The sequence below is a fragment of the Aythya ferina genome (genome assembly GCF_964211825.1).
Source record: "Aythya ferina genome assembly, chromosome: 9".
Lineage (NCBI taxonomy): Eukaryota > Metazoa > Chordata > Aves > Anseriformes > Anatidae > Aythya > Aythya ferina.
Window position 1 is genome coordinate 2,456,890 of NC_140305.1, and position 70,276 is coordinate 2,527,165.

The following is a 70,276-nucleotide window of genomic DNA, read 5'->3' on the forward strand; positions in this document are numbered from 1 at the left end:
ATTTTCCTAGAACCACACTAGCTATTGATTTCAGCTCAACAAAAGTGGAAGAATTCATAGGTCATTTCAAAGTCACCTGTTGAACTAGGGTTCAAAGAAGAAATATCTTCACCATCCCAGAACCTGTGCAGCCTGGAGGGCAGTGAAAAGGCTTTCCAGGGCATGGATGTATGCAGTGCACAGCCAGAGCATGGCTCCTGTCCTGTCTCCATAGCTGTATTTCAGCATTTTAATGCTGAGTTTCTGAGTTCCTTCTCAGGCAAAACTCCTCCTGAAGCAGCATTGGGCCCTTTGTTTAATTTCTATATATGTGCAAATTTTATTTGGGGATGAGCAAACAATTAATGTATTAAAATGTTCCATGGGACATTCAGAAAGTTGCCGTGAAAAATTATTGTCACTGCAGAGCTGAGATTATGCTTTATAGAATTATCTCATAAAATAATATCATGTAATTGCCTTCATGTTGTCACTGTCTTTTTGCAAATCTCTAGAGATTTACAGCACCACACATTGGAGCAAGACTATCTAATATTTATAAAGTTTCATTATTTTCATCTACTTGGAACAAAACCTATAGACTTACATGAAATCCAACATGATGTGTCAGAAATAGCAGTGTCCACTTGCAGGATTTATAGCAGTACACAAAATGCAGGCAGACACAATACCACAGTAATTGCAAGCTACCAAACAGCTGCATGGCATTTACTCAAAATACTTTATGCATTTAGCACACTTATTGAGCGGAACTTGAAATAGGCTCATTGTTTATTTGGGCATGTCAGAGGGGAAATTTTGTTTCTTTACTAGACCTACAGAATATAAACAGATCTGAACTGTAAAACCCTTTCATCATCCTTCTACAGGTAAAAATAAAATTGCAACTAATGACAGCTATGGCTGGGGAAAAGTTAAAAGAGCAGAACTTTCCCTACAGTTTAAGTCCTGCTTGGAGGAGGACAGTCAAATGGCTCTTGCATATCTTTCATATCAGAAGTGAGTTGTTTACAGCTTTTGAAATGCTTTGGATTTCATATGAATATTTCCCAATTTATGACCATTAAAAACTATGAGAAGGCAGCTTTCAGACTGTTACTGTCAACCTGCATGGAAACACTGCACTAATAGTAAAACAACTTCCTTGTAATCAGTGTGGCCTTAAAGTACGTGTCCAAGCTTCATAAAGAACATAATGCTGATGTCAATGAGAATTTTGCCAGATTAAGAAAAGAAGAATTTGGCCCTTTCTCTGTGACTTCTGACAGCACTGCATACTTTTGTGTTGTTATGATTTTTTAATTAAATGTGTTGTTCTTCAGTACACAATAGAACTTGAAAGCATCTAAATATGAAGCAAAGTTTGTAAAGGAGTCTGGAAGGACTTGGTGACTGAGGGGAGAAAATTAAAAATTCCACTGATAGTGAGCCTTGCTAGATAAGCAAGTTCATGTATTTCTTAAAGGGGTGGGTTTTTTTGAATAGCTGGCCTTTTTGCTACAGTCAATAAATATCATGAGAAGGAGAAATATGATATTAAGCAGGTCTGATTCTAAACTTATGGCTCCAGTGGGAGCAGACTAAACACCATTTATAGCATATCCCAATAGAAACATTCCATTTGCTATAGCAGTGCTTACTGCAACTGAATTCTCCTAGCAGAAAACAGCATTTTCACGATCGAGTTCCAATATCAGCAGGGAATTAATTATTACATTATATTTGTAGAATGGGGGGGGGGGGGGGGGGGGGCGGGAGAGGGCAGGATTGCTCCTTCATTTCTGTTACTCCTTGGCAAACAAGATGACAGAGCTGGTAATCTGGTCAAATTTTAACTTGTAGCCATGTGTCTGAAATAAGGGATTTACTGGAGAGGACCAGACCAGTTCTCTTAGGAAGTTGCTGCATTTATACAAAAGTACACCTTCATATAAAAGAACAGGAGTTTATGAAATACTCTGAAAGGAATCAAGACAAGGTGAATCTTGTGTGCAATTTCCACCAACTGCAATACCAATCTGACCTTACTATGGGTACTTACATCCAAACACAGGTCTTTTTACCCCAGAGATGAATCAATAAATTTTAAGTCAGATCAAGAATATTACCTGCTAATAATGTGCAGGAAACCAAAGCAAAACTAGAAAGAGATGAAAAGTGCTGTACCTGTACAGTCATTTATACCAAGCCTGAAGCCTGTTCCAACTCAACAGGAGTCTCCCATTGATTTCAATGTGTTTTGGTTCAGTCCCTTATTTCAGATCTCCTGTGTTCCACCAGCTTAATGTAGTTACACCTCCTGGTAGCCTCTCTCCCCTGCTTCTTACAGGAACATTTAACAATTTGCTGTATGATAAAAATGGGGATGCACGAACCATGTTGTATATTGATCAAACATACAGACTGAGCAACTCCTACAAACACCGCAGCAGAAAACTAATCCAGCATAGAAAAATATTTTCCTTTTAGTTTTTAAAAATATCCCAAGCACCTTAAACAAACTAATCAGGCAATTGTAAGTGATCATGTTAGGTATATTCACTTCAGTGAAAGTCCTACTGCAAGTGGTAATGGTAAATAAAAATAAATAACTGAATTTACTTGGATGAAAAAACCTGACTGATACTAAAATTGCCAAACACTAATAACCTGCTTCACTCACCTGCATGAAAGATAATGATTTTGATTTAAACAGAGACACTTGCATTAGCTGTGTAATTGTATTGTAAACCCACTTCTTAAACCAAACATGCTAGTAATTAAAAGTGGAAGGGTTCAACAGCTTTCAGTAAAGCAAAAAGTCACAAGGCAAACTGGAATAATTAAACAGACATATTTATAAATATGAAAAAATATCTTAAGTGTTGTGACATGATATTTACAAATTACTGATTTATCAATAACATGATATTTACTGTGTTTCCTGATTTATATTGCAGAGTCGGTGGAAGTACGTTTCTAATTGGCACTTGCATTACCTACCAGGTGAATATTTTCTGAGTATTTTCGAGATAATAGTTCTTTTAGATAGTAAGTAAAAACTACACTTGCTCTGTTCAGATATTTTTCTGATGTACAGTACTTTAAAACCTAAAATTTCACTGTAACCACCCTTCATTACAATGCTTCATGCTGACTTCGGTGTAAATCCTCACCATTCAAGCATCAAGGAAAGATGAAATTTTAAATGAAAAATAATATGCATTTGCAGAAAAAAAAAAAAAAAAGTTTCAGAAATATTACATCTAGTCCAAGTTTATTTCTAACATTTGAGTTTCTTGATCTCTCTTGGCCTGCAACCTGCTAAGATATCTTATCAGGGTAGCTGTTCCTTTTTTTTTTTTTTTTTAATTTCTGTGAATTTTTAGCAAAATCTACTAGAAATAAAATGGAGGAAGAAATATAAAGCGGGATCTATGTGGGCTTTTCATCAATTTCTGAGGTGACCATTTTACATTCTGACTGTAAACTATTTACCAAAAAAAAAAAAAAAAAAAAAAAAAAAAGGCCCGAGAAGGAATTTGGAAGCTTACAGCATTCGGTTTTGTATTTTTTGAATAGAAGCAAAGTGTCTGGCACATCATTCATTTGCTTCTGGAAGGTGCAGATTTAAGGACATGTTCAGCTTTGCTCTAAGTTTAGAAAGTTTCAATATAAAAAGGAAGTATTCCCAAAGTCCCTGCCCTCTAGCTTCTCTTTTAGATAATGAAGATTCTGAAAGCATTGCTCGACACAGACCGACAGAGGAGGGAAAAAAAAAAAGAGGGTGGGGGGCAGGAAAAATGACAGAAAAGCATATGCTTTTGCATTTCTTCTGCGTTTATTCAGAATTATATCCATGTGTGTGAAACAGCTAGCTTCCCAGCAAATTAATGGTCTGATGATTCAGGGAAATGTCGAGCTAGGTTCTTAGTTGTAAAATGCATTTAAATGAAGAAAGGGGTGCACGGAGGTGAATCTAGTTTGGTAGGAAACACATTTTTCATAGATTAAGTATTAATTTAGAAACAATAAGCTCCTAATAAAATGCCAGCGTTACAGCAGTTTTATTAAAACACATCTTCAAATAAAGGATCGGATTCTCTCGGACTCAGCTGCAGACCGCTGAGGAACCTGAGCAGAGGCATCATTTATTAGCAGAGGCGACTCATTAGAGGGGGAGATTGCTGTCGGCTGGAACTCACTCCTGCTTCAGAGGGAAGTTTTGCCTAAGCAGCTCGGGATCAGCCCCTCCGCCGCTCCCCTTCCCCTTTCCGCCCCCGCTGCAGGGAGGGAATGGCTCTCACCTCTTCCAGCGGGGAAAAAAGTACTTTAGCCTGCACTTGGAAAACGCTCCGTTGTCTCTAAAAAAGCAATACCCTGGTAAGCCTGCGTGAGCAGAGCAGCAGTGTCCGCAGATGCTCAACAAATGATCGGTTAAAGCCCGAAACTCGGTTTCTTTTTTTTTTTTTTTTTTTTTTTTCCCTCTTACAGCAACTTCTGGGGATCAAGCCCTCTCCAGAGTTTACCATGCCTCCTTGTCATGTGAGTAACGTCCTGCCCAACTTTACACCACCAGCTCCGCCAAACTCCCTGCCCCGGCATCCCGGGGGCCCGCGGAGCCGAGCCCTGCTCCCGGACCCGCGCAGGCGGAGGAGCCGCGGAGCGCCCCCGCCTCCCCTCTCCCTGCGGCCGCGCAGCTCCGGCCCCGCCACCCCTGCGCGCCCGCGGACCCTTGAGCGGCGCGGGGATACCGGGGGTGTGGGGCGTCGGGGTACGGTCGTCGGGCCGCGTTCCCGGGGGCGCGCCTTGAACTTGGCGGTGCCCTCCCGCCCCGAGCCCCTCCAGCGGCCTCTCGCCGCCGCCTCGGCTGCGGAGCAGCCCCCGGCTGGCTCCTTGCGGGGGGAGCCGGCCACCGAGTCTCGGTTCGCCCGGAGAACTAAAGGGGCTAATGGATCCGGTCCTCGTTTGCGAGAGGTCTCCTGCTAAATTATGTCAGCCAAAGGTCAGCCGGACTCTGCGGTCCTCTTCATTTTCTTAATTAAAAAAAAAAAAAAAAAGAGGAGGAGGGTGATGAGGGAGGGCGGGGGAGAGAAACCAGCAAGTTATTCAAATTCAACCTCATCTGAATAATCGTGAATTTGATCCAGTTAGAGTTGCAGACTATACATTAAAAATAAATGTCCAGGAGGCATTCATTGTAGTTGATTCTTTATTTTTTTTTTTTAATATAGAGGTTCTGAAAATACAACATCTCTCCAACTCCTCCCCTCAAAGATGGAGTGAATTTTCAGGTATTGCACAAACCTCGCGGAGTGGTATCAGTGTGTCTGCAACACTTACGCTGAATGCACGAACCCCCAATCGTAACTGTATGTTCACAAAACACATATGGCAGCAGCATTCTCTGTATAGTTTGTTATGGTCTGGTGTGTAATGTAAATATAAAGATCAGACCCAAAACACAGGCTCATTCTCCCAATAACAATTAAAAAAAAAAAAAAAAAGGTTGCTTTGCGAACTTAAAAAGAATGACTTTTATGCCATGCTACTGTCTGAGCCAGCAATGATTATTTGGTCTGTTTGCTCCCATTCAGAGTTAATACACAACAGTTTTATTCCGTGCTGCTTGACGTGAAACCACTGTGGTTGGGCAATTCTGTTCCAAACAAATACAACTTCTACACCCATCCCTGGGACAGCGAGCCGAGAGCTGAGCGAGTTTTGCAATGGAGAAAAGCATCACTTACCACGGCGGGGATCTAGATCTCGGCAAATGCTGCCAGTAGGTCTGAGAAGTGAAAAACTGGAAGGGAAGTGCAAAAGGCAGAAAGTTGGAAAGGGGATTTGTGTGTGTGCGTGTGTGTGTGTGTGTAAGCCAGAGGGAAATGCGAGCACAGCGCTCCCTGCTCTCCCTGGTCGCCGCCAAAACAAAGATCCAGGAGTTAAGGGAGCAAAGCTGTGCCAGATCTATGCATACAGCTCCTCAGGGCCAAACCTCAGCTTCTCACTCACTCCAGCTAGCGACAAGGGTTAATGCTCCAGAGGGACAGGCTAGCCGGCTCCTGCCACCATTGGCTAGGACAGAAAGCAGGTTTAAGGTAAATTCACTGGTGCTTTGGAAGTTACAACGGGATAAATTTAATTTGGATTATTAATAATAAAAACAACAACAACAATGGGAATAGAGCCCATCTTGGTCCAGTTGGCTAAAAAGTACCGGCGCTGCCTCCTCCCCTGCCTCGGCACCAAACGCTCCCGTTCTGTCCAGACAGCAGCCCTGCACCCGCCCGAGACCCGGGGGAACCTGGGGAGCTCTGGAAATACAAAATCGGGACGAATTCGGGAAGAGGGACGGGGGGGTTGTGGAGGGAGCGTCGCAGCCACGAGCACTGAGTGCAAAGGTTCAGCCTGGCACTTCGAGGAGATCAACAGTTTTCTGGGGAGTTAAAGGATGGATGGGTTCCCATGTGGCTCAGGTGTGTGCCACTGTCTCCTTGAACGCCCTTCGCGGCCCCTGCAGATACCGGGGAGCTTCCTTCTTGGCCAAAGGGGAGAAAATGGAAGAAAGAAAAAGGCTTAGAGAGAAAGAGAGAGAGAGAGAGAAAGAGAAAGGAAGGAAGAGAGAGAGAGAGAGAGAGAGAAGAACAAATCGTGTCTCTATGCGTTCATACGCATCTGTGTAAAGGTTGGAGTAAGCGGTGGCCGCAGTGCTAGCCCGAAGCAAGCTTCCACTTGGGGGAACTGAGGTCAGGAAGCGCCTTCTTTGAAATGAGCAGGCGACATGACGGACTTCGGCTTTCTTGTCCTCTTGTAGTTGGCTGGGGCAAGCGGCGAGCCTCGGCCGGCAGGCAGGGGGGCAGAGGCGCTCCAGGTGTTGCTCCGAGACGCTCGCCGGGCACCCACCGTCGGGCGCGCAGTTTCAGGCGGGCTGCGTGGCCGCGGCCGTGCCCAGGTGCCCCCTATGCCCGGCTCTGGGGGGACAAAGCAAAACCCACCTCGTTAGCAGGACTGAGAATCACATTTCTGATAACACGGGATGTAATTTCGCCACCGTACAAAGGGTTTTACAATCACTTTGCGCCGCCGAACAATGACTGCTGGGAATTATTACTATTTGTTTAAAAAAACCCGCAGCCTGCAAACGGAATAAACGCCAAGCCCGTGTGTTTGTTACTCGGATCTATCATGTGATGTCGATATATCAGCAATAAAATATGATGGGCCGGACGGGATAATGAGATATTACCAAGAGGAAAGAGACAAAAAGGAATCCATCACAATAACCTCTCTCCCTTCCCACGAGCCCCTACTTTTCTGGCGAACGCGCCACTTAGGGTTTCCCACGGAAGGCAGCAGCTCGGCCCGCGGCCACCGGAGCGCAGAGCTGCCGGGGGGGTGAGGGCGGTGGTCTCCTTAAAGTGTCCCTCAAATTACGGGGGTCGCCCTCACCCTGCGTGCCTGGGAGGGGAAAGAAGGGGTGAGCGCCTTCCTGGGCACCCCAGTGCGGGCAGGGGGAGGAGAGAGCAGGGCAGGAGCAGCTCCAGCCGGGCCGGAATGCGCAGCAGTGCGGCGGCTCCGCTCCCTTGCGCGGGCGCGATTACCTTCCGCGGGCAGCGCTGCTGCGGGGAGGGTCATAAATATTCAACAGCACGTGGAGCCTGGCCGCGGGGCCGCGCATGCGTCTCCGGGCTTGCCGCCGGGGTGCGCGCACACCCCGCCATTGCGCGCACATGCACAGCCCCCGCACACGGCCGCGATTTCTAGGAACCGGCCCCGGCCTCGGCCCCGATCCCGCAGCCGGCCTCTGCCCCCAGGACTCCTCCGAAAGGGGCAGTCTCAAACACGTGTCCGGGCACTTTGGGGAGGGAGGGTCTGGCTGATGTCTTTATTATTATTATTATTATTATTATTACTACTACTACTACTATTTTTTGTTCTTCAGCCTTCTGCTATGTTCTTCATGGGATTTGGGAAGGGAGAATGATAGGAAAGCATCTGGTAGTCCTGACCCAGGCCAAAAGCCAACTTCCCGATTTCTTTGAGGAAAGCCCTGCTCACGGGTGGCGAACGGGGAAGAGTGGACGTGGGCTTGAGTGAGCATCACTGCTTGTGTGTTCTGCCTGGCTCCAGCTACCCCAGACAGCTAATGCTGTGTTTCAGTCCCAAGATGTAAACACATGCACGATCACACATGCACACACGGAGCATTTTTTTAATAGCAGTTTCATAGAGAGGTAGTATGATCGTATATATCTAAAACGTAATTAATTTGATTTATTATACTTGAAAAATCCTGTCTGCATTACGGGCGTCATCTGGAAACTTCATGCTATTTTATACTATCGTTCTAAAGCCGAAATAAATGTTGCGAATTGATGACAGCTTCCAGCTGCATGATAAAAATAGCCCTTTCACTTCACAGGATCGTGTTTCTTGTTATCGAAGATGAACCAAACCTGACCCATAGAGGTTAGCAGCGAAAAAAATACATATTTTGGTATAAAATAAAAACCTTGGCTATATTTAAGATACAATGAACCCTAAATCACAGCCTGGTTGTGCTGAACCCACCTTAATACGCCCAGCAAGTGTAAGAAATCTATCCTGCGCCTAGCTCAAAATAAGAATCTCGATTATTAATCTCCCCGGATGGGTTTGGAGAATATGCCCATTTTGTTAGGAACACGATCCATTACACATAGACGTTCGCCTGAAATAATAGAACCTTCCCTTGAAGCCTTCAAAACTACACCTCCGCGTAAACACACGAACCCGTGTCTTTCTAGAAACACCGCCGTTTCCCTCGGTACAAATGCAGAGAGGTGACCAGCGGTGCCTATTTCTTGAGGTATATTTGTAATCCAAGCAGGACCGCGAACGGTGGTCCCGGGGAGCGGGTGTGCATCTGCAGCACTGCCCGCGTGTCCTGTGGGTTGTGCCAAAAGCAGACTGTGCATCGCCCGTGGGTCGTGCCCACAGCACACTGGGCATCACCCGTGGGTCGTGCCCGCACCGTGTGCCTGACTGGGGGCTGCGCCGTGCCGCGGAGCTGGACGCTGCGGGGCCTGTCTGTGGACCGCCCGCTCTCTCCCGCTCCTCGGCCCGGGCCTCCCGGTGCCGCCCGGCCTCTCGCCGGCAGCAACCCCCCTCTTGGGGGAGAATGGCCCCGTTTGGACAAAATCGCAAGGGTTTCCCACGGAAACGCCGCGCTCGGGGCGCCGCGCCGCGGGAACCGCTGGCTGATTTGGAGCTGCGCAGCGTGCACGTGTGCACGGGTGCAGAGCCGCGGTGCGGGTGTGAGCGGTGTGCCCGTGTGTGCACACGCACATGGACGTTTTGTAACCGTGCCACGTAACACGTCCAATAAAACGGAGTGCCCCCGTCCGTGGGAAGAGCGCTCGCAAAATCTTTTTTTCCTTCAGAGCTCTAGCGGTAAAACGCACACCGACTCTTCCAGCCAGCAGGTCACTCGAAATACTCTGCCTCATACCAGCAGCATGAACCGGAGGGGGGTCTTTCAGTCCCCTCCTGCCTGCTGGAAGAGGGCTCCGCTCCGGGGCTCCGGCTCCGCGCCGGGGCTGCAGCCGAGCGGGGCGCGCTCCGGGCTCCCTGCGCTCCAGGAGGCCCTGGGCCGAGGCCGTGCTCGCAGTTTGCACCTCTCCCGACTTGCTCGCGAAGGACCAAGAGCCCTGGGAAAACTTACAAAGTCGAAGCCGCACGGCCAGGAAAGCAGTAAATAAAAGTCCCAGCGTTTCGTGCGGCAGTCCAGGGGCTGCCACTTCCTTACAGCTAAAAAAAAATAAAAATAAAGGGAAATAAGCAGTCGAGGCCAGCGCAAAGCGTGGGTCCCCACTTCACACAGGGTCTGCTTTAAAGAAGCTAACTTTGTGTTATGAATGCCGGGCTCGCCTTTTGAAAAATTCAAGTGATCATTCACAAGCCATTAAAGCGACCTGAAAGGCGACTCTTTCGGGGGGGGGGGGGGGGGGGGGGGGGGAATGGAAGCGCCCGATCCTTGTTTTGCATTTAACCTTCGGCGGGCGAACGGCGCAAGCACGGCCAGGGGCTGCCGTGCGCGCTCCTCGGGCACCTCACCCGAGTGGGGACAAGGCAAACACACTCCAAGCACCCCAAACAAAGCCTCCTGCTCCCTTCCGGGAGTTTCTGCTGCGCTGCTCTGCCTCGATCCGGGAGCTCCCCTCGGCGCCGGGAGCTTCCACGGGTGCGGGAGCCTCCGCACGTCGGGCCTCGGCAGTCTGCGCGGAGAGGGGCCGGCTGCCGGCACGGCCTGCCGCGGGGAGAGCTCTCCTGCCTCTAAAGCCACCGAGCCACGGAGGAGGAGAGCACCCCGACATCATCTCAAGAGCCAGGCTTTAAAGGCAGAAATGAAATAAAGAAGCCCTTCGAGGCTGGAGAGCTGGGGATTATGTATCTCCCCGCAAGCCTTCGCGAGGAAATCCGCACAGGGTGAGTGAACTGCTGAAGGAAAGTTGGCTCTGGCGAGCGAAGTAGTGCAGAAACAGACGCCAGGCGCCTCGCAACCTCTCTGCCTGCAAAATACCCCTCTCTCTGCCGGGGATTTCAAAGCACTGCTCCACTCTCCAGAGCCAAGCGTGCAGCACAAGCCTGGCGTGGACTCGAATTCTGCATCAGCAACTGCAGCCCCAGCGATCCTCGGTAATTCAGAACATATATGGGACGGCGAGCAACCATCATTGCCCCCTCCGACCGTCCCCCCACCTAAAAAAAAAAAAAAAAAAAAAAAAAAAAAAAAAACAGCAGCAGCAAAAACAGTAAAAGGCTCCTTCATGCTGTAGGACGCTCAAGCAAACCTCAGACCAAAAGTTTAAAAGAATGCTCATTACCCAAGTGCTCAGATACACACAAGTACAAATCTGTGCTAAGCGACCACTAGGGACCCTACACAAGTTCAAAGAAACCTGCAAAACGCATCTTTAAAATACATCGCCCACACCACGTCTCTCCTGGTTTATTTTACAGTGGGATGGTTCTCACTATCCCTAAGATTTTTTTTTATTATTATTATTTTTTAGCAAAACTCAGGTCATTTTTCAAGAACTTCTACCTGGTCTCGCAGGAGGGACTTTTTACCCGAGAGCTTTGCAAAGAGCAACGTTTTCGGCGCGTTAGACAATTTTTCCTGCCCTTTTTAAACCCACTGGCTTACATTTCCTCGAGCACCAGCACTTTCTGCCTAGGTCCCACCGGTCTCGAACTTTTCCTGTCTCGCCAAACCCTGCAAGGTGGCGCTCTTTTCATTGAAAACTGATGTTGGGCTTATAATAATATTTTGCAGAAAGTAAAGTTAAACCGAAGCCTTCCCCCGGGTGCTGCAAAGAGCAGACGGCGATGCCGAGGGGACAGCAGAAGGGCTCGTCCCAGCAGCACTAAGTTTTTTTTTGTTTGTTTTGTTTTTTTGTTTTTTTTTTGGGGGGGGGGCGGCGGAGGGGGGCTTTGGGGCGGCGAAAAATCGCCAAGGGACGGCCGAAAATGTTCCAGACGAAGCAAAATACTTGCATGATTTTGCTGTAAGACAGCCGGGCTACACTCTGTCTGGTTTACAGACAGAGCTAGGAAGCGGCTGCATGAATATGAACACAGCCCCGCTTCCTCCGCCACCCCCTCCCCCTCACTAGCGGTTAATATGCCTATTGACTCGCTGTACACATAATATTTCTTTAAAGAAGCTGTTAAAGTGTCATCTTGGTCTACTGGAAGGTCAGTCCGTGCAATTCACTCTATGACATATCACAAGCACTCGCAGCTTTAGCCAACCTCATGATTTGTGTTGTCTGTTGATATGTTGTCTGCTTAATGGGGCGATCATGCAAGCTACAACCAGGAACAAAGCCCAACAGTTCCAACAACCGTAGCTAAGTTAGTGGAAGCAGTACAGCTTGCAAATCTATCAAACTAAACTGCAAGAAAGACAATCTGATTTAGAGAAAAGGCGTTCTGCTACAGTCATTAAGCACAAGTAATTTAGATTTTTTATATTGTCTTCTCATTTACAAATTTACTGTATCAACGCCAGCCAATGGAACGAATTTCTTAAGTAAATGAGAAATAAATAAAAGAGATAGAACGATAATCAAATTACATAAAATAATTCTTATCCCCTACATTTATTTTTTAGAAAGCTATTAACACTGGCAAGATTATAGTAATAATAATAACATAACATAAGAAGTAATTGATTTAAATTAACATCACGTTTTAAGGAATATCAGCAAAAGAAAGAAAAAAATAATAAAAATAAAAGGAAAAAAATATATACCCAAAAACAACAACGGCCTTCGTGAAACAGTGCTGTACTTTTTGGAGTAAAGGGCTCAGGGAAAGTCATGAATCCACTGCCTGAGAATTAGTTATGGTCATAAATGCTTTAAATTAAAATAGCAACCAAAATCTCCTCTGTTTTAAATCTCCTAATATATGTTAGCCGAATTAATTTAATTTAGAGACCCGATCTATGCAGATTCATGGGCAGTGCATGGAGTGGAGTGAAGCACTTCTCGTGTAACAATTCCCCACATTAATATTTATGTAGCATATGCAATCTATTTCTGTTATTTTTATGGTTGTTATTCTATGTCTGCAAAGGTCATTTAAATTATACTGCGGCCGAAAATTTGTTTCATAAATTTTGATATAAATACTAATTACACACTATAGTAATGCCAGCAGGGATCCTTTCATTTATCACATTTATATCACCTTCGCTGTTTTAGTGATGACATAATGGAAAGCAGTGAAAAAGTGGGACAGTTTTATTCTAATATCCTAAAGCTAGTTGGAGTTGCAGCAGGTTGACTGAGCGAATAAGAATTCCTACCACAAATCATGGGATTTAAGAATCTTTAATAAGGTACGAAATGTTACCAAACAGTTCTGTAAACTAAATTTTACATACCAATTCTTCTAGCCATAAATATTGAATATCTTGTAACATGTATAACCGGACCTTTACATGCGGATAAATATGGAAATTAGGATTTATATACATTATGTTCTTGTATTTGCCAAAAGCAACGGACAGATATAGTTTATATCTTTTTTTTTTTTTTTTTTTTTAATATCATTTTACATAAACAAATGTAACAGTTTGACACGCAGATCCAGGATTTCACTATACGAATTTCTTGACAGGACGTGTAACAACATTTTACTGCACTACTTAGACTGGACTTTGGGACGAAATGTTGCACTTTATACAAAAAAGCACATTAATATCAATAATATTCTGTTAGAGCGACGTTTAGACTGTAATAATACAAAGTAATTCACATTTTGGTACACATTTACTAGAACATTCTTGCCATTCAGTACAAATAGTTGAATTTCTACCTTTTCCCTCGGCCCCCCCCACCTCCGCCCCACCCGCCGCCGCTCCCGCCCGCCCTCCCCTCCCCCCACATATATGCAAAGACCACAACTCCACACATCCCCGTAGTCAACTGGCGATATAACTATGTACAAAATCAAACAGTACATTTCTGTTTTCTTTTTTTATGGGTTTTGTTTCCTTTTTTTTTTTTTTTTTTTTTTTTTCCGAAGCTAATAATTCTGTATGTACAAGGGGACGGGGAAGGCCGCTGCCCGAGCAGACATGCAGTTGGAGAGCTCTAATCAGTGGTTTCCAGTAAAGCCTTAAACGGTTGGCATTTGCCCTGGTAACCTTGTCTTCTTTAGGCATTCTACTAACCCCTTTCGCCTACCAAGCCTCAGAGCACAGCGGAACAGTCCGAAAGTGGGGGAAAAAAAAAAAAAAAAAAAAAAAAAAAAAAGGAAAGAAAAAATAAAGACAAAAGACAATTAAAAAAAAAAAAAGGAAAACAAACAAACAAACAAAAAGAGTCTTTATTTTACTCAGTCCTGGGTCTACTGGCAGCATTTTATTTTTGTTTGCCTTTTAAAAAAAAAAAAATCTGATTTCAAAGTGTTCATTATTTTTGGAGTCTTTTAAATAGAGTACTGGTTTGCTCGCTTGGGGCTTTTTTTGTTTTGTTTTGTTTTGTTTCGGTTAGAGATTTCTTACTTTTTCGCTTTAGCGTTTTAAACGTACCATTCGTTAAAATTTGATGTAAGCGTGCTGTGGCTGGACGTGTGGTGGACTGCGGACGAGGAAGGGGATAAGGAACTGGTGGTCTGGTTTTCTGTGGATGGCGACACGATGGTTGGAGGGGTGGAGGACTCGTAGCCTGAGCTGGCGGCGGGAGAAGGCTGGGACCCCTGCGAGGACGATTCATGGACCTGCAAAAGGAAAAAAAAAAAAAAAAAAATTAAAAATAATAAATAAATAAATAAATAAAATCGGGCAGAAATCAGGAGCGGAGGCTGCCCGAGGCCCCGGCGGCAGTGGCTGTGCGCCCAGCAACGGCTCCGGGGCCCAGGCACCCCTTCGGGGGCTCCTCGGGGGCTCCCCCCGGCCTCACGGGCAGCTCTCGGGGGAGTTTCGCGCATCTCCCTCCTCCCTCCCCACGAAAGACGCTGCCCCAAGAGCTGGGGGCTACAAGGCCCGGCCTAGCCTTGAGCTATCGGGCGGGGCTCCAGGCCGGGTCCCCCCCCCCCGCCGTCGGCCGGGCTCCGGGGCCGCGCTGTGCCTCCAGGGCCCGGCAGCTCCCGGTGCCCCCGGCGGCCGTGCCCACTGCCCGCCGCCCCCGCCAGGCCCGAAGGGGTTCCGAGCCCCTGCGGGGCCAGAGCACCGCACGTTTCCACGCAGCGCCCTCCCTCCATTTACCTTCATGTGCTTTCTGAGGGAGCTGGGGTGCGTGTAGGACTTGTCACACATTTTGCAGAGATAGGGCTTGTCGGAAGTGTGCACATGCATGTGCTTTTTGCGGTCGCTGCTGTTTGCAAAGCGCCTGTCACAGCCCTCAAATTCACACTTAAATGGTTTTTCACCTATTGCAGAGGGAAGGGGAGGGGAGGAGGGGGAAAACGGATCTGATTAAGCAGGGCCGGCCGGCTCCCTCATTGTCCCCATCGCCCCGCCGGACGGGAGCCCAGGGCTCCATTTCAAACACTTGCAACTTTCTAAGTTCAACAAGGCTCGGAGCTCAAAACCCTTCCTCTCTTCCCTGTCCCATCCGCGCTCCTGACCCCTCTCAGCGCCCTTTCCGCAGGGGCGGGGACCTGGAGGGGGCAAACAACTTTTCCTCTCTCTCTCTGGCCGGAGGGGCGAGTTTCATTCGCAGCCCCAAGTCCCGGGCACGTCTGCCTCCTTGCAAGGCTCGCAGAGCAGGCATGCTGGCATTTCCACACCATCCTCAGCGTCTAGTTTCCGTTTTTATAGCCCATTCTCGTGATATTTTACGCTCCCACCCACCCTAGCCCACTCCTCCCTATTTTCTCTCAATTTCGAAAATTATCCGGCCGGGGAATACAATGCAAGTGCAGCCCCACAAACCCTCAGCGAACCCACTCGGGAAAGCGATGCTGGCTTTCGGCGCTCGGGGGTGGGAGCGGGGCTCTGCGAGCCGAGGGCAGCGTCGCCACCTCCCGCGGCTGGGAAAAGTTCGCCGGGATCCCGCCGCCCGCCGCCCGCCTCCCGCAAAACAATGCCACGCTACAGCGCTGGCCTCGGTGTATTTCCAATCGTCCTCGGAATTAAATATTTATCAGCTCCCCGGATCGCAGAGGGGAGACGGATAAGCTGCCTGGAATATTTTTGCACGATTTCTCATCGCGCCCTGGTCCAAACCGCCGAAGAACTATTAATTAAAACATATAAATTTACCAGGACAGGTCGCTGCGATTTTTTTTCTTTTTCCCCTGCCCTCCCGATCCCACCAGCAAATCGCCTTTCTAACCCTCCGCCTTGTCAGGGATAATTCGCTTTTTGTTGCTGTTGCCGGCGTGGCTGTGACCAAGTTCGCTTCGCGGCGAAGTCTGCCTCTCCGGGAAAAACCCGGAGTGTCCCCGGAGCACCCCTAGCCCCGACCCGCAGCAAAGCAGCGCCCCGGCCCCTCCAGCCCGGCCCCGCGTCCCGCTCCGGCCCCGGCACTCGGCGCTTCCACTCGCAGGCAGAAAAGCTACAGAGAAGATTACCGTACCTGTATGAGTTCTTTTGTGTATTTTGAGATTCTCTGATCTGGCAAACACTTTGCCACAGCCTGGGAAAGGGCAGGGGAAAGGTTTTTCACCTGTGTGGACTCTGATGTGATTTACAAGTTTGTATTTGGCCTTGAAAGGCTTCCCTTCTCTTGGACACTCTTCCCAGAAACATATGTGATTGGACTGCTCGGGTCCTCCAACGTGCTCCACGGTGACATGAGTCACCAGCTCGTGCATCGTGCTGAAAGTTTTGTTGCAGGACTTTTTAGGGTTTGACAATTGCTCGGGTTCAATCCACTTACAGATGAGTTCCTGTTTGATGGGCTGCCTCATGTAACGAAAGAAGGCCCCTGCTCCGTGGTGGGCTGCCATGTTCATGTTCATGTGGCCGTAGCCGTGCAGCTGGGTCGAGGCATAGTGCTCGGAGCGGGGGCTGGTGACCTGGCCGTACTGGTCGGGTCTGCCGTACATGTCTCCGGAGAAGCCCAGGCGCATCTGCCCGTTCACCACGTTGGGCGAAGCGTGGCTGGCGGCTTGCTCGTGCAGCCCGGGGAAAAGTATATGTCCCGCGGCATCGCTGTGTCCGTGGGGGCCGGCGAAGCTGCCGGCGGCGGAGGCGAAGAGGCTGTGCTGGGCGCTGGCGGCCGCCGCCTCCCCGAAGCCGCGGTTGCGGAACAGAAAGTCCCGGGTGGAGTTGAACGCTGCGCTGGAGTAGGAGCTGACGTGGGTCGGGTGGTGGTGGTGCCCCAGGGCCGCCGCCGCCGCGTAGCCGGGAGCCTGCGAGGTGAAGGCGGTTTGGCCGGCCGAGGCCAGCTCGTGGGTGCTGGGGTTGATTTTGAAGGCGCCCATGCCGTCGGCGAAGGGGTTGATCCCCAGCCCCACTTCTCTGTCCGTGACATCGGCCGTGGAGTGGTGGCGAGACGATCCGAAGGTAGTGACTCCTATGGCGGGATACTGCGGTCCAGCATCCAGAAGCATCTTCCCAGCGTTGATGCAGCAACCAAAAAAAAAGCACGCGCGCACACACACAACGCGGAGAGAAGCAGCAGCAGCAGCAGCGGCGAAAACACCCTCTTTGGAAAGTCAGCGACGATCACCACCAAAGCAACCACATCAAAAACACCCCCTTCGGCATCAGCGAAGGGGGAAAAAAAGGGGGGGGGGGGAGAAGGGGAAAAAAAAAAAAATCAGAGGCTGGTGGGAAAGGAGGAAAGAGATCTTCGTAGTAGCAAATAATAAAAATGTGCCCCCAAAAATATTCCCTGTCTCTGCTTTGACTTTTCAGGGAGGTTTAAGTGGGGAGGGGGGGTCGGGTGGGCTCAAAAATAAACTGGCCGCAAATAACAATAACGGAGAGAAATCAACGCGGGCAGGAAAAAAAAAAAAAAAAAAAAAAAAAAAAAAAAAAAACTTCCTTCAGTGATTTTTTTGGCTATAGGAATGCTGCGAAGTGGCTGAGAGATTGTTTCTCTCTCCTCTTCGAGCTTCCCCACACTCTCCCCGATTTTTTTCTTTTGGGGGCCTTTTTTTTTTTCTCACTCTGAAAAAAAAAAAAAAAAAAAAAAAAAAGGCGCAAATCATGCACAATATTGTCTTTTGCGGTTTATCTTCCTGGGGAGAAACTTTCACCTCCTCAGCCGGGCGGTGAACGCGAGACTGATAGCGGCAATCATTCCTGCAGATAAATGAATTGAAAAGACGACACCGGCCCCCCCCCCTTGATGAATGGGAGCCGGGGGCGGGGCGACGTGCGGGGCTACGTGGCCGCTCATTGGCCGCCGCCGGCTCCCCCTTCCTCGCGTAACTCCCCCCGGCCCCGCCAACGAGGGGCGCGCACGGCCGCCTCCCGCCGCCCATTGGCCCCCGCGCCTCATCAATCGCAGGTATTGTGAGCGCCCTGACAGCCCCGGGGACGAGCAGGGCTTCCAGGAGTAGCAACTTTAAAAAAAAAAAAAAAACTTTTTTCTTTTTTTTTTTTTTACGAAAATATTTGCAACGCATCTTTTTGTGTGTATATGTGCAAGGCAAAAAAAAAAAAAAATCTTCTATCGTTGTCCCGGTTCCTCTCCATCCCCGTCCCTCTGTCCCTGGTAGTGGTGGTGAAGGGGATGTCGCGGCTGGGCAGGATTTCTAAGATCGCTGAGCAACTTTGTAGGCTTTGAAAAGGGGAGTCCTGTCGTGGCTCGCTCCTTTTGATGTTGTTGTTTTCCTCTTGCTTAAAACTGCAGCTCTCCAAGAGTTGGGTGCACTTGATTTGATTTTTAAACGCCAGGCGTGATTTCTCGGGGTAGCTGACTCTGTCCTTCCATCAGTTTTCTGAAATAAATCTTGTTTTCTGCACCCATCAAAACGCAGGTGGGTGAGAACTCTTAACTTTCTACTTTTGTTGTTGTTGTTTCGCCTCTTTTTTTGTTATTTTCTTTCTCCTTTCTCCCTCGTTCTGCCTTTCTCTCGCTCTCTCTTTTTACGGGAACTTTTTCATTCAGGTAAAACTGTAAATTTTCCAAACCTACATTGTGTCTCTTCCTGTTGCATGAAAGTCCCAGATAGTTTTTTATTATTATTATTATTTATTTTTTTATTTAAAATATATATATATATATATATATATATATTTAAAATCCTTGATAAGAGCAAAGTAAATTTTCTGACATTCAAACCTTTTCTAGTTCACAAATCAGTCATCCTTGTCACAGATACTGAAATTCCTCAACTTGCCACACCAGGACAGTGGAAAAAGCAGGCGGTGTCTTTGTTGCTGACCAGGCTTTTGATCGCCAGAGAAAATTTACTTACCTTCAGATGAGTGAGCAGAAAAAGAAATAACACTCCCTTTGATTTAGTTAGAAAAATGCAGACATTTGGATTCAGTGCAAACATACAACACTTGGTTGTTTTCTAGATGCAACCCTCGATTAACCTGTCTTTTCCCAGCTCAAAGTCTATTGAAAAGCTGCGGATAGTTCTTTTTTGTTCTCGCCACAAAGAGCCATTGACTATATATTAAAATGATTGTTGAAAGGTAGAAGTATGGTATTTATAAGCAGAAAACCTCTGTGACTTAATCAATTAAGCTAAGCAATATTTGTACCATGTTTTAAACGATGTTTAGGCACCGACAAAAAAGGTCTCACAAAACTTTAAAATATATACGTGTTTGCATACGTATGTATACATACACTTATGTATGTGCACGCCTATATAAAACCGGCGAATTATTTATTTACTCGGTCGCCTGCATATTCATTAGGTCTAATTATTTTATAGTAACAAAAACACAAAAAAGCTCGCTAAGAGTCGAAATCCTTCAATTTCGACTTTGTTCAGCCCTTCACTTGGTTTATTCGCAACTAAATCTGAGTCCCTCAAATTCAGGGTGGCAAACAAAGAAACTTTAAACTCATCCTGTGAGCTGAAAGGCGCTGGGAAGCAATCCGCAGCTTCCAGGTACTGGGCGATCAGATAAGCAGCGACACTGCGCGAGCACTTCTCGCTTGAGAATTGCATAATTTCAGGAGCCATTAAAATGGCCATTGCCTAGAAAACAAACAAACAAGCAAACTACAACAAATAAACTTGGATGTGCTTTGAAGGAATGCTTCACTGCACTTTATCTGCAGATGCAGTTTGCCTGTGCTCAGTGCATGCAGCTCGCTTTCAAAGCAGATGCATTCTGTAATTTCCCTTGGATCTTGGGAGGCTTTACAGCTTTTCAGGATAATGATGGGCTGAATCTACACGTTCGCATTTATTCTGCAAAATCCACTCGGAGGAATTGCAGTAGTTTATAGCAACAGGTATACCTGCTCTATGTACGCGCCTCAGTGGGGCTGTGGTCTTTAGGCGGACGTTACATTATTCTCTGTATATGTTTCTAAAATTAAGCTGGGCAAAGGACAAAGTAGGCAGCATAAATGTGAAATCTTCAGGGTGATTGCATTAGGAGATCCTGAAAGTTAGGTAGTCCAGTGCTAGGCTGCCTCCAAGTGCGGTGAGGGACCCAGTGATCATTCCAGGTCCGTACAAAATATAGGAGAAGGCAGGCGAGAAGGTACTTTTAGGAAGCGTATCTAAATATACAGTGTAAGAGTGAATGTAAAAAAAAAAATGTTGTGGGTTGTAGAAGTTATCAAGTGGGATTTGCGGCGCGCTCTCTGCAGGAAACGAAAGCTGCTCCAGTTCAAAGCCACATGCACCAACGTGACATATAAGCCATTAAAATATCATCCTGACGGCTCATTTCTGCTTCATCATACATTCTCTAACTGCTTCCAGAAAGCAAGAAAAGAAGAAATGAAGGATGACCGCCTCGATGGAAGAGCCAAAGAGGTGGTGGGTTCTTACGGTGGGGGGGGAGGGTATTGTTTTTTCCTTCCTTCCTTCCTTCCTTCCTTCCTTCCTTCCTTCCTTCCTTCCTTCCTTCCTTCCTTCCTTCCTTCCTTCCTTCCTTCCTTCCTTCCTTCCTTCCTTCCTTCCTTCCTTCCTTCCTTCCTTCCTTCCTTCCTTCCTTCCTTCCTTCCTTCCTTCCTTCCTTCCTTCCTTCCTTCCTTCCTTCCTTCCTTCCTTCCTTCCTTCCTTCCTTCCTTCCTTTCTTTCTTTCTTTCTTTCTTTCTTTCTTTCTTTCTTTCTTTCTTTCTTTCTTTCTTTCTTTCTTTCTTTCTTTCTTTCTTTCTTTCTTTCTTTCTTTCTTCTCCCTCTCCCCCCCGCCTCCGTCCCAAATTTAATATTTGCCTGTTCAGAAATGAGGAGAAACCTTCAACAGGTCGAAGGGGTAAGTGCCTGGGAGGAGGGGGAACCTTGGCAGCCCGGGCACAAGGCTTTCCGCAGCGCCTTCCCCGACACCTTGGGCGATAGCTTCCTGCCCCCGGGGGGTGGAGGAAGGGGGGGCGGGACACGGGCAGGAGGAGGTTCGGTCACCCCGGGAGAGGAGGACAGCAGCCCCGCGGTGCCGAGGGGCAGTGCCTCGGCGCCCTCTCTCCCACGTGGGGCCGTCCCCCGGGGGCGGGCGGAAGGAGAAGCCCCCTGGAGCCGTAGAAGGGGGCATCGGCACCCTCCGGCGGCTGCACGCCCTCCCTCCCGCTCCCCCCCCGGCCCCGAGGGGGCGGCCCGGCCCGGCACACTGCGCAACGACGGGCGGCGGGGGGCCGCGGAGCGGGACGGGGGTGCTCCCTCCCGGCCCCAAGCGGGGTCTCGGCAGCCCCGACGGCGGGTGGCTCGGTGGCGAAGGGCAGGCGGCGGGGCCAGCAGGGTTCTGCGGCCACCCAGGAGGGACCGGTGGAGTCCGGGGTGCTGACAATAGCGAGCCCCATGGGGAGGCGTCCCGGGGGATGCGCACCCCGCCCAGTGCCTCGCCCACCGCTGTGCCCGGTGCCACGGGGACACGCCGGGGGAGCCGGCGCTCCGGCCCCGCTCTCCCTTCTATATAGGCGGCTGCAGGAGGGACTGAGCCCGGCCGGCCCCCTCCAACCCCCCCTACCTTCCCACCCTTCGCGGGCAGGGCCGGGGGAGCTGCCAAGGAGCTAGGCGCTGCTGCCAGCTTCCCTCAGCGCCCTCGGAGGGGCTGGGACCCTGGCTCCAAGGGCTGCCTGGGGTAGGGGAGAAGCCCCCACATCGCCACCCAGGGTGACCTCTGACCCAAGCCCGGCTTTGCGTGCCAGCCCCGTGCACCGGGGGTCTCCTCGCTTCATCAGGCACGGCCCCCAGCACCAGGCAGCGCGGCCGAAGGCGAGCAGTGCTGCTGTCCCCTCTCCGGGAGCCCGATCGTTGGGAAGGGATCAGGGCTTTCTCCACCCGGTGCCGAGGAATTTAATTTGTGCACCGAGGTCTCCCTCCTGCCCGTCACCCCGAGCAGCACAGGTTGCTTGCCCAGCCGGGCACACGCCACCTGCCTGCCGCCCGCTCCGCCCAAGTCGTGCACCCCGAGGCAGCGCCGCCGAGCCGGGTACCGGGGCTGCCCCGGGGGCTGCGCGCTCCCGGCCCCGCGCAGCCGGGGGGCCGCGCACCTCTGGCCGCTAGTCTGGGGAAGGGGGGCCGGGTCTCGCCTGCACCCGACCAAAGGCTGCTCCACGGGAGCCCCGAGCCCGCCGGTACCAGCTTGGGCCCTGCGGGGGTCCCGCACCCCGCACCAGAGTCCCCGGGCTCGGCCCGGCCGGGAGCCTGCGGAGCAGGACGGGGCCATCCTGCCCGGGCGCTGGGCACCCTCCGCGCCCCTGCTACACCAGAGGCACTCCGCAGATCACAGAGGCTGCAAGGTCGAGGCAGAGTTCTAGCCAATATTTACTCTCAAATTCACAACAATTTTGCCTTCTTTTTTGTCATCTGGTAGCCATTTGAAATATTAAATGCACCCTTTTTTTTTTTTTTTTTTTTTTTTTTTTTTTTTTTGTCCAGTTTCAACAAGTTTTTGGCGAACGCTTAGGAGCTGAGCACTCCTAACTCCTCCAGCCTTCCATCCTAGCCAATAAAGCACAAGTCCTGCAAAACTCTCGCTAGCAGGACACTGTTTGCTGCTCTGGCTTCATAAACTTGTGAGCATGAATGGAAGTCGACTAGTAAAAATAATTCCTAAGGGCTTCCTATAGTTCTTTTTATTTCGGCAGTAATTTTCATCACAGCGGTGAAAATATTGAGGGCATCAAATTATTTGTGATGGAGTATGCCTGTGATACTCTGATGAAGTTTCATAATTAATCTCATCAATTATTTGTGTTAGTATAGATTTTTATTTCCCAGCCCTGGAGTCACAATAATAATAGTAGCAACTGCAATAGTAGTAATAACGTCCTTAGGAAAAAAAAAAATGTATCAGATTCTCGTCTGCTTTTCTGTGGTGCAAAATACCTGAGAATTTCAATGGTATCTGCAAAAATTCCGACTCGGACATTGTATCAACCCCCCGATCTGCATTCGGGGATATTGCTGCCGCTCAAAGAGAGATGCGCCAAGTTTTGCCTGCAGCAGTGTCAGTGCTCTGCCTTGCAGAGTGCAAAGAGCAAGCTGAAAATTATAGGCAGGGAGAAGTGCTAGGGTGGTACTGTACTAATCCTTGCTGAGACAACAACTTGTGCTGGAGGCTCGCAGAGAGTCCAAAATTTAATTTCTAGAAGGAAGGATCTGTAAACAATATAGTCGAGTTGATAAAAAGCCGCCTCACAACAGCCTGCCAGAAGGTGAATGTCAGATCAAAGGAGAAATTGAAAATATGTCCTTTCATAATTTTTTTTCCCTTAATCAGCCATGGAAGCTTCATGACTCCGTAAAACATGTGCTGGTTTGCTGAGGAGTCAGCCTTCAGTTTCCTCTCGGAGCAAGCCTGTCTCTCCCCCACCCTCGCTGCTTAACAGTTGGATTCTTTTCTTTTCTTTTCTTTTCTTTTCTTTTCTTTTCTTTTCTTTTCTTTTCTTTTCTTTTCTTTTCTTTTCTTTTCTTTTCTTTTCTTTTCTTTTCTTTTCTTTTCTTTTCTTTTCTTTTCTTTTCTTTTCTTTTCTTTTCTTTTCCTTTCGAACCAACGATGCCCGAGCCATATAGCACCGTCCTCTTTTTACATCACACACACAAATGTTTTTGCTCTTAACTTTCCACCCCTCTTCCCAAACAGGAACAAAGTCAGGAAATGAGGCACAAGACTCCCGTTGTAATGAGGAAAAGAAAACGACATTACAGAAACATCCTGGAAAAGTCAAGTAAGTTAAAATATGTCCTTTTTTCAGTTCAAAGGAGACAATATTTTTTTCAGTTTAGTACTTGCATAAACACAAATCAGCGACACAACGCCCCACCAGCAGCTGCCTAATCCTGCTCAATGCCTACTCATTTGGAGGTTCTAGAATTAATATTTGACGACTCTCTCATTGAAACAACAACCCCTGACCCCATGTGATTGCACTGTCACATTATTCTATGACATATTCATCTTGAATTCATTTACGGACGATTTGATTGGAATGAGGTTTGACATGTATTGGATCCTATTAAAGAAGAAGACTTTGATCTTGTTGATGGGGTTTACATGATATGTATCATCTTTACCAGGGATACCAGGCTTCTCCAATGTGGTTTCTAAGTAGTTAGTGACTGACAGCTTCTCTGACAGGAATACCTTAATCTTGAGGTACTGAATGAAATATTCTATTTAAAATAAGCATGTGATTTGCCTGTCGTAGGGTAGCCCTAGGTTACAAAAAGTGAGAGACAAACCTAGGCACCAGCCCCTAGCTTGTCTGGTGGCTGAATTCCCCTTAGTCGGGAACCCTGAAATAAGTCCCCGTGAGCGGAGATGGGGTGAGGAAACAGAAACAAAGGAGGAGGATGATCCCATGCCAGTCGGTGCCCTTCTCTCCGAGGAGATGCTGAGCTTGCTGAGAGGCTCCCCGACCCACCTCCTCCTGGGCAGCAGTGCCTTCTGCCGGGGCTGCCAGAGGCTCGGGCTCCGCTCCTGCGCCCGGCCCCTGTGCCAGCCGCTGCCTCCCGCTCAAAGGCGACTTCGATGTTTACGGAACCGCGCAGGATGACTGCTCGGTCCTCTCTTTCTCTTCCTCTTTTTTTTTTTTTTTTTTTTTTTTTTGTGTGTGTGTGCTTTCTTTGAGTAGTAACTATTAGGATTTTCGTATTATTCCCTTCTTCTCGTCTGGAAGTTGAAACCTAATGAACCCCCCTGGAAGCTTCTGTATGGAGGTCTCAGGGTATCCCCTCCCAGCCCGGGGCACCGGCTGGAAAGTTGCCGGCAGCTCATCGGGGAGGGGAAGTGTTCGCTGAGGCAGGGCTGGGAGGGCACAGCCAGGGGACTGGAGGTCAGCTTTTGCTCTCGGCCACGCTTCCTGGGGCAGGATCCGGCCCTTGCGCTGAGCACCTCTCAGCGGGTTTTGGCCCCAATTCAAGGAGCACAAACACAAGCAGCTCCCACTTTCCTGGGACTTTTGTACCACTGGAAGCAAGCTCTGTCTCCAGCCAAGGTAGAAATATAGGTAAGCGCCTTGCTGCTTGGGTAGAAGTCTACCAAACACAAGGCAAATCGCTGTGGGTCAGTAAAGCAGCTCGGCGTAGCTGGGGTTGCGCCCAACCCCGGGGCTGTGCGGCTGCTTTTCTGTCCCCTAGGCCACGGCTGGTGCAGGTTGTATGGTAGGGGTGCGGGCAGGATGGATCCGAGGTGTGGGCAGGAGCTACAGGGCTGGGGCCAGTCGGAGCCCTGGGTCCCGCAGGGAAGGGGGAGAAAGCAGGAAAGGTGCCTGAGACTCATCTTACAGGAGGAAATCCGGGCGCTCATCCCTGCCACTTGTCACCTTTCTAAAGCAGACCCCCCAGCACAGGCGGGATTTGGGGCCGGGGGCTGCGATCGGGGTTACAGCTACTAGCAAAATTGTACTGGGCACCGAGCTGCCCATCTACACACGTTGATTTCCCCTGGGTCAGGCAGCAAAGAGAGCACCATGGTTCCTCTGAGTGTACACTAGCACCTGACCTGCCCTGGTGTCTGAGTAGCAGCTTTAGCTCAGGATGTTTTTGCTTTGCTATTTGAGCGTTCTTGCTTTCTGCCTGGAAAAGTTCAGCTCGTCCAGCTGAGGAGTCCCAGGGGAGTCCCGAAGGGGATGCCCTTACCGTAAGCAGGTGGGTTGGAAAAGAAACTTTAAAAAAGAAAATCTTGGCCCTGAACAGGTTGATGTTAACACATTTGAGAATGTACTGAGAGCCTGGCTTATCTGGTCCAATACGGCTCAGATCGCTGCCAACAAGCAGGAGACCTCGGTCACTCCTCGAGTGGCAGCCGGACGAGCTGGAGCTGCCAAAGGGCCGCGTAAACAGGCAGGCAACTTCTCCCAATGTCCTGCGAGCTAAGCTGCCTGCAGCCCGGCTGGCTTCGGCCCCGCTCCCCTCCTCTCGCCGTCTCCCCGCCTCCCCGCCACCAAGTGGCGGCCCCCGCCCGCCCCGCGCCCCTTCCCACGCGTGGAGCCCCCGCCGAGGAGGGCACCCAGCACCTTCATCTGCCGGGGAGGGACCCCCCGAACCGGGGGCTCGCTCCCTGTCCACAAACGGGAGTGGGAGGATGCCCGGAATGAGGGACGAGCCGAGAGCCATTAGTGTCTGGCGAGAAAGCATTGCAATATTTTCAGGGAGCGCAGGGTAAAAGCGGTAATAACATATATATATATATAACTTATAAACTGTTCCAGATGTTTCCTCCCTTGACTGGGAAGTGTCAGAATCGGTGGATAACAAGTATGTAGAGATGAAGGGTTTTAAGTAGGTAGGAGGAAAGCAGCTTTATTAGGAATGCATACTCTCAGTACACTTGTAAGTAACAGATTCATATTTACTAACGTTTGTCTCTTCCGTGCACTCCTGTTGAGATGGTCATGAATAGGACTGTCAAATCCATTCTGTAGAGCAAGTAGACTTGAAAGTTAAGTTATTGTGAGGATGGTGTGTGGTGTAAAATGCCTGCGTAAACATGTTATGTAAGGATAGAGAGCTAATTGCATCATTTACCACTTTTCATCATCTCCACTCAGAAAGATGTACATGAGGATGTATCTACAGCTAGCTACCTAAATATTAGCTTTGTGTTACAGGAAAAATAGGGTGAAAGCCAACCAGAGACAAAATACCTAACTGCAGCCAGCCACAGTATAAGGAACTGTGATAAAACGTCCCCTGTGCGATTATGTATGTCCTAGGCTTTAATCTTATGATTTCCTATCGTTTGCTCGTAGCTTCTGTTATGAGAGTAGGTGGGCTGAGAATGCCGGGCGTTTTCTTGCTTTGCTACTTGTCATAAAGCCGATCGATCGCCGATACTGTTAAAATTTTCTGGAAACCCAGACTTCTGGGCGGGGAGCTTCACCTGGTGTGTGTGAGAGGGAGCATCCCTTGGGAAGGTACCAGTAAGGTGGTGGACTCAAATGCTGGGAGTTTGTCCGACGGTTAGAGAACTAATTGCTGCTCTATTTTGTGCCACCCAGCGTTTATTGGTGGAGTCACCTCTATGTCAGGACCCAAGCTCTGGGGTAATGCTGTGGGCAGATATTTACAGTTTTGTTTTTCTTTCTCGAAGCGGAAGCCTTCTTTCTTCAGTCTTTTCCCAAGTTTCATTGTTTTTTATTTTTATTTTTATTTTTATTTTATTATTATTTTTTTTTAAATGTTCACAACCCCCTTCTTAAAAACTTAAGTAGGAACTTTCTTCTGGGAGGAAGCCCTAAGCTTTTCTAAACCTACAAGGCCTCCCCGTGAAGCCGCCTGAAGCCCCTACCCGCACTTTCATCATTAACAACGCAAATCCCACAGACCACTCTCGCTCCTCCAGGTGAGGAGCATCAGCAGCGAGGTGTTCACGAACGTATCGCGATGGTTTTTCCTCGAGCCAAAGATGGGGATATTACGTGGAAGTCCCCTGCAAGTGCTAGAGAGCGAGCCGAGAAGGGAGAGAGACTCCCTCTTCTGGGTTAAACCCTCCGATTCAGCCTGGGCATGCCGGTTTCTCGCATCGCCCCGGCAGCCAGCCCGCTAATAACCCTACAACCTGCCAGCAGCCGGCGGCGGGAGGTCCCCGAGCCCTTTGTGCAGTCCCGCGCCTGCCCCTCGCCGCCTGCCCTCGACCCCCGCCCGCCTGTTCGCGAGTGCCGTGGCCCTCCGGGGAGAGACCCGACGGGCAGGGCGCCCCCGGCCAACAAAGGCGGAGGCCGGGATACGAATGGGGAGCAGCCGGGGCGCTCCCTCCCGGCCTCCCCCCGCCCGCCGCGGCTTTGTTCCCCCGACGGAGGCAGCCCCGGGGGAACCGGGCCCATGTCCGATGGCGGGGAACGGAGGTAGCCCCCGGTTTCGACCCCAGCCCCGAGCAGGGCTGCGGCCCCGTGCCGTGCCGTGCTGCCGCCAGGGGCGGGGCGGGGCGGGGCAGGGCGGGGCGGGGCGGAGGGCGGGGGGGGCGGAGGGCGGGGGGGGGGGGGGGTGGGGAGGCCGGCGGAGACGCATGCTCAGTCCGCTTCCCGCCGCTCAGCCCCCCCATCCCGGGCCGGGCGCTAACTCTTTCGGTCGGCGGCGGGACTGTCATTGGTGACGTCACACAAGCGGCAGCCAATGGGAGGGCGCGGCGATTGTTTGCCCGCCGGGGCTGGCGCGGCGGCCCGGAGGCGGCGTGCGGCCGCCCGCGCCCTGTCCTGTTCCGTTCCGTTCCTCTCCGTCTCGTTCCGTCCCGCAACGCGTGGGGCTGCCCGGCCCCGAGAGGAGGCCGGGCTCCGCGGGGGGACCTCCCCGTCCCGCCACCGCCAAAAGCCGAGCCCCCGCCGCCCCCCCAGCGCAGCCCACCCGCTGGCAAAACCGCCGCCCGTGCGCCCCGCCGGCGGGGGCAGCGGGACGGGGAAACTTTTTTTTTTTTTTTTTTTTTTTTGAGGGGGGGAGAAAAAAAAGAGTTTTTTTTTTTTTTTTTTTTTTTATGTTTTCCCCCCCTTTCTCTCTCTCCTCCCCGCCATCAGGTGACTTTTTAGCGTTAGAAGCTAATGAGCATGGATGCTTTGGGGATCCCAGTGATGGACCCTACTGCATTCTCCCGGCGGAGCACGGCGCTGAGCTTAGTAGACTTGGCGGGGGCTCCTCACCCTCAGCACCACCACCGCCCCCCTCCGAGCATGCCGGCCTTCCCGGCCTTCGCCGGGCACCCCCACGCCACGGCGCCCACGCCGCCGGGGGAGCACGCCGCCGAGTCCCGCCTCGGGCCAGAACACATGGGGCACTGCCACCATCCTCCTCCTCAGCCTCCTCCACAGCATCGCCCCGCGGCCTTTAAGCTCGGCCCTGCCCCTCAGCCCCACCACCAGCTCCACCACCACCACCACCATCATCATCATCCTCATCATCCGGCAGGCCAAGCCCAGGTGGTCTCTAGTCAAACAGGAGCGTTTGGCCCGGCGCAGTCACCAGCAGTACCCTACCCCATCTCTCACACAGCCCAGCGTCTGGCAGCAGGTAGGGACTTTTTCATATGCAGAGACTTGCCGGCCCCACTCATGCCAGGGCTGACCGAGCAGCACCCCGCTGCAAGTTCTCACCACGGACTGTTTGTCTCAACAACAGGTAGCTATCCCGGACACCATGGTCACCACCAGCACCACCACTCAGAAGCTGGGAATCCCTCTCTGTTCACAGGACTCCATGAGCAGCCTCCCCATGCAGCTCCAGGTGGCCATCTAAACGGACAGATAAGACTGGGGTTACCTGGAGAAATGTACACCAGGTCTGAACATTTCACTCAAGTACCAGGCTCCAGGACAGATCCTTTTGCTGCTTCTTCGCTTCATAGCTACGGTGGCATGAATCTGAACGTGAACCTGGCTCCACACCACGGCCCGGGGGCCTTCTTTCGTTACATGAGGCAGCCCATCAAACAAGAACTCATCTGTAAGTGGATTGAGTTGGACCATACTCCCAAAAAATTATGCTCGAAAACTTTCAGCACAATGCACGAGCTGGTGACTCATGTCACCGTGGAGCACGTTGGAGGACCCGAGCAGTCCAATCACATATGTTTCTGGGAAGAGTGTCCAAGAGAAGGGAAGCCTTTCAAGGCCAAATACAAACTTGTAAATCACATCAGAGTCCACACAGGTGAAAAACCTTTCCCCTGCCCTTTCCCAGGCTGTGGCAAAGTGTTTGCCAGATCAGAGAATCTCAAAATACACAAAAGAACTCATACAGGTCAGTATGTAAAACTCTCTTTACTCTCTCTGTGTGTTATTCAGCATACAGTTTTGCTTTATTTTGTTTTAATGTATCCTTTGCGTTGTTATTGAATGCATGCCAAGTACTTGTGGAAAATAAATTCTCAGATTTGTTTGCTTCTTTACCGTTTGGAAGGAGGGGGGAGAAATAAAAAAAAAAAAAAAAAGTGGGGTGGGGGGGAGGTGAGCGAGAACAAATCTCAGAATTATTGAATTCTTGTCCATATTTTTGCTGCTTGTGCGGAGAGTGCTGTACCGTGTATGTGGGTAGATCTGTGAAAATACCGAGTGATATAGCTACAATTTCTGTTTCTTCACGCAGGCGAGGATTTTTTTTTTTCAGTTTAAAGTGGTTGGGGAAAAAAATGAAATCATTGTGTAAGCTCACAAATTAAATGTGAACAATAGGAGTTACAACTTGTCTAGTCAGTTTTGACTGATGTCGCTGAGATGTTGCTGCTCTAACATTGTGAGAATAACACAGCTGCGACCTTTTCGTTCAACAGTTTTGTTTTGGTCAGAGGAGGTTTCAAATGTTTGATCTGAATAACACTGACATTTTTAATGAGCATCGCCAGCCGGGGACTCCGTGCATTCGCAGATACGGAGAGTTGCAAGTTCTGATTCTCGGGAGGGAAAAAGAGGAGAAGAAAACCCGGTATTGTTTCGGCCTGTACGTTTTGAAATGTCATTTGCAGATATGTGAAGTGAAATTGGGACATGTGTCAGAAATGTCTGGTAGTCTAGCTAAGAGAAAATAAAATAAATCGCTGGACGATCTCGCAAAACTATGTTTGAACTCTTCCGGGCAGGAAAGCATTTATAATTAATGAAATAATGAAATTACACGTAGAAAGTTTTCACACTTCCAGAAGCAGCTTGTGAAGTTGTATTAATTAGTTTAGCAGACGGTGTTTGTAGTCTGTAGCGCTGGCTTTTTTTTTTTTTTTTTTTTTTTTTAATCTGAGGAAGAAGATAAATAAGTCCCTTTTGGAAAATGTAATCTGTTCCAGAGTAGGGTTTTCCACCTCCCACCCCCTCCTGTACAGCCTTATGCACTGCGAGGGGAACTACATAATCCTATTGTAAGATCTGCTTACAGCCAAACGATTTTTTTCGCCCTCCAGTTCATAAAACTCCCCTTCCCCCATGCTCGGTGCGGTTTGACCTTCGAGGAGTTTCATTTTTATGCTATAACTCGACGTGGTATAATATGCATGACATATATACTAATTTCGTATCGCTATCGTCTAAGCATAGCACAGAGATTTTACAACAAGCATCACTCGTCACCTAATTATTTTTCCATCGCTCTGTGAGTAGCTGATCTGTGCGGAGGGGGGGGCAACAGCGAAGTTGGGTTCCTCTGCTGGCTTCTCGGCTCCCTTTTCGAGAAGAAAGGAGTATCCCCGGGTCACATAATTTGTATCCGAGCCATCTCCTAGGCGGATCAGAACAGGTACAGCCGTTAACCGGGAGAGCTCATCCCTTAATGACAGTGTTTTTCTTAAGTAAACAAACTTTTACTGCTCTTTAACGGCCTCACTGTTTGAAGTCTCTGAAGCAGAAAATGGTGAAATTCTTGGGGAAAGTGACCTACATCGGAGAGGCAGGTTCAGGGCAAACCCGAGATCGGAGCCTTGCGTTTATTAAACATAATTCCGTGCGTCTGTACTTTTCACTTTAACTTTCCCGGTGATTAATTGCTGTATTGTGAAAACTCCTGCAGGGCCTTTATGGTTCCACCGTTTCTATTAAACACCCAGAAGTTGTCAAAAGCGAAATGTTTCTGAAACCCTAATAGAACTCGCTACAAATTATTCATGAAGACAGTCCTAGATTCAACAGGAAAATTATTGCCTCCTCAAATATTCATGACTTCGGATTTCTCCCAGGCCGGGGAGCAGGCGAAAGACTTGCAGACGACGGCCGAGCTCTCCCCGCTCGGGGCTGTCCCCGAAGCCGGCAGCGGGCTGGGGGGCGCGACCGCCCCCCCCCCCCCCCCCCTTGCGCCTTTCCAGCGGGGCCGGGAACAATGGGGCGAGGCGGGGGCCGCAGCCCTCCCCCTCCAGGCCGCCCCCCGCGCCTCGCCCGCAGCCCCGGGGCCGCCACAGCCGGCCTCCCACCTCCCGGAGAAGTTGGTAAATACCTTAATACACTCCCGGAGCCGGGGGATTATGCCCCAGTTTCGCAGTCGAATTGCACCGACCGCTTTGGCACCAGCTACAAGTGTGGGGTTAAAATGGCGGGGTTGGGCTCCTGCGCTCCTTCCATCGCCCGGGGAACTTTCTGCGTGGCTGCATCGCCGCACCTCGGTGCCCGGGCTTTAACGTGGCCTCTCCCTCGCGGGTAGGGATTTCCACGTAAGAAAAAGCCTCTCTCGCGAAACTTGAAAAAGCCTCTCTCGCGTACTTGCAAACGGCTCGGCTGGCTCCTCTTTAGCGAGGCGTTCCGAGAATGCAGAGCAGGCGGCTGCGAAAACGTTGCCCTCTTCCCCGTCGCTATCTGAGCGCACGGAGGGGCTTTTCGGAGGCTCTCTCACGGGGTTAAGCCAAGTTTCACATTTTTCAACTCAGGAGAAAGGAGAACGCGCCGCAGCCCGCTTTTACCTGAATGCAACTCACTTTGCACAGCCGGAGTGCTTATGAGGATGGCTTTCCCTGGGGTCTCCTAACTTACTGCTTGCTTGTACTACACTAATATCCTTGATTTGTTGTCTCAACTTAGATGCTGAAGGTCAAATTGTTTCCTTACGTGGAGCTGTAATTAGATTATATTTGTGATTGTGCCTATGCATATACACCAGTGTATAGGGACAGTATTTGGTTACAACTCGTATCATTTTCTAAGAGACCTTGTTTTTAACCTCTCCCCCCCTTCTCTCTGATGCCAGGTGTTTACCAATCCTCTGTGCAAATGTTAGCGGTGCACGGTGTGAGAGATCGGCATTGATTATTACAGTGGAAAGGACATACTTTAAAGGCGAAGCCATGAGCTTTTTCCCACCCACCTTGCATAAAATGCATTCATGTGAAATATTTGGAATGCCTTCCTTTATGTGTCCGTGTTCAGAGCCGAGCGAGAGGTGGGCTGCGTCCCTCCAAAATTTAATCGTGACGATCGGGGGTGGGGGAGGGGGGGCAACAAATTAGAACACAAAAACTCGAAGCTTTTATACATGTTCAAAGACCTTTCCACCATATACGCCATGATGGTGAGCACAGTGGCTTTGTTTGCTCTTCACCTTTAAGGTTCGGCTGTATATTTTGTGGTGTCCTCTGCTCCCCGATACTTTTGGGCTTTGGATGGATGAGAAGTTTATTTTCACACTCGGATGCTGCAGGATCTGCGTGCTCCTTGGCAAGCAAGCTGTTGCAGTTTGCTGTTATCAGGGACAATAACGTACTCATCACTGCATCCTGAAGCTGTCTGTGGCACGTTTCCTTGAAAGCCTCCTCTATATCGTGTACCATGCCCTGTCCACGCCATCCGAGGTTAAACTCGCACACGACTCTGGCAACACGATTATATTTCTATTATGCTTAACGTCACCTATCATATTACCCGACAAATTAATCCCGATTGCAATTCCTTCCATGACTGAATAGGTTCAAATGAAAAGAGCATCCTGCTCCCCCGACAGAACCGTGCACTGGCCTAGTCATCCTCCAGCCGAATCCCTACAGTTTTGCCCCCTACCATCGCTGTCTTTTAGCAACATTTGGGGCTTTAACGCATGGCATCAGCAAGTCGGGCAGCGGGGAAGACCAGGGGGATGCAGGTCTTCCCCGGGATTGTAATTAGCGTGAGAGAAGAGTGAAGGAGATGCGATCTAGCGAGGTGGTGTATGTATGTTTCCATCTACACCTCCGGGAGTGTGAGAAATGTATTTAACGTAGAAACGTTCCCAGGGATAAGTCACTGACCGCTCCTTCTGCGTGACACTAGAGCCCGCAGGGACGGCGCTCATTGTTTACCTGGACAGAGCACTTGGCCTCTAAGTTTTCCTTATCTCGGGGCTTTGTCTTTTTCACAAAACCCCACGTCGACACGGAGGGCAGGAGAAGGAGTGGCTTGGAGCTGGCCGGGCAGGGAGCTCCCGCGGCGGAGCCAGCGGCGCACCCGGGAGGGCTGGGGGCGGCGGCCGGGGCAGCTCGGCGGGGATGGGCCGGGGGGGAGCAGCCCCGGGGGGAAGCCGTGCCTAGGGCCAGAGAGAGGGAAGGCAGGGTCAGGGGTGCCCCGCAGCCCCCTTACTAACGGCTGTGCTCGCCCGTTGCCTCCTGCAGGGGAGAAGCCGTTCAAATGCGAATTCGAGGGCTGCGACAGACGCTTTGCCAACAGCAGTGACAGGAAGAAGCACTCGCACGTCCACACCAGCGACAAACCCTACAACTGCAAAGTGAGAGGCTGTGACAAGTCCTACACCCACCCCAGCTCCCTGAGAAAACACATGAAAGTGCACTGCAAATCCCCTCCTCCGAGCTCCGGCTACGAGTCCTCCACGCCCTCCTTGGTGTCCCCCTCCTCGGACTCCGGCCGGGAACCCCCCGCCTCGTGTTCCCACGCAGAGCCCTCCGCGCCCGCGCTGCCCGCCGCCAACCTGAGTGAATGGTACGTGTGTCAGGGCGCGGGGCCCCGTGGCCCTCCCGGCCCTCCCGGGCCCTTCGCTGCCCCCCCGCCGTCGCGCCCCGACGGGCAGCCCCGACCCTGCTGCTAGGGCCGGAAGGCGGCGGAGGGCGGTCCCGGCGGGCAGGGGACAGGGAGCGCGGCTGCGGGGCACGGGGAGACCGAGCGGGAGAGGAGGAGAGGAGCCGCGGCGGGAGTTCGTCCCTGGGGAGGCAGAGACCTGAGCCCCGGCTTCCGTGCCCCGGAGGGCTGCTGCCTCCTTCCCCCCTCCGCCCCACAAGCCCCGCCTCTGACCACCTCGCTCCAGTTTGTTTACAAGTCCCCAGAGTTCCTTCCCTTCCCTTCCCTTCCCTTCCCTTCCCTTCCCTTCCCTTCCCTTCCCTTCCCTTCCCTTCCCTTCCCTTCCCTTCCCTTCCCTTCCCTTCCCTTCCCTTCCCTTCCCTTCCCTTCCCTTCCCTTCCCTTCCCTTCCCTTCCCTTCCCTTCCCTTCCCTTCCCTTCCCTTCCCTTCCCTTCCCTTCCCTTCCCTTCCCTTCCCTTCCCTTCCCTTCCCTTCCCTTCCCTTCCCCTTCCCCTTCCCCTTCCCCTTCCCCTTCCCCTTCCCCTTCCCCTTCCCCTTCCCCTTCCCCTTCCCCTTCCCCTTCCCCTTCCCCTTCCCCTTCCCCTTCCCCTTCCCCTTCCCCTTCCCCTTCCCCTTCCCCTTCCCCTTCCCCTTCCCCTTCCCCTTCCCCTTCCCCCCCCAAAAAACAAAGCAGTTTCACACACATTTGTAGCTGTACAGACTTCCTCTTGTCAACAGTATGTCGTGCTGGAGTGTTCTGTTTGCCCACTATTTTCTGTGTGTGTTTTTTTTAAAGAAATATATATAAATAAGCTATTATTTGTTACCAAGTTGTACAAAATGGATCCATTAAATTTTTTGATTAATTAACTCGCTCGATGGACGTTTCTGTAAAGCATCCCCCCACTTCTCCCTCTTGCAGCATAGAACTATATATATATATACACACACACACATATATATATAATTTACCCGCCGGCAGTAGCTAATCGAGGCAGCCCGGGGGTAGCAATGCCCCCGCAAGCCGGCCCGGTGACGTCACGGCGGGGGGGGGAGGCTAGGGCCGGGCGACCCCCGGCAGAGCGGGGGCCTGGGGCCGCTGCTCCACGGCCCTGCGAAAATAAAGCCAGGGATAGATCCTCGTAGCGAGCAGCACCGCGGCTTTGGCAGGCTTGTCGTGCCCCAGGACCCTACACAAACATGCCGGGGTGGCTCCTCTGGACGAGAGAGAGAAAGAAAGGGAGAAAAAAATCACAAAACCCTCCGGTGGGGTAGCTATAAACTGCCGAATGGTGCTGTTTTAATTAATTTAATGACGTTTAAGAATAGCAGATAAGCAAATAAATAGCCGGGGCTGCTGGAGGAGGTTTCCACGGCTCGCTCCGTGCAGGCAGAAGGCTGCTGGAGCCGCTTCCCCTCTCCCCTTGTGCACCACCTCTGCGCTCAGGTGATGGGCTGCCGTGTGTGCAAGCGCTCGTGCACACAGATATACAGATGTGCGTATTCGCATCCAGAAATGTAAAAGCTGGAGGAAAATAAACAGCCGGTCAGTGGCACAAACACCCCCGCAGAGAGCTCATCCCCCCTGCTGCAGCTTAATTTTCCTCCCGGCGCACTAACTCGGGGTCCCCTGCCTCACGCGCACGAAGTGCTCAACTTTTGGGGGTTTTACGCCCCGTTGATTCCTCTCGAGTGGTAGCATCGGTGTGTCCGTGCCGGGAGGGGCACGCAGCGACTCACCCAGTCGAGAGAAATGCGAGAGGAGCCCAAACTGGGGGGCGATTGCTGCCCTCTGGCCCTGCAGCCCCTGAAACTTGGGCTGTTGAAATGAAAAGGTAGGAGAGGCAGCTGCGGGCAGGGAGGATGTTTCCATCTTGTCCTGAGATCTGTTTATTTCTTTATTTCACTTTTTGCACAAGTGTTTGGATGTGCGGGCTAATCACCTTTAATTTTTCATTTGCTTGTTACAGATGTCTACCCCGTTGCTCTCAAGGTAATCTAGACAGACACAGCTGAAAGCCTGAATCTTATGCCTTAGACATCAAAGAAAGCTCGCACAAAGAAGTATTTCTTCACAACGGTGAATCTTCATGGTAAGTTAGGATTTCTATGGCAATAGGCAAGTCATACTTAAATAGTGAAAGGCGAAGTCTGGAGCCCGTCCAGTCTTTTCATTAAGGACATAATATTTACGTCTAAGAGGCCCTTTTTCTTGTGTATACAAGTATATATTTTTGTTTGACGTGAACTAAATCATTTTCATTTAATTTCCGGTAAACAAAACCCACGCGAACAGGGCACTTGTTCCAGATCATAATAAAAATGGATAAGAATGTCAGGAAGAAAAGGCCTGCTTGAACCGTCGTCTCAGCTCACTTTTGTTTCTGCTTTCTGCCGGGATCAGAGAATGCTTTTGGGATTTGAGGGCGAGTTTCTAAAGGCAAGGAAATGGTTTTTAAGGGGGAAAAGAAAAGGAGAAAGGTCTAATCAAGCTCGGGTTGTTCAAAGGGCCTGATTTTGGGGTTGAAAGTGTGAGTTTTATGGTGCATCAGCATGCTACGTTAGGATCGCTATGGTAATGAGGAGAGCAATAGCAAGCGGCCTTCAAAGGAGGCACACTCCATTTGAGACAGTCTATTAAGATACATTTGCACTGACCTTTGGTTTCATGCTAGCTTAATACACTCAATCTGCCCCTCGCTACGGACATCCTTCCTCCACCCCCGGCCTTTCGGCAGGGATGCGGCCCGCTCGGCTTCGCCCTCACCCCGAGGCAGGCTCTGCAGCCTCCGGCCCAGGCCGAAGGGAGGCTGCGGCCTCCGACCTCACTCGCCGGCAGCCCCCGGCCAAAAAAAACGGCCCCGGAGCCCCCGGCGCCGCACCCCTCGGCCCCGGTCCTCTCGAAGGGAGGTAGGACAGGAAGCGGAGCCCCTCCGGGCCGCCCCCGACCCCCCGAAGACCTCGGGCCTCGGCAGCCGCCCTGGCACCCCCGGAGAGCCGGGCAGCCTCCGCGGGGCGCGAAACTTGACACCGAGCCGGCCGGGGACATGGGCACTGGACCATGGGCCCGGGAAAGTTAGAAGTCCATGTTCCAGTAATTGTCTTGTTGTTTATTTTATCCAAGTACCCCAGTGAATAGGGGAAAAATAAACACGATGAAAAAAATTTCAAACAGTTGAGTCGTCTTTAGTGCCAGCCCTTGTGGTTGAATAAAAAGGATGGTCCAATTTCTATTGAGCTGAGAAATCTTTGAAGTGGGAGTTATTATCTGAGACATTCCTGCTCGTCGTCCTAACAACGCTGATGAAACGTAAAAGGTTCTTTGTCAGCGATTTGTTCTCCTCTCTGTCAAACTCACCCTGCCCCTTAGCTTTAAACCGTTTCTAAAGAGATAAAATCAAACTTTTAAAGATAACTTTAGGGGCCCAGAGGGTGCAGAAAATACTAAACTATCGAATGCTGTGTATAGACATACATCTGGATATATGTGTCCGTGTCTGCGTGAAACTGTCTGTGTACAGATGTCCATAGATGTCTGTATGACCTTACTGCTCAAAAGCTGAAATGATGTCCATTTTTGCATTTTATCCTCTGAACTTTTCTGTCTAATAAATTATTCCTACACATATGCTGCACAGAATGCAGCTCTTGGGGAGGAAGAACTGTTGAGTTTCATTGCCACCAGAATGTGACCAACAAACGTTTTCTTTCCAGTAGAATGAAAGCAACAGCACACACATAAGAGTAAAGGCTTTGATCGTTTTAACAGTCCGAATACCTATTAAGCGTGTATATACTGCAATGTATCGAAGTTGTTAACGCATTCAAAGCGATGGCTTCCATATGCTCCCATGTTTTATTGTCCGTAAGTGTAAAGATAGTCGAACTACACCTCTTTTGTATCTTCATTTTATAAACATCACTGTGTGGACTGAAACCATTCCCTTCTAAGGGCTTATTTAGGAGTTTCTCATCGGAGATCATTAAATGCTCTGTTTGTAAAACGAATTCCTTGACCTTGTAACTCATCAGTGTACTTCTATTTTAGTTGCTACAGAATGATCTGAATCCTGCCATTCTAAGCAACCCCATTAATTTAATGGGACTTTTCCTGAGTAAAGACCGAGTCAAACTGCAGTGGAATGGGTATTATTATTATTATTATTATTATTGTTATTGTTATTGTTGTTATTATTATTGTTATTATTAATCCCGGATCTTGTCATATTTATGGGAAAATCTACCACATGTGAACTGTACAGAGAAGAAACGTCTCTGAAAATGTAGCTTGCAAAAATATTTGCAATGTTGATATGTTGTATCTCTTTTCAGACTTCTTATATTCCATATTTTCCTTCATCCCATTTGGTAATGAAGGAACGTGCTGTTGTGTGTTTGAACATACTATTTATTTTTAATATTTGATTTTTTTTACAATAAATATTTATAAACCTATCATTTCTATGGTTATTTTTACAAATGTGCAATTTTAAAAATATGTGTTTGTACTGGAGATACCGAGCCATTCCTAAAACACTGTGTAGACGACCTTGTCTTTCTGTTGGTTTCTATAGTAGTTGGAAAAAGAAATTCTCAAACTGGTTTACACGTGGTATACAATCAAGTCCTAACTCGTGGTTTTTGTTGGTCTTTAACCTCTTCTAATGTTAATCGTTTTAGGTTGGCATTTGCACTGAAATAACCAAACCAAACCCAGGCACCTCGTTGGCTTCATTTCCGAGATCCTGGTTTTCAGAGCAGGGTCTTCAAACGAGGTAATCTTTCCATATGGGCCGAAGCGCGGCGTGCGAAAGTGGAGCCCAGTGTGAGCCGAGTTCCTGCCTTGTCCAGCCCTGTCCTTTTGTCGTTGTGTCGCCGGGTCCCCCCGCCGGTGCCCGCCGAACCCTTCACACACGCTTCCCGTCGGAGGTCAGCGGCGCTTGGCGGGAGGTGCCTGCTGGGGCTGCCCCGAAGGGCTCAGCTCCCCCGAGCCCCCGCAGGGGTCATTGTGCCGGCGGGGCGGGCGAGGGCTAAAATTGCTCGTTTGAAGGACATTCCCCCCAAAAGGAGTCCCCGTCGCAGTGACACTTTCTGTGAAGGTGCTGAGATTTTTATTTTTTTTTCGGAGAGGAAATCCTTTCATCGCTTGAAGTACCCAAAGGTAATCCCGCTTCGACTTGCGTGTTCCACTGACCGAGTTTAATATGTTGCAGGGTTTCGCAGCTCCTGAACTTGCTCATATTTTCTTCGCGTGACTTTTTAAGGCTCGGCGTTGCCGTTTGGACGGCTATAGCCCTGGGCACACAGCAGCCCTCGCGGGACGCATGCGCACTGCCGCTTCGCCTTTTTTTTTTTTCCGCTTTTTTTTTTTTTTTTTTTTTTTTTGAGGAAAACTTGGAAGAAGTTGCCTAACACCCAGAGATGACAACAAGTTGGCTTTGGCTGGCAGCAATATTGTCAATAAAGAATGCATTCGACTCCAGAAAGAAAGAGGGAGAGAAAGAGAGCAAGAAAAGAATTCAAGAAAGAAAAGAATTCAAGAAAAATAAAAAATGGAAGGAAAACATTTTTGCTGATGTGTAAAAGACAAAAACTGGCACATAAAGGAAAGGAGGGCTAACAGTGCATGCTAATTAAAGAATACAATTCTATAGTCTATAATGACTGAGTGAAGACATGTACTTATTACACTTGACTGTCAACAAGGAAAGGAATGTCCCCTCAGACAACATGGTGAGAGACGCGTGGGCATTATTAGTGTCCCTTTCATAGACGTTGCCTTTTCTTTCTCAATGCTGACAAACCATTTTGGAGGGAACCATCCCCTGTTGTTTCCTATCATCGATCCCCATGCAAGCCCCTGCATTGTGCAAGTGCATTAATTAAAGACCATTCATTTAACATAAGAACATTGTATGTTCAGGAAATTAAGATTAGAAATATGAATCAGTAACCAAAGCCCATTTCCAATGTGTTATTGAGAGAAGCAGAGGGACGATAGGTGCAGTGAGCTGCTCCACGCATTTCACCTCGCCAGCCCCGAGTAGGGCTGAGCTCTTTGGGACAGAATCCCTGAAATGGATTACAACTGGAAAAAGCTTCTTGTCAACTGTCTCAGTGTGCATCGGCCTGCTGAGCCCTCCGTGCCTGCTCAGAGGGGCTAGCATGGCCTGGTCTGGGCTCCCACTGCAGTCAACAGAGGCTGAGCCCCCTCCCCAGGAACAATGCCTGAAATGGGCCGGGGTTGTTGTGTGTGGGCCCTTACACATTTGTACTCACACAAAAACTCATACACATGCTCCCCACACTCCCACCTACTCCCACTCATGCACACACTCACTCCCACACTCACATTCACACACACATGCTGTCACACACACACTCACACACACTCATGCACTCACTCACACTTACACTCACACACACATTTGCTATGTCAACAGCAGTTTTCCAGTTGTCTGTGCACATGCACGTACAGGTTCAGACACCCATACAGGCACTCTTCCCACCCCATCCCTTCTGTATCTCGATTTTTCCAGCCCGAGGGAAGAGCCAGCTGCCAAGCCAGTCGTGACATGAATGCGACTTGTCATGAGAAGGTGGAAGGGGAGCACGGAGAAGCAGAGCTTAATGTGGAGTGGGGGCAGGAGAAAAGTCGGATTCCCAGTATCACCCACATGACTCACTAAGCGGCTCCAGCTCCGCTAAAACTTCTGGGCCATATGGTAGTTTATTTACACCTTTTGTCCTTTCGTGTGTTGCATGGTGCAAGAATATTCCTGGGATATAAATGAAAGTAAGCTAGGGTAAACAAACAAGGGGAGCGCCTACTTAAGGGATATGTACCATTTCTGAGATCCCAACAGAGCACGTCGTTCCCATGGTTATAATGGGACCCGGGGACGGGATTCCGCGGCACCGGGCACCAGCTCCGCCGCTGGAAATCCGCACACCAGGCTTGATTTCTTCCTCAACTGTGGCAGTAGCCCACTGGCTGGTCTGGAGCATGCCTGGCTACGACGAACATTTTTTTTTTTTTCTTAGAATAAACAGGACACCCCATTGAATCGGCTGATTTTTATTTTTATTTTTTTCCCCATCCAGCCTATGTCACCCAGAGGATCGGTTCCTTACTGCTGCGAAACCTGTCTCCGGGTCGCTGTGCTGGTGATGCGCAGACTGGGGAAGCCACCTTGGGGTGCCGGGGGAGGGAGTGGCCGCGGGTCAAGCTGGGGGGGGCTGCTCCACTGCCTGGCCGGGGAGGCCCCACCGGCACTGCTCTGCTCCCTGCCTTTCTGCTGCCCCTGGGATACCTGCCTGAGCCCTCCCTGAAAGCCAAACAAAAGCTCAGATCTCCCCCCTTCCTCCACAACCAGCTGTTTTGGGAAGACATATATATATATATATATGTATATATATATATATGTATGTATTATATATGTATTATTCTCCAACTTTTGACTAGTCACTGCTGGCTTAAATTATCTTCTGCCCTGGGGGGGCAATAGTGAAGCAATGGGAGCTCCTTGCTCCACCGCCTCCTCCCGCGAGTGGCTGGGAAACTGGGTGCATCTGAACTTGGGCACAACTGGGCTGTTTTGTTGCAGTCTTAGTCCTCCAGGGGTCGGGGGTGGCGGAGCTGGAAGTCCTGGAGAGGGAATTCAACGGGCGGTTTCAAGGGGGAGGTTTTGTTCTCTCTACCTGAGGACAGATTAATCCCCACATATACTTGGTAAAAATGAAGATCTTGCTGGGAGGAAGGGAAAAAAATATCGGTAGAAAAAGACTGAAGGAGTCACTGGATTGTTATTGTCTGGAAAACAGGCCACCTTTTAAAACCTGTTGTAGAAATAGAGACTCCTTTAAGTGTGAAATATCATTTCATTGTAAATAGTCAAAAAAGAGTCGGTAATCCAACTTCCGGAAATTGTTCTGAATTATTTCAGCAGACTCTTTTAAAAGGGGATTAGCATGGCTTTAGGGGCAAAATCCTTCTGTTTTATTCAATCTCTGATTTTATGTTATAATTACTAGATGTAAAGACTCGGGAATTAGTATGCAGGCGTCGTACAGACATTATGCAGGTGCTATTCTAATCATTCAGCTTTTTAATTAAGGAACGAAGTAAGAAAACAGAATCATAAAAACACTTTTGTGAGAGCTGAGAAAATCGTGAGCGACTGCATGAATAAAGCCTTTATAACTTATCCTGACAGGTCAGACACCAATTGCCTGACTTACGACCTTTTCTTGCTGAAACAATGGTTAACAGCTTTCTCACCTTGTTTCCATTATAGCCTTTATTTTCGTAGAGAATTTATGGAAATGGCCCCGAAATGCTTACACTAAAGAGGGATGCAAAAAGGTATTGCAATTTTAATTGGTGCGTGTCACGTTTAAAGATACTTTTGGGTTGCTCGGAAATGGAGGATCTCGGTCCGGCAGGAGAATTTGAATAGATCAAGGCGGTTGGAAGCACAAAATTCTCCTCCAGGAGAGGAAACAAACAAACAAAAAAAGCCACCCAAAGTTGCCGGAATGCCCGGGCAGCCGGAGCGGCTGGGACGGCGCCTGGTCCCCCTTTGTTCAGTGTATCAGAAGGCATCGTGCTCCTTGATCCCGCAAATGCAAACTTAAAGCCTTTGTGGGCTTTGTAATTATTATTTAATTTCTTTCCCTTGCCTTCCTCCCCTCCCCTCCACTCCCCCCTCCACACGCCTGGCACTACTGCATCACGTGTATTAACATATGAATGAAACAAGCAGAGCCAATGCACTTAAGGTAATACCTATGCTCCGTTCTCGCCTGATTATCTTTTTATAGAAAGTTACATTAACTAATGACATTTACATAAATATGAATAATCAGTAAGGTAAGTAATTCTGCTCTGACGGGGGAAGGCGGAGTAGGAAAGTGCCTGAGACCTCAGCCCAATTTTCGGCTCTGCAGACCTGGGTGCTGCTTCGCCAAGGAACCGCAGAAATGTGTGAGGGGAGGAGGGGAATTGTCACATTTATATTGTTTTCTTTTTTCTAATGTGAAACTTTTATCTTGTGCCCCTCTTTTATCTCCCCTCCAGACCTCCTGTTCTGAGCAGAGTTCAGTGGCTGTAAATGATAGGTTCCCAAAAGCATCAATCCGTGCTCCTCTAGTACTTGGCCGAGAACAATGCAAGTATTAGGATATCAGCAGCACTCGAAATGATCACGCGTTAAATTATTTTGCTTTCACGGATGAGGGGGCTTTTTTCCAATGTAAATCAAGCGCTTTAGTTATTAAGTCTGAACACTAATCTCCAACAACCTTTACATAATGTGGCAGAATGTGCCACACCACTTCGCACCTGCACTCTGAATAGAGCCGCCTTTTCAATGTAAGACACGCTTGTTGCCCCTGGGCTCCAAAGGAGTTGTGTGAATAAGTCAAGCTTTTTGAATACCCCTACTCGCTTTCTCTTCCTCCTTTGATCACAGAAAATGTCTTCTAATTTGTCCTTTTTCATTGTAACAACGTTTTCAAGTCTCTTTATTTTCCAAACCACATATTTATAAAGAACATAAATCGCCCCAGAAAACAAAAGTTCTCTCCTCGCCAACTGGCCGAGTAGCCTATGATCGCTTTGTTATTCACAAGGGGAAGAAGGGGAAAACAAGGTTCTTGCAAAGACTGTTGCTTCTCGAGTATGTCCTAAACAACCGTTTAACTTTGAGACGGAACGCGGGGGGAGAACCATGCTTGTTCCCTTCAGGAATAAGAGCAGATCCATTTGACTTGAGGATCCTCTCGCTGCTCTCTCCAGGCTGGTGGCCAACTGCGGTTCAACCTTTCAGGCACCAGCGATAAATGGCGTGGAGGAGGGCAGGAGGGACCACTCCCTCTCCTTGCCCACCGCAACCTCCTCCTGCTTTCTGAGCTCACCAGGCAGAGCAGGGCGAAGCCAGCTGTAGCGAGGGGGTTGCGCGCATTAATCCGTAGCTGAGCCGCCTACTTTAACGACCTCCGAGGATAATGAACTCTAATTTAGAAATCCACGCAGGACGTCAAAGCCAATAGGGAGCGGACCCGCATCATTCCTGCGAAAAACTCGCCGGCCTCCCCCAGTCCCCAGAGCATCCCGACCCAGATGTGTCGCCGGGAGCCGAGCGATGCTGCCCCGACGTGGAGTGCGCCGTGCCCGGTGCCTGCTTCTCGGTGCTCGGTGCCTGGTGCCTGGTACGCGGTGACCGGTGCCCGCCGCCCCCAGCCTGCCCGCCCCGCAGCCGCTCTGGGGATGGCTCCCAGCAGGGCTTTCACCTCCTGCCGCCTCCCCGGCCCCGTCTCAGACATCTGCGAAGCTCTCTGCCCGAGTGTCTGCTAAGGAGCAGTAGGTTAATGGCATCTCAGGGAAGATGGTCGCTCTGCAGGCTGAGCCCAACCTAGGAGTTCCTCACTCCTTCTCCCAGACGGGTTTCCGGACGACTCTTGAATGAACATCCCTATTCATTAGCACGTTAATCAAGGCTGTAATCCAGGCGAAGAGGTGCCCGTGCATTTCTGCCGCAGCTAAAACCGCCTCTGGAGCGTGCACCTATGCGCAGCACTGCGCAGCGCCCGCTCCCTCCTCCGACGGGCTGCCTCAACCGAGAGGCTATTTTCTTACATTACCGTAGGCTCCGGGTAAGAAAACTAACAAACCCTTCTAATACAGTTTAAAACACTTTGATGTCTTGCCAAGAAGCACACTTCCTTCAAGAGACAAGTCAACATTTGTTTTTCACATTAAATGGCGTTTAGTTGCCACTGAAAAAATGATGCTGAAGGACCACTTTTTAATTCGATGTATAACAACCGCGGGGGTCTAAGAGAAAATAACGGCGAAGGCTATAGACACAAATAACTAAATTACCAAAACGTTAGTATATCTCCTAGGTTCATTAATATGTAACAGGCTCCCCAGTTAATCTCCAAAAGCCAGTGTTCCCCCTCTAAAATAGCACTCTGGGACGAATTGTACAGGAGATCAATCACTGCTAATGCAGTAAGGTTTACTGCAAGGGGGGGAAAGCTATTTACACCTTCAAATAGAAGCTTTTGAGATTTAAGAGTAAGGGTCATACATCACCAAGAATAAATGATTATGAATTGGTAAACGCGCCCTCCAGCCATTAGCTATGCGACGCGATTTATCATTTCTGGGTGTTTTTCTTTTTAAAATAATCTGGCTGTTTGAAAAGAAAAGCATGACGGAGAAAAAAAAAAAAAAAAAAAAACACCGCGGGAAAGTTTGTTTTTACATATACTATAAGTCATCAAAACATGGCTATTCAGAAATAAACGGGGTCACTTATGAACTGCTTAACGAGAGACAATAAAGCCTTTCCATTGTACACTTTTATGACTAAGGGATCAGTGGGTTTCTCTGAGCAGAGCCTCTGGCCTCTTCTGCCTTTCCTCCCCCCTCCTTTTCATTGGAGGTTACAAAGCCGCGAGTGTTGGAATAAATTTATGCCCCAAAAATGAAGTGCCAGGGTCTTGCCGTCGCCTGACATAAATTGAACTTAAACTCCTGGACGTTTTTGCCAGTTTTCAACAACTACCAGTTGTTAGCCAAGATGCTCACAAAAACCGTGTAAGGACTGGACGGGGAGGACCTGCCCTGGCAGCAGATCCTGGATGATAGGACAGGACACCTTTTGTTTCTTGTCTCCTTCGTGGAAAAAGGATGAGGGCTCGTTTGGGTGGAAAACCTTTCAGCTCAGGTCCGTGAAAGCCGGCTCAGCCCTCTACCGCTCCATGGAGATCTTTTTTGCTTGTGTGTGTCGTCGGCTTTTTCTTTTTTCTTTTCTTTTTTTTTTTTTTTAAATTAAATTGGTTCGCAATGCCAAGTAAACCTTTTTCCACTTAGACTGTGCTCAGGGCGGTGGGAATGTTGCTCATCAAATTAAATAATCTATAATAAAACGCATAATTCAGAGCTGGGAAAGAATGACAGCGTGCTCTCCGAGGGCGGGGGCGGATGGCTGGCGGCCCCGGTCCCTGGCTGCCGGAGGTCTGGGACCGATCTCCAACACTGGGCACCGTGCCTGAAATGCCTGCACCGCGCCGCTGGCACCTTCGTCGGGGACAACCGACGGGGCAGGGGTGGGGGAGTGGCATAAAAAAGTTTTTTTGGGGGGAATCACCTTCCGCTTCGTTGAGAGCTCCTGTGCTCCCTAAATAACGGAGCGCCAGGCCAGGGGCGAGGTGTTGGCACTGGGCAGGGAGGAGAGGCGAGAGGGACATCTCTGATGGGGCCCTTGGAATCGCTCAAACCAGGGCATTCTGGTCCCTTCAGGCCTCTCGGGGGAGGCGTGCAAGGGACCTCCACTCGGAAGGGCCTCCCAGGAAAATACAAAGTTCCCTAAACTGTTATGTCCCGCTGCTCCAGTACGTTGGGCTTCAATTGTGGCAAGTGCCTGTTTTCTTAGGGTAAGAGATTTAATATGTCTGGTGAAAGGGTCTGTGGCAGTGAGGCTCACAGCAGGTAACGAGTTCTGCTAGGGGGCTTTTTAGTCCCACTTCTAACACTCCTAACATATTTGCAAGATTTAGGAATAAAGCGACTTGCTTGTGGACTTGAGGAAGAGCTGAGATTTCTGGTTTGTTTTACAAGCTCGTTACAGGCACATTTGGCCAAAGGACACTGTTTTATGTAAAGACAAAGACACAGAGCCCATTCTGGGGAATGCGGGGCTTTTACAAAACTCTGTTCCATCGCTTATTGTCTACTGGGTGGTTTTGAAAAAAAGCCAGGCAGTAGCACACGACGGGTTTCTGTCACTCTCCTCTGGGAGCAACTACCTTGCTGAAGACACCTGGAGACTTTGACCAGGTGATGCTGTCCCCTCTCAGTTTCTGGGCTTCTCCCTTCTCTCCGCGGCAGTGCAGCGCCCTTGGGCCTGCCGCGGAGAGCCGTGGAGCCCCAGACAGACGGGGCGGGTGTGCTGGGGCGCACGGCCCCCGACGGGAAGCAGCCCCGTGCCGCTCACCCACCACACCAGTGGCAGCCTCGGCGTGGAATTCACTGTAACAGCAGCAGGTTTGCACTCTCTGCCAAGCAGGGAGGCCGTGAAAAGTTTCGCCAGGTGCTGACCGCAGGGAGGAGAGGGCAGAAAGCTCCTGACCCCTACCCCGACCTGCTGTGCGCCTGGCCCCGGCCTCACGCTCCGACCTCGGGGCGCGTAGGTGCACAGCATCGCCTCCTACTCCCTATTCCCGTCACCGGAGAGGGGTAATAAACTGGTAATTCCCCTTTGTCACAGGAGAAGGGAGACTGACTCTGCTCCTTTCCTCCTCAGGATCCCCACTGGAAGGTCCACTTCATGGTCCATCAGAAAGGACCGGAATGCGAGATGTGTTCCTCAGAAACCCTCTAATATTTTCCTCAGAAATCTTTCCCTCTTTAAGAAGCCTATTTCAGAAGGCAGAGGAAGGAAAAAAAAAAAAGTTCTTAGATGGTCTAGTTCTCTGGAATAGATGAATAGATGAGATTGTCTCTTAGAATATCTAATGCTGCAATTCCAGTTCGAAGTAAACCCATTTCCTCTTTATTTCATCATTCTGCATTTTATTTCTGTGATTTTATGTTTTACTGCTGTTGCTTTTTCCTGCGAAAGTCTCTATTTTCAGCGTTATAGAAAGTCTCTGAAGATCCATAAGATTATTATTTATCAGACTTTGTGTGTCTCCAAGTGCTGTATACATTATATAATTGCTTTAAAATGTTTTCATAAATTACATTCAGAAATGTGTCATAGTAAATTACCTTTGTAATAAAATGTAAAAAATGCAAATGGCTGTTGTCTTTATTACGTTTTAAACCATTGGTTTATCTGCACTATTTCACTTGTCAGTTGCACAATATGTTGTATAAAGGGAAAGCACAGTTTGATAACAGATAGATGGAACCTCGTGTGTAATCTAGCAGGCACGTACAGTTTGGGTCATTTCCTTATCTCCCGCAGAAAAGACATTATCCCCCTCATATTTACATACTTTTCAATATTTGTCAAACAATCATAAATTATAAATTAATGAAATGTTCGACAGTCTTCAGAGATCAGACTAATGAAGACATTTACCTTTTTGGTGATTTGGAGTCTCATCTTTGTAAGTTTAATGACATTTAGACTCTCACGGTTTATTAGGCTTTATTAGATTTGTCCTTCACTCCTGCTGTCATTCATATGTCTCTGCATAAACATCACCTGCTTCAGGTACAAGAACAAATCGACTTCTTCCAGGAAGGCTCCGGAGCGGAGGCGCTGCCAGCCCCGGGAGCGGCGCGGAGCAGTGGGGCGCGGGGGGACGCGCAAGGCCGCGCAGGTTTCGCCTCGTCCGGCGCCCGCAGCCTGCTCGCCGCCCCAGCAGGGGCTAGCAGCCCGCTCCCCAGCCAGCTCTCGTAGCTTGGAGTAATTAAATGCCCTCCCGAGCCAAGAAAGCCATGTGAGTTTGGTTACGCCGGAGACCCAGCCCAGGCAGATAGGCGCACCCACCCGCCCCAGCGTCCCCCGACTCTCGGGGCACTCCTAGTCGGAATCCGGAGCCACGGAGAGAGCGTGCCAGGGACAGAATGCTAGAGCCTTTATTTTATCCCCCCCCCCCCACACACACACACCTCTTTATTATTATTGTTTATTTTTTGACCGGAGGGATTTGATGCTCCAGAGCGCCGGGCCGGGCGTAGCGATGCCCGGGCGGGCAGGCAGCCTGTCCCCACTCCGAGCCTGGCGGGGAACTCATTCTGATGGATGGTACCCGCCTCCCGAACAGGAATGGGTTGCAGAAATTAGGTTGCCCCTGGAGAGAGGCCGGCTCCCGTCCAGCTCCACCTTTGCCTGGGGAGGCGCACGATGAACCGCGCCGGCCAGACCCCGGCACCATCTTCCCGGGAACAAAGACATCCCCCAGCCTCGCCCTCTAATCGAGTTTCCTAATTGCATTACTCCGCTGGCAAATGTCAGGAGCATGTGCTGGGGCTCCTTCCCCACACTCCCCCCCCGCCCCTCCCCGCACGCCTCCCTCCCCGGAGGCCTCACGGAGGCCGGCCGCCGGCCCTCGACGCCCGGCACCCCCTGATCGACGGCAGCCGGCCCGGCCGCGCTGCCCTGCGCCGCCCCGACGGCTGCGATGGGAGCTGCTTCGGAGCCTCCTAAAATAGAGACTGCGTCTAAACCTCGCGCTCAGAACCTCGAACGTTGTTTCAAATATTTCCAAACAACGCTTTTTTAAAACACAATGGAGAGTTATTAAAGCGCTTGTTGGTAAAGTGAGCATGTGTTCTGCAATCATCAAAAATTGATATGTACCGCCAGTAAAGTAATTATGCACCATCCTGAGGATACGAGAACAGTACATTGTTAATTCACTTGCACACCCGTTGACTTGCAGCATCAGGCTGCAAATAGCTTAATTAAGTCATACACGTGGAATATAACCATATTGTTACATTGCATTATGCACACTATATCTCAATTTATTGGGACAATTAATGCTAGTGATAGACCTCGGGCAAAAAAAAAAAAAAAAAAATTAACCGCAAAGCACTAAAGTTGTATTCTGGTGACATTTACAGTGCGGGGAGTAAACACTGAAACTAGGCACAACCACAACCTTCCGAGAACTGCAAGAACTTCCGAGCATGCCTCCTGCCCCCAAACACGTCCTTAGCAGGCAGTTTGGCCAGCCGGAGGGAAAGATCTCCGCAATGCTCGGCTTTCTAGCTGTGTCCTGACCTTCGAAAACACTCTCCGAGACAAACCCCCTTGCTCCTCTTGACATGGGAATTTTGTGTTGGACGGGAGCTCCAGGATCGGTCCCCAGAGAGAGTCTGGAGCAAGGGAACTCAGAGTTTCCCCGCAAGTCTGAGAAGGGGTGACATAACGGGGTTGGGGGGGGTGGAACATCAGCTTTTTGGGGGCAGCGTGGAGCTGAGAGGACCCAGCAGCCCCCCTAGCATCCCGTACGCTCGTGAACGTGACCATATGCCGGCATTTCGCCCAGGGGAACGACGAGGCTGCAGCGAGCGGGGGATGCTGCGGGCCCTCCGAGCCCCGAGCGGGGCAGAGCCGCCCCGGAGCATCCTCACGGCGGAGCTGGTTGCTGGGGGCCGGGGAGCGGTGCGGATCTGGGGCACAACGAATAAAGCCCCCACAACTTCCGACCCCTCGGCCCCTCCTTCCCTTGTCGACGCCTCCGCTGCGGGGAGAGCCCCGGGATCGCTCCCCCGAGGGGACCCCCAAGGGCGAAGCCAACGCCGGTTGCGCTCGCAACACCCCCGTTTTACCTCCGTCTGCACGGAGTCTCCGGGCGCCCTGCACCGGCTGCGGAGCCGGAGGGAGCCGGGAGAGGTGCGCAGCAGGGGGGGAAGGGCCGGGGGGGGGGGAAGGGAGGAGGGGGCAGCGCCTGTTGGGGCGGCTCTGCTCTGCTCTCCGCGCGGTTGTGTAGAGAAGCGCAGGTACGCAACTGAGAGTGGGGGGCTGGGGCGCACTCCTCTACCGCCCCATTTATCCCCTTTTCTACAAACCCACTCAGAATTGATAGTGTTTTCTGGAGAACAAATATCCCCCAACCAAAACCCAAAACCCTTTTTCTGCGTGACTTAACCGCCTCTTGCAAACTGTCCAAACGTCCCTCGGTTGTGCGCTGCCATTCCCAGCGGGATGAGGTCTGTCCAAGTTCCCTCAGCCTGCGCTTTTTGGGGATGCAAAGGGCAATTGCCAGCCTCGAGAAGGGCTTTGATTTAACGGATTTCCAAAGGGGTTTGCGAAAAAGACGTCCAGAAGGTAACCAGGGTTGTCTTGGACATGTCTCCTGCCCACACCGAGGTGACCCACCGGGGGCAGCCCCGGGGACAGGCAGGAGCAGGGCTCAGCCCCGAGCGCTGGGCTGCAGCGAGGGCTGCAGTGGGGGCTGCAGTAGGGTAGGGGGTGCCAAGTGGGACACACGTGTCCGCTCCCACTCCGCTGTCCGGCGCGGCTCAGCCCCGTAAACACACGAATGGGGGGATGCTCTGAAGCTTTTTTTTCGTAGTTTTCTTCACCAGCTCTTTTCACTCTTGCGCATCTCAGCGCTTCTCGTGAACAGCTGCACCAGCGATGGAAACGACTGCAAAGTGTCTCCTCGTCCTGACCACGGTCATTACCAGAACCATGGTCAGCTGGGCAGGGACTGTCGGGGACCAAGTCCCAGACACGGAGATCATTAAGGTTAGGAAACCACGCAGCAAGTTTGTGCTTTGAAAGTTGACCGCGCCAGTGCACGATGATCACTCCCCTATAGACAGGCAAACACGCACTCCTTCTGCCTTATGGTTCACTTTTTTTTTTTTTTTTTTTTTTTTTTTTTTTTTTTTCACGCTGTTCTCCTTCTATTTCGTTTAATCGTTTATAAATCGAGCCCAATATTACATTTTACTGCCCCCCACCCACAACACCTCACCCCCCATCCCCGGAAAACAGACGGCTCCGGCGGTTTCCCCTTCTTTTCTCGGCTCCCGAGGGCTCTGCGCAGCGAGACAGGACCCGAAGCTCGACCCCCCCGCGGCAGCACCTGCCCCCACGCGTGGGCACGGCGGCTCCACAGGTGGGGCCGGTGGGGCTCTGTCGCTGCCGGGACACAGATGGCTTCAGGCTGTGCCGCTGCCGCCGGCCGCTCGCTGGGACCGCACGGCGGCCGCGCAGCGCCATGAACCCGCCCCAAACCTGCAGAACAGTGCCCAGCCCCAGGGCAGGGAGGAAGGAGGGGAGCGAGATCCTGCGGTCCCCGAATGGGGGGATGCTCGTTGTGCACGGAGCGATAGCGGTGGGAGAAAGGGAGAGGGGAGAGGAGAACCCGGGCAGGTTAGATAGCTATTACCGCCCCCTCTACACACGCCGCACTCACTCTTCCCCGGACCAGGGGCATCAGAAACTCCGTCTCCTATCAAAACAGGTAGACACAGTCCCGGATAAAGGCTAAAGGGCCAAATCTCTGCCCTTTCTTAGAACCAGGACAATTTTCTGGAAGGTAATTGTAGCCTCTCCCTGGCACTGAGACCACAAGAATTGCAAAGATTTTTACGCCAGGAGAGGATAGAGTTTATTCGAGGTTTGGGAACAGTTTATGAATGTTTCCTAATAACAACCAAAACCACACCGAATTCATGCCCTGCTCCACAGAGTCCCTGGTCACGGTTACTTATTATTATTATTACCCGGAGCTGTTGTTATTTAGATCTCTTTATTACTCAAAAGACAGGAGCTGTTTCACAGCACAGCCTGCAATCCCTGCAGTCCTTTCGACTTGTCCTTTCTGGTTATGGCCGTGCAGCCTTCCCAGGGACCAGAGATGAGGTGCTGGTACATTAAAACTAACACATTGCCCAGGGGCTTCGAGACGATGCACCTTTTCAAAAACAAAAACAAAAACAGAACCAAAAACAAACAAACAAAAAAAGATGCCTTGTCCCTTCTCCACGGGCAGAAAGAACTATTCGTGATACGTGAATCGTGAAAGTTCACTTTTGTTTATTTGTTTGTTGAGATATTTAAAATGGGGCAAAAACAAAACACGTTAAACAGGGAAAAAAGAAAAGAAAGAAAGAAAAAAAGCAAATAGTCTGGAGGACTGTAGCTTCAGTGGCTGGGTTTGAAGCGGGCAGACTCTGTCTACCTTTGACCATCTGGCTGATTTAAGCTTTTACGCCCGTGCTGTATGATTTTAGCTTAAAATCTCTTCCGTTGCAGTGCTGCTTTTATTGAATTCATCAAAAGCAAACTTTCCCGATTTTTTTTTTTTTTTTTTAAAGGAGGGCTAAAATAATAAGTCGACCACTGTGACATTCTCTGGGCTTAGGCCATTTTTCATAACGCAGCTGATACGCTTTTGTGCAGCTAAGGCGACCAAACAGATGAATAACGAGAAAAGTCTTTCGAAAACTAAAGCTTCCAGCTTTTCCCATCTTTAAAAAGTTAAGCAAAGTGAGAGGTGCATGTAGAAAAACCTCTCAAATCCAAAAAATAAAACTCCACCACGCCAAAGATCAGGGCATTACTTTTATACCTCTGAATGGTAACGATGCCTTTTAAACAATTTACTGCACACACACGCACACGCACGCACACACACACACACACACACACTCACTCACACAAAACTTTAAAGCTTGTGAAACTGCCCAGGTGGTGTTTGTAGGACCGTAGCCAGTGGGTTGTAAAGAAATCCGAGACATTTGAAGGAGATTAGACTATTTAGAAATATATGACAAAACATTTTTTTAAAAAAATATTTTAGTCTTGTTTCACTGTATCCACCGTGTATAATGCAGGGCTTGAAGGATCAAGTTGTCTGCAGCGCTAAAGAAGAGTGCCACAATTTGTGATGATTTGGCAGGCGGGGGTAAGTTTACTTTTTAAAACGTGTTTTCTCATGTGTGTATGCTTGTATTTAAAGTCTGCGCTGCGAAGAAATGTGCCCTTGTGATTTTAATGTTATTTTAGCAATAAACCAGTTTTGTGCTTAGAATCACGTCTCTAAAGTTGTTGATGTTCTTCCTGGAATTTTGTCAAAAAAAAATAAAAATCCAGATTGTCTCAGCACCAGAGCCCCGCAGCAGTCAGACCCCACAGTGCAGGACTGCTAGGCGACTGCCTCTATAGCGTAAGGCAACAAGTAAGAATTTCACGAGCTTTCGCTTGGGTTCAGAATAATCGTTTTTATTTGGAGTCTTTTTTTTTTTTTTTTTTTTTTTACGTCTCACTTACACGTATTTATTTATTTATTTATTTATTTATTTATTTTGCACGTGCGAACGCCAAACCTGAGTGTTTTAAGACCACAATTGTGAAACCCGGGTTTATTATGAAAACTACTGTACGTATAGGATGGACGGAAACACAGCCATTGGTTCAATCAAAATGACTATTGATTCAAAGTGCGAGCCCTCCAGGTTGAACCGAGAAGGAAGGAATGTGTCGGCGGCTTTTTTTTTTTTTTTCCTTAAAAGAGAGAGAGAGACTTCTAAGCTGCGAGTGTGACAACCACCACCCAGCCCTTTGATCCTTCTGTATTTTTTTGGATGACAGGAAGAATTTCCCTATGAGAAATAATAAGGTTTCCTTGGAAAATTCTGCATGCAGATCACCCTCAGAGATAAATTCCAGCCTTTCCTATTCAAAACATGGCTTTAGTTTATTGCAACGACGTGGGGAGGAATGAGGATAATAAAGTAACTCGGTTCCTCCTCCCCCCTCCTCCCCACGCACTCTCAATGAGGAGTCAAACTGAACTCTCCTGCCACTGTTCTCCGCTTGCCCAATTCCTCCAGACTTGCTAACACCGCCCTTCTCCCTGCGCCGCTGCTCCAGGCACGGAGCCCGCTGAGTCGGCCAACGACAGTCAGCACAACTTCGTCTATCCAGGGGACAGGGAGGGAGAGGAAGGAAGCATGAAGGATTTTTTCTTTTTTAATAAGGAAAAAATAAAAGAATAACAAGGAGAAAAAAAAAAAAAAAAAAAAGGAAGGGGAGAGAAGAAAAGTACAAAAAGCACCAGCTTATTGGAAGTAGCTTGTTAGCGAGGGGACGTGATGGTGCAGGAGCTGCACCCCGGGCACTCTCTGAGCCCCCAGCGCTTCCACCCGGGAGCTGTCTGGAAGCGATCACAGCCAGCTCACAGCTAATAATGCCCTTCGCAGAGGTTTGGTCTGCGGCGCTCGCATAAAATGCAACTTTTGCCCCATTGGTTAGCTAGGTGAATTAGCACACACTGCAACTGAACAGTACTTGACCTTTGCCTTTATGTTTGCTCAAATGTTTGCCTAAAACACAATCACCCTTGACAAGAGAGCATGCTACCGTGTGACACTGCCTATTCAATAGATAGATGTTCCCTGCCACACACAACCCAGTTCAGCATTTTAAATAGCTTAGGTATTTGTAAAAGCCGTATAAATTAATGTCCGATGATTGCTAGTTGCTGGTTAAAGAGACGACCATTTAACTCGTAGAATAAAAGTCGGCTTAAAAAAGCCCAAATGGGACCGAAACCAGCGAGCAGCCGGACTAGAATATAAGGGCAGAAAATCAAAGTCGTGGTCAGGGCGAGCAACAGATTCTTTTTCTGTCCCGTGCAAAGCGTGGTTTGACGAGCCGCCCCGACGGGATGCCTTTGGGACCGGCTGGCGGAGGGGCTGAGCTCAGACGCTGGCCGGAGAGGCTGACGGTAGAGAGATGTGCGGGCTGACACACGACCGCGCACCTGAGAAATTCCCAGGTGAAACAAGCGATACGATGGAGGCAGGCAGATCAATCTCCTCTACACCCGACCCACGAACCGACGTTGCCGCGATTGGGCAAAGACCGCAAAACTTCAGGAAAAAAAAAATTGCCATTCGATGGGAGCGTTTTGTACTTGAATTTGCTCGCTGAAAGTCTCGTCCCCTCAAAAAAGCGTGAGCGGAAGGGACCTGGAGCTGGGCTGGAGCCAGCGGCAGGCGCTCCGTCGGAGCTGTCCGACGGGGGCTCGGCGCCCCCCGCCCGGTGCGAGCCGGGGGGCAGCGGGGGCACGGGGAAGGGAACAGCCGCTGCTCCGAGGGAGCGGGCAGGGCGGCGGTCACAAACAAAATGCCACCTGACGTGGGACTTTTGTTTGAAAGGCTACTTTGTTGTTTGGAAGCCTGTGATAAAGCTGTTCTCTGGAACAGAATGTTTATCCCCTGTGCAGTTTGCATTGTAAGCGGATACCTGCACATCTTGGTGGGACTCCCACTCGGTAAAATACTGCGCAGCCCAACAGGAAGAGTACAAGTGGGATTGCAAACAGTTGTTCTGCTTTGATTTACCTTTACTGTCTTCATCTGGAGGTTTTTGATGACCTTTTTTTACTGTCTTTCAATTTTGGGAAACACAACTTCCCCTCCTTCTCTCCCTCTGTTTTATTTTCACGGCATGGTTTAGTCAGGAGCATGTTGAAAAAAAATGAAAAAAAAAAATAAAAAAGAAGTTGATCCATATTTATATGAACATCCTGCTTTAGATCTGACGTTAACATGGCATTTAAAACCAAATAGATGGGTAGAAATCAGCAACGTAGCTTAGAAGAAACGCCTGTTATAAGAGCCGGATTGCAAAGCACCGAATGAAATATTCAGCTGTTACTAGCTGCCAGTTATATAATTTACTTCTATCTTTTTTTTTTTTTTTTTTTTTTTTTTTTTTTTTTTTTTACTAACAATTATACTATCTCGTTTACAACAATGTAGTAAATGATCTTTAGAAAAATAGCAATCGGACTTCGCAAATAATCCATTTGTAAATGAAAGGAATCCAAATCTAATTTATTTGGAGTCTGACTGCTCCCTGATGAGTTTATCCCTGCTCACACAGATAAGCGTGAAGCGTGTGTCCAGTTCTGCCAGCCCTGCTCACCCCGAGAAGCGCGCTGGGCTGCAGCACAACCCCAAATCCCTGCAAAGGGCAGCGCAGCGAGGGGCTTCTGTTCCCGGACACCGCTCGGGGCTTCTGCCGAGGGGTAGGAGCCCTGCATTTGGCACTTTTCAGCTTTGCTCTGCTCTGGTTTTTGCCAGAGCCAAACTTGAGCTGGTGGAACCAAACCTCCCCTATAGGCTGAACTGATCCTTTAGATGATTTGCTTCTGTGTGGCTCTTTTTGATGTGGACGCTTGTTCTTGTAGGTCACTGGTGACCTGGAATAACAGAGCACTTATCCCTAGAGGCAAAACGACCGAAGTGAGCCGTAAGGCCAGATGAGAATTCAAAGGCAAGTTGTGTGCACCCCGCTCCCGCTCCTTTCGGCGGGGAGAGCAGGGCTCAGCCCGGCGGGGACGGGCGCTGCGGGGCTGCAGCCCTACACATCTGCACGTGCCCCGCACTGCCTCATCCCCACGTAACTCGTTGGAAAAGTGCACCTGGAGGAAACGGAAAGCCAGGGATCCCTCAGCTGAAATGGGCATCGACGTCAGGAAAGTTTTTTAGGAGGGTTTTCCGTGGTTTTGCTGCGAGTTAGGGGCTGTTGGAAGAATTGCCGGTGAAAAGAGAGACGGATGGCTGCACAGGGAGAGGGATTTCAAAACAGAAACATTTGTTTAAAAGAACGATCTCGGCATTATAAATATATATATTCCTTTATGTAAAGAAGAACAAGCTTATCTTTTTATTATTTTTTTTCTTTAAGCCAAGAAAATAGTTTTAAATACTATAAACTCTATATGAAATAAGGGCTTGATATTTTCCCGAAGCCATTGTTGATCTCGGTTAATTTTGGCTAAGCTCTTGTTTAAATTTATTAACTTTATCTGTGCTAAAGGTATTTCTTTAGGCACCTTGAGAAAGTTGTGTTGCCAGCAGCCTCATTGCTGCCAGAAATCCCCCCAAACGAGGCGTGCTCGTTCTGCCCAGAAAAGCGCTCTTTCCGGAGGCACAGGGCAGAGCTCAGCATCACCGTCCGTTTCAGGGATGGCTTTCTTTGTCTTTATACCTTCAGTTTTTAAAGGATGAGTTCTACTGGCAGGAAGATCAAGGATGTGTGTGTGTCTCCTATGTTTGCTATGCTGTGCAGGTATCTCTAATTAGAATAAGACACCCCGCACAATGAGGAGCTATTGTATGGGTGTTTGAAGCACAACAGTTCCTCTTCTGGTTGATAATCGTTGCATACAGTTATTCTCCGATTTCCGATGCCTATTATTTATACAGTCGAGTCTATAATTACCTGCTGATTTCTTTGTAGTAGTTAAAGAGACTTTGTACTGTTCGGGCAATATTGTCCAGTCGTTATGTCTCCACAAGCTGTCATGAAAGCTTGAATATACTCTGTACAATCTGCAAGTAATCAATGAAATTTACGATCCCGACCCACGTCCCCCTTCCACACACACATTTCCTGTCCAAAGAAGAAAAATAGAGATACGAAGGTGTCTGGATGTCCTTCGCAACACACTTTTACACGGCGGCTTTGGGAGGAAAACGGCGGGAGCGGGAGCCGGGCGGGGAAGAGTGTCGGGGATGGGGGGGTGCCCCCAGGTGCGCTGTCCGCAGGGTGGGCACTGGGGGCTGCTTCCGCTTCTCCTTCCTCTCCTCCAGTTTCGAGGGGGCGAGCCCAGCGCTAGGTGAACCCCCAGCCCGGCCGGCCCCGGTGCTTTGCTGCGGTCCCGTCCCCTGCAGTACAGCAGGCGTGGAGATCGAACATCCCCTCTCCCTCGGCTCGGCCGGGGGCAGCACCTCTCTATGTCGACTCCCCCCCGCCGACCCCCACCGGTTTTGTCCCCGAGCCCAGCCGCTGCCGGCACCCTCTCCCCCCACACCCCTCCCTCGCCCCTTTCCCTCCCCTGGGCAGCTGCCGGGTCCGGTTGGCCGCGGCATCACCTGGAGGGAGACATGGAGGGGGTCCCACTGTGCCCCCTCCCCGCAAAAAAAAGCTGCTCGGGGTGTGTCTGTGAGTGTGTGAGGGAGGGAGCGAGCTGCCCCAGGCATCTCCCTGCTTTTCTGAACACCAACCCGCTGCGGCGTTTTTCAAACGCTGTTATTAAAACAACATTTAGGGAGTGTGCATAATTGTACAGTTAAAAGGCATGGCTGATGTCTCGCAGCCCAGAAGGTCGGAGCGGGGTAGCAGCCCCTGCCCCATAAGATGAAGAGGGAGGAGGGAAGAGAGGGGGCCTGAAGTTTGACTGAGGCGCTCTTAAAAAAAAGCCTGAAGAGAAAGGCACTTGCAGGCAGACACAATGGTGGATCTGCCCTGACTCAACAATTAATCTTGGGAAGAGAATGTGACCAGATAGGGTGGGAGACAGTTCCCTGTGGAAGTGGGGGGAAAAGAAGGAGGAAAGGGGGGCTGATCTTGGGCTCCAGGCCTGCTACATCTTCTCCCAGTGCTTATCCTTCAGACAGGTGAAAAGCAGCCCAACCCCCTTCTCTTCTCCTTCTCCAAGGCCCAGATATTACCTGCAAGTGGGTGCTGTGGTCCCTGAGTCCTCCCAGTGCCATATAAACCTGCTGTCTTGGGAACTGTGTTTACAACTGGGTGCCCTCTGCACTCCCTGGGCACAGACCAGACGATGAAGGGTCTGATCCTTGGCTCAGAGCTGGGGGTGTTGTGGGCTGGACATGGGACCAGGGGACCAGAAGCCCCATGCAGGCCTAAGGAAGGTGCTGGGACACCTGGAACTGTGAGGTGATGCCAAGCAGGTGCAGCAGTGGAGACTTAGCTGGTTGGTGTGCCAAGAGCAACCAGGTTGTGACCCTTGTGCTCACCCAAGAGTCTCCCATGCTGGGAAGAGGCTGAGAGTTGTCCTTTTTTCATGTCTGTCTGGCAAAAAGGCAGTAGTGAGGCATCTGAGCCCTCTTCAGCCAGCCCAGCACCCACCCTGCTCCCAGCTCTCCAGCCAGGCTGCCTCTGATTCCACTTGCAGACTGGAGTGAGCATTCTCCAGGAGCACACAGCCAGATGTGTGGGCAGAAGCACTTTTACATTGCCTTTAGCTGGAAGTCTGGAAACTGAGGAGTTCCTTTTGAAAACAAATAATAAAAGGAAGCTAGAGATTGAACAAGCTCTCACTAAGGATGCTGGAATTTAACAAACCTTCCTCTAATTCCTGCTCCCTCCCCAACCTGTTGTGTTGTATTGTATTGCCCAGAAATTGACTCCAAGAAAGTAGGAAACCAGTCTGTGTTGGAGTTAATCACCGAATCGTATGGGAACATGTATGGGCACCAAGGCAAACGTAACTGATACAGCACAGACTGGTCATTTCTGTTGTTTCCTTAGCTGGCATTTTAAAGAAGAGGAAGTAGCTGTAATGCAATCCTTCTGGAGAAATCAACACTTCCCACTGCTCAAAGCTAGGCAAGGAACCAAGCCATGTGATTAGGGTTAATTCCAGGAGGGTTACTTGTGTAGTGTCACGTGTAAGCCCAACCAGCCACTTGTCCTCATAGATGGAACCAGGACTGAGTCCATTTTTTTTTCTCCAGGATTATTTACAGCCTGTTTTACACATACATGACAGTGCCCGTTGCCACTTACAAACAGAGAAGTTAAACACGTACTTGCATGTTTGCATGGACACTCCAGTTGCTTTGCTTTACTGGCATGTAAAGCAAAGATTTCAGCATTTCAGGGCCTCACACTATCCGCATTTGTCTGATTTCTAAGAAAAGGACATTAGTGTCACATTGATTCCTCTAATATTCACACAAAATAATGACTTGGAAAAAAGCCTCATTTTGCATCATGCATTACAATATATGATGGGCTTGCTGTTATTTGCACTGACCTCTGTTCTTGATATCAGCATTAATTAGTAGGCTCAAGCTATCCTAATTTGGCCCTGGGCAGGGTCAATGGTGGCCTGGGCCCGGCAGGTGGCAAGGTCCCAGGCTGCAGCAGAGCCCTTAGTGCGAAGGCCAAGGGACAGCCATGCTGGGCAGCACCCATCCATCCTCCTGGCTGCTTTGAGGAGGAGGTGTAGAGAGGGAGGGGGACTTTGGCACACGCCATGCCTGGGGTCAGTGGGGCTGGAGAGAGCCCAGCACACAAATCAACTGCCCTCCTTCCCTGCCCCTGCAATCCTCAGGCACAAAAGTAGACCCAAATTATAAAAGCCTGTTCTGTGCATCAATAACAAAAAAAGCCCCCTATTCTTCACTGACTTTGTTCTTTTGATTTTTTATAGATCAAAGGCAGGATAGAGAAAAAAAATTGGCAGGCGAAGATAGACATTGTTCTAGTGACAAGACGAGGGTCCTGAAAGGAGAATGCTTGTTCCATCGGAAGTGGCTGCGTGGCAAAGGGAGAAACCTCACTTTTCAAGCCCCTTTGCGAGGCATTGTCTTTGGGGCTGGCGCTGCTGCCATACAGTAGGGTCCCCATGGCAACGCAACCTGCTGCTGCTGCTGCTGCTGCCCCTCTTCCAGAGCTGAAGGCACTGAAAAGCAGCTGAAGTGACTGGGCTTAAAGAGCAACAGAATAAACAATATTTTGATTCATTGGGAGAAGAGAGAGAGGCTCCCGCCCCCCCACCCCGCCCCCCGACCCATGAATGCTGGCATTGTCCATGCTTTTCTGAATCTGATTTACCATATCATAACCCCTAGGAAGAAGAAAACATCAATATCCCGAAGGAATGGAGATGTTTCTATGGAAAACCTAGGAATTTTAGTCCATAACAGATCTGGTGTAAAAATCAAAGAGATCAAAGGCGGCGCTCCCAGGAGTATAGATGCGTCTCTGAATTAAAGATGGACGATGCAGACTACAAAGTACTTTTTTTCCACCCTTCTTTATTCAGGCCTCTGTTTCCATTTCAAGGGAGGCGCTGTCCCAACATCATATCTGAGCCCAGACAGTCACCGCAAACAATGCTCGCGAAGGGGGAGAAACGCTAAAGAAAGCAAATCATAACAACCATCCGGCCTTGCAGGATTGTTTCCATTACAAACCCGAGTGCAATAATTAATTACGAAATTGTAAAAAAACAACAAACCAAACCAAACCAAAACCAAAACCAAAAACCAAACCAACCGTAAAAACAAAAGAAGGGGGGTGGTGGGGAGGAAGGCTCAGGCGAAGCGATTGATCCAGATGATGCAGGCTGCGGGGGCGGAGGGTTCAGAGTGATATAATTTGGGGGAGCAGGTCTCCCCCCCAGCTCGGCGGGGCCCAGGACCCTCAGCCCTGCCCCGCATTTTGGGTTCGGGGAGGGAGCGCGACCTTCGCGCAGTACCTGCGCCGGGCGCGGAGGCTCCGTGCGCGTACGGGGCGAGACCACGGACCTTGCGCGCCTGCTGAGCCCGGCGCTGGCAGACAGGGCGCTGCGAGGCAGCTCACAGGGGGGAGGCCGTGTCTCCTCGGGCCGGCAGCGGCCCTCCGAGCGGTGAAAAACAAAAGGGAGCCCCCGGTGGGACGAGCCAGCTCACTCATCTGCGCGCATCTCTCTGCCACTGCACCACGCACGGCCCCGATCCGCTGCGACAGCGGCGACACGGCTGTCCCCTCGGGGAGAGGGTCACCCCCGCCTGCTCGCCTCCCTGCCAAGCCACCCCTGCAGAAAGGTGCAGCTCTTTCCGCCCAGACGCCTTTTTTTTTTTTTAAAAAATCTTATTTTCTTTCTTTTCCCGGGGACTGGGAAGCGCGGGGGGAAGAGCACCGTTGTTTGGAGCTCAAGAAGATGAATATTGGAGAAGTCAATTAAGTTGTTTGGAAACACATGCAGAAAAAAGTGCTGGGACTAATGTTATGAAGAAAGCCAATTAAAATGGTTTGATAAGCATATGTATTAGCAACAAGTGTAGCACAGAGGTCAGAAACAACACTAAGTAAACAGAGTTGACAGAAGAGTGAATCTTTTGTGGCGGGTGCGCAGCTGTCCGGCCTCCTTTTGTCCGGGCTGAGGCTGGGTGCACACTCCCTGCTGCCCTCTCCCCAACTCAATGCACAAAAACAGATTGGGATGTTCTGCATGCATAGGCAACATTGCAGCTCCAGTCCTCCCTTTTCTGTTCCTTCTTTAGGAGACAGGGCTCTCCAGACATTTTTTTCCTGACAGTAACAAAGCAGGGCTGTAAAACAGTTCAGAATAGAAGGGGAGAAAGAAGAGAAAGGAGTCCCCGAGGGGGAAAAAAGCGCCATGTCACGGGACAAAAGAATAGGAAGTTGAAAATAGAAATAAAACTGAAAGCAAGAATTATCTTGTTAAACAGGGGTGCTTTTTGTCCAGAGTCGTCTTTGTGAAAGTTTTTAAAGTATCACGACGTGGAACAAGTGTGTAAGTCCCCACACGTACTTCAAAGATTCATGAGCTTCCGAGAGCATTGATGGCTTATTTATGTGTCAGCAAATTCTGCAGCTTAAATACGTTTTAAAAAACAGATATAGGGTTAGTCGGAGTCCCGCAGACATGGCTTAAAGCGTGCAAGGCGGGCAGGGGGATTCCTCCCAGGTCAGGGAAAGGAAATGAAAAGATCAAGAAGCAATCAGCCGCTGTCTTTTCGTTTAAAGTCCCGAGACCAGCCCCAGGCCGGGCTGTTCGCCGCCGGTCCCGTCCCTCTGCGCAAAGCCGTGCTTGGCGCAAATGGCACGATGGCACGGGATGGGTCCGGCAGCGGCAAGAGAAGGAAGAGCACACAAAAGGACCTTTTTTTTTTTTTTTTTTTTTTTTCTTTTTCTTCTGGCAGGAGAGGTGATGTGCCAGGTAAGGGAAAACTCAACCGGGCTGCGGCTGGGGGCTTGCACCAGGACGGCCCCGTTGGCTCACAGCTGGTTTGCGCCCCTCGCAAAAAGCCACCGCTTCCCCGGGCACCTCTTCCTGAGGCACCTGGAGGGAGCGATACCGCCCCTCGACCTCGAGCAAAGCCCCGTCACCGCCACCTGGAACCCTCTGCACGCCTCCCTCCTTGCCCGGGTCACTTCAGAAAGTCCGTAGTAAAAAAAAAGAAAATAAGGGGAAAACAAAGTCAAGGTGGAAGCAGCACCAAAGCCCCAAGTCGAGCAAACGCACACCAAACGCAGACCAAAGTCTGCTCATCTCCTACCCCTCCCCAAGGTAGGCAAAGGATGTCAAAAGTTAAGCATCTCTTGCCTTTCCCAAGAAACAGTCTTGAAACACAACTTTTGTCAAACCGGAGCTGACAGGGAGACCTCAGGAGAAACAATCCATCGCGGCTCCCAGGGACAACACGTGTTGCCCAATGTTGCCCAAATTGCCTGCAACATTGTCAGAGTAGCTATGCGGTAAGTGGCTGCTGCAGTCCCCCGAGAAATTGATAGCTCTTGCGCGCTTTTGATCCTGGACTCTGGTTTACTCAAGTTTCGGTTTGGAAAAGACAAATGGGAAAGCCTAAATTTTATGACTTCGCGATTTGAATATGAATCTTCGGTCTGGGCACAACAACACACCAACCCACTGCAAACCATAAGGGGAAAATCGTTATAGCCTGTCATTGGAGTTGTTGTTCTGCCTTTGAAGTGGAGTCCAAGCGCAAACTTTTCTGATGAATCGAAGTCGTTAAATTTTAGTGCAGATGAGTTATGGCTGAGCTTCCAAAATAGTACAAATGTTTAATAAAAATCGTCTCATATGTGGCCTTTTAGAATTGTTTTGTTTCACCAGCGAAAATTAAATCTGGGATGGCTCACCCCTTTCTAAATGCCATATTCCCAGTAAACTCAATTTATTAACATTATCAATTTTCTCTGCGATTTAGTCTGTGATTGTCGTGATTTAAGGGGACTCTTTGTCTTAAAGCAAAGGTTTCACAACTGGAAAAAATAATAATAAAAAAACCTGACTCGAGTCACGCCGCTGCATGATTTCAGAAGCGCATAGAAACGGCGCCGGGGGCGTGCGCGCATGGTGCTGAAAACCCACGGGGGGACAAAGGCAGGCCCAGGTGTGACAGGTCCTTGGGGTACGGAGCCGGGGCGAGCTCTCACCCAACCTGGGCTTGCCCTGACCTCCTGCACTTCCGAGCGCGGCACCTTCCCTGGCGCTGCGCCCGCGCCCCCCTCGTGCGCGGGGAGCAGCCGGGAAGGCAGGGGTAGTGTGCGCTTTCGACATGGATTTCAGTGAAACCAGATGCCAGCGTCTAAATTAATACTAGTGTTTTGCAGATTCTATAACCATTAAATCATCGAAATAATTAAGTTCTGTGGCTTTCTTTAAGTCGAACGCTATCGCTTTATTCCCATCGAGGGGAGGTGGGTCAGAGCACTTGGGCACAGTCATCAGATACTTTCCAGAAGTTTATCTGTGCATCAGAACACGTTCTGAACCGATTCCAGGAACACTCTGCTTCTTATCCATGAAGCCTGCAAGCTTTGGAGAGTACAGTATAAATAGCGCGGACAAGCCTGTGATTCCAGCAGAGCAGACCCCAGCCCTCCCAATCTGGCCACTTGGAGTTCTTGGATTTCATAGGGGGGGAGTGGGAATTGGGGGCTGGAGCTTTTCTTAAACTGTTGTTTTTCTGTGTTTCTTTTATTGTTATTATAATATTTGAGAGGCACTTTCCCGTAACCCCGCCCAGACACAGCTAGGTAAAGTCAACAGGCAGCGTCTAAATTACAAATGCTCTAAGGGGAGAGGGCTTGGCCGGGGACTTCTCTCGTTCACCACCTTGCAAACAAAAAATAAAAAGTTTCCTAGAGCACAGGAAAACCCCGATGACCTTACATTTCACCCCGCACATTAAAACAGTGGCTGCGTGGCTGCCTGCCTGAGAAGAAAAAGCAATAGACTTAGGAGGAAATTGAAACAAGAACAATTCTGCTGAGATTGGAGTTGATCTGATACATCTTTTGGATCAGATCAAGACAACTGGGTTTGATTTTGCTTGCTTCTACTGGGAAGAGAAAACCGCAACAAGGTGGGGCCCAGGGCTTCAGAAAGGAGCAGCTGAGGCGCCCCTCTCCCCACCCTGAGCGGTGCCTTGCGCCAGGCAGCGAGGCAGGTACGGCTGAGCCCTGCAGGAGGAGGACATCTCCGGGCGGGTTTTGAATCTCCTTGCTGAGAGAGGGGCACGCACCCACAGGCAAAACTCATCCTTGGGGCCCCGGCTGGCCCCTGGGGCCCGACCCTTGTTCCTGCCTCTCCCGCGGAGCTTCAGGGGTTGTCGTATGGGGTCGGGGCCGCCCGGCCCCCGAGCTAGCCAGCCCGTCTTCTGCGGGGGGCTCTCGCCGCCAGGTTTCTTCCTCCGAGAGGAGCTGCGCCTCGCCAGGGGTCGTTACGCGGGGAGAGCAATCAGCACGCTTTGGCACAGCCCTTCAGGGAGAAAATGACAGGCTAAACACGGGCGAGGGGCAGTGGTTATCTGGCTGCTGGGGATCACAAAGCTGTCCGCAGACTTTCCGAGAAAGCAGAGGAGGAAGTGGAAACTTGTTGCGCGGGACACCGGTGTTGGGCAGCTGTGGGCAGCGACGCCTGAGCAGCAGGAACGACCGCGCAGCAACTCCTTCTTTATTTCCCCCCCTTTAATCCCATGATTACCATTACCCCTGCATGCCTTCCCCTGCGTGTCCTCATTCAGTTAATAAAATAAAAAAAGTAAGGAAGAAAACCGTACCAGAGGCCTTTGGAAAGCTGAGCGCATCCCGGGCTTGGCGTTAGGCAAAAGGTGTCACGTTGCTCGCCCGGCTGGGGGCTGGCCGCGGCCGTGCGCGCCCGCGGAAGGGCAGCGCAGAGCTCCCCGCGCCACTCCGTCGCGACACTATGCCTGTCGCGACATGAGTCGGGCCCCATCAGCGCGACAACAACCCGCGGGGCCAAGGGGGAGGCTGGAGGCTGCTGCGCTCCGGGGCGATTTCCCAGACATCTTCGGAAGTGGGAAGGTTTTCGGGCTTCCTATGGCTGGGGCTCGGCCGAGCTCGCCAAGACCCTCTGAGGAATGTAAATATTTCAGTTTTTCCTATGAGAAAAACACCCCCTGCCTGGGGTAGGTCCCCGAGAGGGAATTTGCTGGCCACGGCCAGTCACATCCCCTTGCTGAGGGACATCGGCAAGCCCTGACTGTAAAGGGGGAACCAAATTCATTGCCAGGGGTCACACTTCTGGTAGCAAAGGGCTGTTAATATTTTAATTACATATTAAAAATATAACCGCATTAAAGGATGAGGTTTATTGGAATAATGCGAGTTTATTTCAAAGAAACCAAATACCCAGAGTTAATCAATATTCAGACACTCGAGGCTACAAAGCTAGGTGAAAACAAAGCCTTTTTCAGCAGCGTAGCAGTAATGCGCGGCACCTGAAGTAAGTCACTGCTGGGGAGCTCTGTCAGACACTACTAATTAACCTACTTTTCAACTGAGTTGATGTCAACTTTTCCTAAGCCAGGAGAAAGACGCACTTTTCCTCGTGTTTCATCCTCGCCCAGCGCGGTCCTTCCCAAGCAGCCCCCCCCGGCTCTGATGCCGCGGACCCGCTGCGGGGCTCAGGGCTGCCGCCCGCCGCCCCCCCAGCCCCGGCCCTGAGCCCCCCGGGCTCTCCCGGGGCCAGGCAGCATCAGTTCAGCAGCCTAGGCGCTTTCCGACTTTATTATTATTATTATTATTATTAATAATTATTATCATCATCATCATCATCATTGTTATTATTATTTTCTCCCTTGTGTTTCTTGGAGCATGTTTGTTAGCGTAGCGCCAGTAAGAATGACTTTTTTTCCCCCTCCAGGAGTGACCCCTGGCTCCTAACTGTTACCCGACAGTGAGTGGCCAGGGGACAGCCCTCTTTCGACCCTCGGAGTTTCAGTAAAGAACCAGTTCTTTGCGTGGAAAGAAGCCTATTTCTCAGAGGGATGTAACACGGTGCTGCTTGTTTTACTTTAACAAACACCAGCCGAGCAGAAAGACAATACTAGTTTCCCTTACAAACCCAGGAGCACCTCTCATTGATTCCTTAATTTGACAACACACAACTCTAAGTCTCCTAAATAGCGCCCTCCCCCTTGTATGTGAGCAAATCAAGAGCCCTAACTTTCTTACTATTGAAAAGTATAAAAGAAACCTAACCTTTCTCCCTACCTCAACTTTTCTAAGCTAACAGTGAGGAAAACTATCCCACCCACCAAATTTACTTAGCACTTGTATTAGGCACAGCCCTGTGTATATCACCTGTGGGTCTGACCCATGGCTACATACTGGAGAGAGCACAGCCTCTCTCTTCCTAAAGCTCCTGCTAAGTGAGAGAGGACAACTGGAGGTTTAGTAGGAGGTGAGCTTTAAATAAAGGGAAATGAGGAAACTGTTCAAGAATTTCACAAGTTTGATTAAAGCTCTAGGGCACGATTTGTGAAGATAGATAGCACAAATAAGACTCATCCTGGAGAGGATGATAGCATAGGAGAGCCTCTGAATACACTATAAATATATATATTGATAAGAAGAGGGGCTGAACACTTCCTAGTTCACTGCAGACAGGAGAAGAGAGAAGGGGCTTAAACTGCAGCAAAGGGGGCTTGGGCTGCAAAAGAACACTGAGTCCTGGGGCTGACCTGGAAGGCTGCTGAGGCTCCAGCTGTGGTGGAGAAGGCAGACAAACGTCTAGGTGTGACATGAGTGTGGGGATCCTGCCTTGAGGCATGAGAGGCACTCTTAAATCTCTCTGGCTGTATCCTATATCATTTAGGTAAGACCAATGTTAGGTTCAGCACTAATGAAAAATAAAGCCAGAGAACTTAATCTTGTAGTATCAGTACGCTCAAGGGGAAGAGGCTTTTGCAAGAGGAATTGCTCTGTATGTAATTCCTTTGCCACTGCTCTCAGCAAGCAGGGCTAACTTTGAGGATAATAAGGCAGGCTTTGGCAGCAGAGGGAGTATTTTAAGTATTTAATCATGTACTTACCATATTAAGCAATAAAGGACAAGCCAAGTGAATGGGAAAACTTTGCTAAGTGAGAGGACTGAATACTGCACAGGTCTCCAGCTAACATGTGCTTCACTGAGGTTGTGTGATCCACAACGTGTGCTCCACTGACTGTGTCCTGAGGTACTGAGATATTCCTAACTTTGAAAACCTATAACTGTAGAGCTGATATCTTTCCCGAAGCAAGTGAAGGGTCTGACTTTTGAAATCAGTGTGGGTGTTCTTGTTGGACATGTCCAAGCTTCTTAGTTTTAATTATTCTACCCACAGGATCAATGGGGATGAGAATCAGCACCTGGCCAAATGCTGAAACCTAACTGACCTTGCACCTATGTGGCCATGAAATCAAACAAACAGCTGTTTCACAACTGGGGGCTGAGGAAGACCAGTATACGTGTATGTTATCTTAGTTCTTGGTTTCTTAATGTATTGGAGGAAGTTTACGAGGGGTGGTGGGAAGTATGGAGAAAACTATTTCTAATGAAAAGCAGAAAACAGCTCAACAGTGCTCTTCCCTTGAATTTAGTTGTCATCCAAGTGTTTCCCATAAGCAGTACCATTCCAAATATATCCACCTGGTAGCAACAGGTACAGTTTTAGAGTTTAAAATGATTTTTTTTTTTTTTTTTTTTACTTATATGAACCTGAAAATATTCTTTCTACTGGGAGACAAGATGTTTGGTGAAGAACTCCCACTCTTTCCTCTGCTTTGATTTGAGCTTTTTTCTTTTCCATTTACTAACCTACTTATGGAAATAATTTGCAAACATATTGTATGTTTTAAAGTTTGAGATATCGTGCCATGTTCTTATGCAGACTCTCAAGTGAAGTCATTGTGGGGGTTCTGTTTAAACAGTGGATGTGGAGAAAGCTTCATGTATTTCACAGGTTTGTGGGTATGGATTTTGCTATGGTATTTCCCCTCCTGCTTGTTGAATATTTGTAGATAAACTTCTCACTTTTAATTTAAAAGAAGAAATAAGTGATTCTAGCAGACTCAGTCACAGTGAACTATGTAAAAATATATTCAAATCCTAAACCGATGCTTTATTGCCATTTTGGGTTGAGGAGAGGCTGAAATGTAGGTATGAACAATTACATGAACTTCAGAAGGCAGCAAATTTGGAAGCAAAAATCGGATTGGGAAGAATGCAGTACAAAATAAATACCATACGCATGACTCATCGGCATGTTGTTTCTTTTCACATTTAATTATACCAAGGCTTTAAGATCAGTGATTTATCTTAAACTACTAGGAAGAACCCAGCTTTTTTAATGACATGCAGTCAAAATTCAGGGATTTCAGTCCCATCTTGCTCTGTGAAAATAGTCAGGACACTGGCTATGTGACAGAAATAATAAGTTTCACCTGTGATAATTTCATTTTGAAAAGTTTGCCTTGCACATGTTTTGAGAAGATAAACACAAGCACATGAGCAGTGCAGCAATTACG

The 70,276-nt window shown here is 49.6% G+C and overlaps 2 protein-coding genes and 1 long non-coding RNA gene across 6 annotated transcripts; 2 read left to right on the forward strand and 1 right to left on the reverse strand.

Annotated features, from left to right (window-relative positions):
* Positions 1-4,117: 4,117 nt before the first annotated feature.
* Positions 4,118-6,161, forward strand: LOC311441285. Its single transcript, XR_014695872.1, has 4 exons — positions 4,118-4,362; positions 4,474-4,524; positions 5,214-5,273; positions 5,577-6,161. It is a non-coding gene; the product is annotated as an uncharacterized lncRNA (long non-coding RNA).
* A 7,680-nt stretch (positions 6,162-13,841) lies between these two features.
* Positions 13,842-17,368, reverse strand: ZIC1 (Zic family member 1). Its single transcript, XM_084530322.1, has 3 exons — positions 16,059-17,368; positions 14,744-14,907; positions 13,842-14,256 (listed from the first exon to the last, which is right to left on the reverse strand). The coding sequence occupies exons 1-3, from the start codon at positions 17,035-17,037 to the stop codon at positions 14,059-14,061; spliced, it is 1,341 nt and encodes a 446-aa protein (XP_084386448.1). The 5' UTR covers positions 17,038-17,368; the 3' UTR covers positions 13,842-14,058.
* Positions 17,369-20,316: 2,948 nt separating this feature from the next.
* Positions 20,317-37,240, forward strand: ZIC4 (Zic family member 4; the record flags this gene model as incomplete). Of its 4 annotated transcripts, none has more annotated exons than XM_084529772.1 (5): positions 20,317-20,388; positions 23,657-23,741; positions 29,122-29,742; positions 34,052-34,376; positions 36,422-37,240. In XM_084529772.1, coding segments are annotated over 5 exons (1,068 nt in total). In that variant the 3' UTR covers positions 36,423-37,240. The 4 variants fall into 4 exon arrangements, with proteins under 4 accessions (XP_084385898.1, XP_084385897.1, XP_084385899.1 ...); XM_084529771.1 differs by having other exon boundaries at positions 20,325-20,391; XM_084529773.1 differs by lacking the exon at positions 20,317-20,388 and adding an exon at positions 20,773-20,830.
* Between the last annotated feature and the right edge of the window lie 33,036 nt (positions 37,241-70,276).

What these genes read in the sequence shown, in the direction of transcription:
- ZIC1 (XM_084530322.1), bottom strand. Translation starts at nt 17,037, where the DNA reads ATGCTTCTGGATGCTGGACCGCAGTATCCCGCCATAGGAGTCACTACC. An exon ending in ACACAAAAGAACTCATACAG is followed by an intron (nt 14,908 to 16,058) that starts GTACGGTAATCT and finishes CCTCTGCAATAG; the next exon opens with GTGAAAAACCATTTAAGTGT. An exon ending in CCCTCAGAAAGCACATGAAG is followed by an intron (nt 14,257 to 14,743) that starts GTAAATGGAGGG and finishes TTCCTTTTGCAG; the next exon opens with GTCCATGAATCGTCCTCGCA.